Source organism: Oncorhynchus mykiss, chromosome 2, assembly GCF_013265735.2.
Source record: "Oncorhynchus mykiss isolate Arlee chromosome 2, USDA_OmykA_1.1, whole genome shotgun sequence".
Lineage (NCBI taxonomy): Eukaryota > Metazoa > Chordata > Actinopteri > Salmoniformes > Salmonidae > Oncorhynchus > Oncorhynchus mykiss.
This window is the reverse complement of record NC_048566.1, coordinates 48,531,268-48,603,356: the sequence shown is the minus strand read 5'-3', so window position 1 is coordinate 48,603,356 and position 72,089 is coordinate 48,531,268. Positions and strand designations below refer to the sequence as shown.

Below are 72,089 nucleotides of genomic sequence, written 5' to 3'. Positions count from 1 at the left end.
GTGATTGTGGAGGCCATCACTCTCCTTCTTAGTAAAATAGCCCTTTCACAGCCTGAAGGTGGGTTGGGTCATTGTCCTGTTGAAAAACAAATGATAGTCCCACTAAGCGCAAACCAGATGTGATGGGGTGTCGCTGCAGAATGCTGTGGTAGCCATGCTGGTTAAATGTGCCTTGAATTCTAAATAAATCACAGACAGTGTCACCAGCAAAGCACCCCCACAATATCAAACCTCCTCCTCCATGCTTCGCGGTGGGAACCACACATGCGGAAATCATCCATTCTGTGTCTCACAAAGACATGGCGGTTGGAACCAAAAATGTCAAATTTGGACTCATCAGACCAAAGGACGTATTTCCACTGGTCTAATGTCCATTTGTCGTGTTTACTGGCCCAAGCAAGTCTCTTCTTCTTATTGGTGTCCTTTAGTAGTGGTTTCTTTGCAGCAATTTGACCACGAAGGCTTGATTCATGCAGTTTCTTTTGAACAGTGTATGTTGAGATGTGTTCTTTACTTGAACTTTGTGAAACATTTATTTGGGCTGCAATTTCTGAGGCTGGTAACTCTAATGAACTTATCCTCTGCATCAGAGGTAACTCTGGGTCTTCCTTTCCTGTGGCAGTCCTCATGAGAGCCAGTTTCATCACAGCTCTTGATGGCTTTTACAACTGCAGTTCTTGAAATTTTCCTGATTGACTGACCTTCATGTCTTAAAATAATGATTGACTGTCGTTTCTATTTGCTTATTGTAGAGTTTTTCTTGCCATGATGCAAAGGGTGGCTACTTTGAAGAATCTCAAATATGAAATATATTTGGATTTGATAAACACTTTTTTGGTTACTACATGATTCCATATGTTATTTCGTAGTTTTGATGTCTTCACTGTTATTCTACAATTTGAAAATAGTAAAAATAAAGGAAAACCCAGGAATGAGTAGGTGTGTCCAAACTTTAGACTGTTACTGTATGTGATCCAACTTAAATTGACTGTTTCTTCAATATGTACACACATAATGCTTGAGGGACATAAATGGCACTATTTGTGGAATGACCCAAGTCACAGGGATTCTACTGTACCATGGAGCTAGATTTTTGGTTCACTAGATATTTTTCATACTTTTACTAACAGTGCAAGTTGATAACCTATTCAACTGGACAATTAGAGAGAATTCTGAATACGGGACTGTTTGAATGGACTGAAATGAACAGCTTTGTGTGAGTAAAGAGAACAACATACTATGCTACTGGAGCTCCGTCCTGGTGGCACAGTGGACTAGTGGACCACTTCCATGGATAAAGAGTAGAAGATCACATGTTTGAATCTCACTGATGTCATTCTACAATACAACAATGAATGTGTTTGCATGATTAATGCCTAAGCGAATTCATTTCAATGTGTCCTCTGAAGAAAAACAACAACCTGGAAATGGTTCCAATAATTTTTTCACCATTCATTTTAGAGCTACATCATATGAGGTCTGTGTTTTGTGTAGGCTTACCCTGGCGTGACGTTTTGATAACTGTGTAAATCTTTCTCAGACAAGGTACACTGGCTACTTTGAAGAATCTCAAATATTAAATATAAAGTATGTGGACATCTGCTCGTTTAACATCTCATTCCAAAATCATGGGCATTAATATGGAGTTTGTCCCCCCCTTTGATGCTATAACAGCCTTCACTGTCCTGTGAAAGCTTTTCACGTTCTTCCATTCAGCCACAAGAGCATTAGAGAGGTCGGGCACTGATGTTGGGTGATTAGGCCTGGCTCGCAGTCGTTGTTCCACTTCATCCCAAAGGTGTTCGATGGGGTTGATTTCAAGGCTCTGTGCAGGCCAGTAAAGTTCTTCCACACTGATCTCGACAAACCATTTCTCCATGGACCTCGCTTTGTGCACAGGGTCATTGCCATGCTGAAACAGGAAAGGGCCTTTCCCAAACTGTTGTCACAAAGTTAGAAGCACAGAATTGTCAAAAATGTCATTGTATGCTGTAGCGTTAACATTTCCCTTTACTGGAACTAAGGGGCCTAACCCGAACCATGAATAACAGCCCCAGACCATTATTCTTCCTGCACCAAACTTTACAGTTGGCACTATGCATTGGGCAGGTAGCGTTCTCTTGGCATCCACCAAATCCAGATTCGTCCGTTGGCCTGCTAGATGGTGAAGAGGGATTCATCACTCCAGGAATGCGTTTCCACTGCTCTCTGAGTCCAATGGCGGCAAGGTTTACACCACATAGATAACTACCTTAGCATTTTTGTATAATTACTTTTTAAATTCCCCCTTACCTTTGTAGCAAACTTAGCTAACCTTAGGTCTCTCTGTCAATCAGAATCAAGGATGGTTCTGTGCAATGTACTGGATTGAAAACCCCTATTCCAATAAGCACATTTTATCATTTTCCAACCTCTGTGAGAGGCTTCTCTGTGGTCATGTGATAAGGTAAACTCTGTTTGCTAGCTGCTAACAATCAATTTAGGTTAGCTCAAATATATGTGGTTAACAAGGTGTTTATGAAAATGAGCTATATTACCACCAAATGTAATTACTTGTACAATACATGTTACCTTCCTTACAAGTAAAAAGAAAATCAGCATAGACTAGCACAATGACTATTGTGATCTTTTAATTGACATGTGTTTAGTGAGCTAGCCAGCTATTTTTTCATTAGGTGACATGCCAGCTAGCGTTAGCCCACCAGGGAAGGGATATTTAGCTAGCTAGTTGACATTAACTCACCGTTCGTGTAACCAGACTTGCTAGCTAAGATTAGGCCGGCACCATGGCAAGGGTAGTTGGTTAGCTAGCATGTCACCACTTAGAAAAGTTTGACTACACGAACGGTCTAGTTATCTAAATTAGCTAATATTGGCTAGCTAGCTCACAAAGGACTTGTGGGATCAATGTTTTCCCCATACAAAACACAGAAACGGTTTTGCTCCATGAGTGCTTTGTCATTTGACTAATCAAATGACCTGTGAAGTCAGTTAGAAATGTCAGCAGGGAAGGAAATTAAGCTAACCCAAGGCATTTACTTTTCAGACTGGGCTAGTAGACAGTGTGCCCAACTACCCTGACACAGCAGTGAAATTTTGCCTTTCCTAACATCGCCTGCCACAGATGTAGGACCTGAATGTAGAAATCGTGGTCTGCTGGTCAGTGCCCAAAATCCTTATGTTACATCCCTGCAGTCTAATCCCAGTCTATTATACCATTACTATAGTCAAGTCTGTGGGTTATGGTATTTTCATATAGATGTTACCATTTCAGTAATCAACTTAGCTAGCTAGCAACAGTAACTCTTACTAGCTACAGACCCGAGTGACAACACTTGGGTCTGTAGCTACCATTTTCCGGTGGGAAAGAGATATGGCCCTGTATTCACCAGAAAAGGTAGCTCATCCACCATGGCAGAATAGGAAGATCCAGACTGTTGATTGGGAAACGAGAACAAACAATGAGACATGAGGATTGGGTGTTGAGTATGATAACAAATGCGTTTTCTGTCCAGATAAAGATGGTGATCCAGGATGGAAAAAAGGATATACCACTGACCAAATGTCTCTTTGTTTTCCAGTACAATGGGTGTGCATCCCTTAGGCCATCCAGTGCATGGACATTCTGTGCCAATGTGTCAGACCAGCCTTTGTGATTGAAATTGCGTTTAACTACGTTAGTTGGCTGCTTGGAGCAAAACTTGAATGTAATATGTCCTATTCTGGGTGCCTATTGTTTGTGTATGATCTTTATTCATTGTTCACTTGTTTTTCAACAATGTCAGGGATGACTGGGGCCTTCAGCAAGTAAGACACAGGGGGTATGAAGCATAACATAACACATCTAAATAACATGTATATCTGTTATTTGAACATAACAGATCTACATTTCCACTGTGCCTATAATATAATGCGATGTGGATTGTGTTGTACTACTCAATGAAACTGAGGAGATGTACTCAGACCAGCCTTTGTGATTGAATTTACACTAACTACATTACTTTAGTTGGCTGCTTTGAGCCAAACTTGTATGCAATGTAACCTATTCTGGGAGTCTAGTGTGTGTGTGTATGAATATTTTTGGACCATTTCCTTTCCTGAAAAGAGGTACTGACAGGAGGAGCACTTTGAGTCTGTCAGAGGTCGTCACGCTGGATGGGGATGGTGAAGGAGGCTTTGGCGGTCCACACAACGAAGAAGCACATCTCCCTTCCAGTGATGTGGAACTAACCTTGGACCTGGTGCCAGTAAGGATGGTCTTCACGGAGGCTGTAAGACCCTCCCTCCTTGATATAGAAATTCTTTGACTTCATTGCCTCCTCCCCTCCTCTACACCATGGGGACACTTGACCTCCACCACTGCTGTGTTTTGTCCCTGACCATGACCCTGAGTCTGCCTGCCATCCTGTACCTTTGCCTTAACCTGGATTATTGACTCCTGCCTGCCTTGACCTGGCTTTGCCTGCCCCTGTTGCTACAATAAACACTGTTACTTTGAAAGTTTGCATCTGGGTCTTACCTTGATTCCTAATAAAATATATAAATATCTCTTACATCAGTCACAGTCAATTCATGAATTCTTATCTACCTCATCAATCTCATTCTGAACGTTGTAATATCCTATAAATCTGCACAAACCCTAGTCTCCATGATGAGTCAGCGATACACAAATTATTTATTTACTAACTAATGAAATAATCACACAGAAATACATAAACACACACACAGGAGAGGTTATACACTGAGTATTAACATGATGCAATGAAAAGTCCCTAGTGGACTAACCCAATATGACGGCTGGTTACACAATGAAAGGGGGTGGGGAATGAAAGAGCGGGAGGAGGAGAGACAAAGAAATGCAACTATCGTACATACAGTTGAATAATACGCTCATTGTAAATGTGGATATTTAGCACCCTAACAACCGCCTAATTTGGATTTAGAAGTGCAAAGTATATATTTATGCTTGTATGTCTTTGTCTTCTCGCTCTGTTGAAATCACCCGATCAGTCTGTGGTGAATAGATTGACAGAAAGTCTCTGGTTGTGTAAGTCTCCGGATGTTCACCAGAGGTCACCATGTCCTTTGTAGTCATAGCTTCTTGGTCTTGGAGTGTCTGTTATTACGTATCTCCCAGAGGTGTACCACGCGGTGTTCAGCAGGCCTTGTCCTTCTCTCTGTTTGTTTAGAATAGATATCCTAGAGATACCTATAGTGGTGAGAGGAAATTGTTCTTTGTCTCTCGTCTTCGGTCGAGTTTCCTAGGCTAACAGTGCATAAACAGCTGCAGACTGAGTGTTCCTGTGTAGTCTTCTTCTTCTTTCAGAGGGTCTTATCAGTTTTTGGTATTGTAGTTTCAAACCATTTTGCCATATCCAGCTTGTGCTGATTTTCTGCTGGTCTTTAGTTTTAAACCATTTCTCAGCCATGTAGCCACCGCTTCACACTGTCTGGTCCAATATGTTAATTCTTCAGCGAGTCCTTTTAAGCACTCGCCTTGGAGGGCAGTTCCATCCTGTTGCCATAACGTCTGTGCTCATGTGGGCGTGGTTACTGACTTATAAAAAGCATTATCTCATTTAGAAGGCCAAAATCCCAATTCATCTTCTTACAAATAGTTTCTTATTTAATCATATAAGTTCCACAACATTTAGGTGTAAATCTGATAACTGGGACGTATACATTTGTAGAGTTACCGTTATTTGGTTATACTGTCCTTAATGATATCACAAAACAACAACTTATTTGACATGATTATTGTTTAGAGCCCCACAAACCATTTACCACATTATTTACATTAGAAATGTTATTTCAATGTCCAACCTTTTTGATGTTACAGTGCTGCAAAATCTATTTCTGTTGTAACAAAGGGATTTTTAACTTCCATTTCTGCAGAGTGGGATAGAGAGTTCCTGCAAGGTATTTACGGCCGTCATAAAACTGTCCAACCTCCCCCTTCCTCTCTGATCCTCACCCAGGAGGGAAAGTCATGACACCGTCTACCTCCCTTTCCTGATGGTGTACCAGTTGGGGTTGGTGTGCTGTCCAACTGTTGCCTGCCATATAGCCTCCTGCTGCTCCACCAACAGCACCATGCCAGCCAGGATGCCGGCATGCCCCATGTGCCCTTGTTTTTAACAATGTCCGGTACTGACAGGGAGGGTAGCGGTTGTTCTGGCTCAGGTTCAAGGAGACATGCCATTCCGCTGAACCTGCACCAGAGATGGTTCCATAGCCACTGAAGATCCTTCTCTGTGGGCTCTCTGGACAGAGGGTTGTAGTCTTCGGCCGGGTACAAATCCTGCACTGACTGCACTTGGTTTTGCATGGCTGGCTTCTTCCACTCGCATTCCACATCTGTTCGGCCGATATTGTGAACCGCCAAAATAGGCTGTGTGGCTACACTTTTAAGCTCCAGGGAGACATTTTCATGTGGTAGAGAGAATCCCCGGGTCACCTATACAGACCTGCCAAGAGGGAGGAGGTTAAGTGACACATGCCTTTCAATGCATGACTTTGAACACCTCGAAATGCATTCATTGTAAGACATTTGCTATATAAATACAGTTTGATTGATGACAATACATGTCACACCCTGGTCAAAGTATTTTGTGTTTATCTTTATTTATTTGGTCAGGCCAGGGTGTGGCATGGGTTTTTGTATGTGGTGTGTATGTATGGGGATTGTAGCTAGTGGGGTGTTCTAGCTAAGTCTATGGCTGTCTGAAGTGGTTCTCAATCAGAGGCAGGTGTTTATCGTTGTCTCTGATTGGGAACCATATTTAGGCAGCCATATTCTTTGAGTTTGTCGTGGGTGATTGTCCTTAGTGTCCTGATGTCATTGTTCTGTGTTAGGTTACACAAGTATAGGCTGTTTCGGTTTTCGTTAAGTTTATTGTTTTGATAGTGTTTAGTGTGTTACTTCATTAAACATGGATTGCAATAGACATGCCGCATTTTGGACCGACTCTCCTTCTCATCAAGAAAACCGTTACAGAATCACCCACCACAAAGGGACCAAGCAGCGTGTCAACAGGCAGGAACAGCCCAAAGTGGAGTACAGTATGGACTATACTTCTTGGGAGGAGATAGACAGGTGGGCGGTCGACCCAGGGAGAGTGCCGGAGCCCGCCTGGGATTCGATGGAGCAGTGCGCGGAAGGATATAGGAGAATGGAGTTTGCGAAGCAAGCAAGGCGGCGCGGACGGAGGCCCCATAGTCAGCCCCAAAAATTTCTTGGGGGGGGGGCTCAGGGAGAGTGTGGCAGAGTCAGGAGCCAGACCTGAGCCAACTCTCCCTGTTTATCGTGAGGAGCCAAGGAGGAGACCAGAACCAGAGCCGGTGTTGGAGGTGAGCGAAAGAGAGACTGTGAAGGAGTTAATGGGGAAATTGGAGGAGAGAGAAATGAGGGAGTCGCTGTGTTGGTGTTTTAAACATGGAATTCGCCCGACGGAGCGTGTCGGGGATTTGATGGCACCTGGGTCAGCGCTCCATACTCGTCCTGAGGTGCGTGTTAGTCGGCTGGTGAAGATGGTGCCAGTCTCACGTACCAGGCCTCCTGTGCACCTCCCAAGCCTTGCACGTCCTGTGCCAGCACCGCTCTCAAGATCTCCAGCACGCCTTCACGGTCTAACCCATCCTGTGCCACCTCCACACCCCAGCCCTCCGGTAGCAGCTCCCCGCACCAGGCTTCCTGTGCGTGTCCTCGGCCCAGTACCACCAGTGCCAGCACCACGCATCAGGCCTACAGTGCGCCTCGCCTGTCCAGCGCTGTCGGAGCCCTCCTCCTCTCCAGCGCTGTCGGAGTCTCCCGCCTGTTTAGCGCTGTTAGAGCCTTCCTTCTCTACAGCGCTGCCGGAGTCTCCCGCCTGTTCAGAACTGCCAGTTAGCATAGAGCTGCCAGTTAGCATAGAGCTGCCAGTTAGCATAGAGCTGCCAGTTAGCATAGAGCTGCCAGTTAGCAAGGAGCTGCCAGTCTGCAAGGAGCTGCCAGTCTGCAAGGAGCTGCCAGTCTGCAAGGAGCCGCCAGAGCTGCCAGTCTGCAGGATGCCGCCAGAGCTGCCAGTCTGCAAGATGCCGCCAGAGCTGCCAGTCTGCAAGGAGCCGCCAGAGCTGCCAGTCTGCAAGGAGCCGCCAGAGCTGCCAGTCTGCAAGGAGCCGCCAGAGCTGCCAGTCTGCAAGGAGCCGCCAGGGCCGCCAGTCAGCATGGAGCCGCCAGGGCCGCCAGTCAGCATGGAGCCGCCAGGGCCGCCAGTCAGCATGGAGCAGCCAGGGCCGCCAGTCAGCATGGAGCAGCCAGGGCCGCCAGTCAGCATGGAGCAGCCAGGGCCGCCAGTCAGCATGGAGCAGCCAGGGCCGCCAGTCAGCATGGAGCAGCCAGGGCCGCCAGTCAGCATGGAGCAGCCAGTCAGCCAGAGCAGCCAGTCAGCATGGAGCAGCCAGAGCAGCCAGTCAGCATGGAGCAGCCAGAGCTGCCAGTCAGCATGGAGCAGCCAGTCAGCATGGAGCAGCCAGAGCTGCCAGTCAGCATGGAGCAGCCAGAGCTGTCAGTCAGCATGGAGCAGCCAGTCAGCATGGAGCAGCCAGAGCTGCCAGTCGACCAGACTCTTCCAGATCTGCCAGTCGACCAGACTCTTCCAGATCTGCCAGTCGACCAGACTCTTCCAGATCTGCCAGTCGACCAGACTCTTCCAGATCTGCCAGTCGACCAGACTCTTCCAGATCTGCCAGTCGACCAGACTCTTCCAGATCTGCCAGTCGACCAGACTCTTCCAGATCTGCCAGTCGACCAGACTCTTCCAGATCTGCCAGTCGACCAGACTCTTCCAGATCTGCCAGTCGACCAGACTCTTCCAGATCTGCCAGTCGACCAGGATCTGCCAGTCAGCCAGGATCTGCCAGTCAGCCAGGATCTGCCGAAACCACCAGCCAGCCAGGATCTGGTAGATTCATCAACCTGCCTGAGCTTCCTCTCACTCCTGAGCTTCCTCTCACTCCTGAGCTTCCTCTCACTCCTGAGCTTCCCCTCAGTTCCGAGCTGCCTCAGTCCCGAGCTGCCCCTCAGTCCCGATCTGCTCCTCAGTCCAGTGGGGTTCTGGGTGAGGACTACTAGGCCATGGTCGGCGGCGAGGGTGGACTATCCAGGGACGCGAGGAGAAGGGACTAAGACATTGATTGAGTGGGGTCCACATCCCGCGCCGGAGCCGCCACCATGGACAGACGCCCACCCGGACCCTCCCTATTGTTTTGAGGTGCGTTCGGGAGTCCGCACCTTAGGGGGGGGGTTCTGTCACACCCTGGTCAAAGTATTTTGTGTTTATCTTTATTTATTTGGTCAGGCCAGGGTGTGGCATGGGTTTTTGTATGTGGTGTGTATGTATGGGGATTGTAGCTAGTGGGGTGTTCTAGCTAAGTCTATGGCTGTCTGAAGTGGTTCTCAATCAGAGGCAGGTGTTTATCGTTGTCTCTGATTGGGAACCATATTTAGGCAGCCATATTCTTTGAGTTTGTCGTGGGTGATTGTCCTTAGTGTCCTTAGTGTCCTGATGTCATTGTTCTGTGTTAGGTTACACAAGTATAGGCTGTTTCGGTTTTCGTTAAGTTTATTGTTTTGATAGTGTTTGTGTTTAGTGTGTTACTTCATTAAACATGGATTGCAATAGACACGCCGCATTTTGGACCGACTCTCCTTCTCATCAAGAAAACCGTTACAATACAGCTGTAGAATACTTAATAAACTGTAATTTTCACATGAGGACAAGTTCAGTTTTTCCATACGTTTTTAATTCTATTATCAATCATATAGTGGGAAGGATCCAATGAGACTGTGTGAATGCATGTACAACTCCGAATAAATAAATACTATGCCTTTGAAGATTTGTCTTGTCATGAAACTGCAATACAGGCTGGATGTCTAAACAAAGTATATTCTGGATGTCTATAGATTCTTTGATTCATTCTCATCAATGACAACATTCTAGAACTGAGTTGTCACTCATCGAAGTCTGGTATCTGGGGTAATCTGGTTAATGGTTATATAATTGATTAAGTGGGTCTTTACTTGTAGAATGTTGACAGCTGTACAGAACACATTGTATCCTCAAACTTAACTTAATAGCTACACTCAATGACACAGGATAAACTTTATCCCTCATTTTGACCCAGACCTAACCAGTAAATTGCCCCTCACTATAGCCGCACTTCGCCACATGGCCAGACTTAGTGGTCTTCTCCCCTTTAATGCTCTTACAGTGGCAAGAAAAAGTATGGGAACCCTTTGGAATTACCTGGATTTCTGTGTAAATTGGTCATAAAATTTGATCTGATCTTCATCTAAGTCACAAAAATAGACAAACACAGTCTGCTTAAACTAATAACATACAAACAATTATACGTTTTCATGTCTTTATTGAACACACCGTGTAAACATTCACAATGTAGGGTGGAAAAAGCATGTGAACCCTTGGATTTAATTACTGGTTGACCCCTCCTTTGGCAGCAATAAACTCAACTAAATGTTTTCCGTAGTTGCGGATCAGACCTGCAAAACGGTCAGGAGGAATTTTGGACCATTCATCTTTACAAAACTGTTTCTGTTCAGCAATATTCTTAGGATGTCTGGTATGAACTGCTCTCGAGGTCAGGCCACAGCATTTTAAATCGGGTTGAGGTCAGGACTGACTGGGCCACTCCAGAAAGCGTATATTCTTCTGTTGAGTCATTCTGTTGTTGATTTACTTCTGTGTTTTGGGTCGTTTCCTGTTGCATCACCCAACTTCTGTTGAGCTTCAATTGGAGGACAGATAGCCTTACATTCTCCTGCAAAATATCTTGAAAAACTTGAATACATTTTTCCGGGGATGATAGAAAGCTGTCCAGGCCCTGAGGCAGCAAAGCAGCCCCAAACCATGATGCTCCCTCCACCATAGTTTACAGTTGGGATGAGGTTTTGATGTTGGTGTGTCGTGCCTTTTTTCTACACACATAGTGTTGTGTGTTCCTTCCAAACAACTCAGAATATTTTTCCAGAAGCGCTGTGGAACATCCAGGTGCTCTTTTGTGGACTTACTGGACAGCAGTTGCTTCTTCCGTGGTGTCCTCTCATGAACAGCATTTTTGTTTAATGTTTTACGTACTGTAGACTTGTCAACAGAGATGTTAGCTTGTTCCAGAGATTTCTGGAAGTCTTTAGCTGACACTCCAGGATTCTTCTTAACCTCATTGAGCATTCTGACTGTGCTCTTGCAGTGATCCTTGTAGGATGGACACTCCTAGGGAGAGTAGCAACAGTGCTGAACTTTCTCCATTTATAGACAATTTGTCTTACCGTGGACTGATGAACATCAAGGCTTTTAGAGATACTTTTGTAACCCTTTCCAGCTTTATGCATGTCAACAATTCTTAATCTTAGGTCTTCTGAGATGTCTTTTGTTTGAGGCATGGTTCACATCAGGCAATGCTTCTTGTGAATAGTAAAGCCACATTTTGTGAATGTTTTTTATAGGGCAATATAGACAAGAACAATACAATAATTTGTGTGTTATTAGTTTAAGCACACTGTGTTTGTCTATTGTTGTGACTAAGATGAAGATCAGATAACATTTTCTGATTAATTTATGCAGAAATCCAGGTAATTCCAAAGGGTTCACATACTTTTTCTTGCCACTGTATGCTCATCCTTGAAAAATGCCTTAAGGTCTGAAATAGACACCAAAGTCAACATACTGTACAAACAATTATCTAGGCTAAGTAAAACAAATACAAAAATGTATCTAGTGCTCTGCTATCTGACTAGCTAAAATCTAGTCAGTGGCTTGCTAAGACAGAGAAAGTGGACATAAATTGTTGGATTGGGCACAGAAGGTGTCTGGGCACAAAGTCCTCTGATGGCGCTGGTGAACGGTAGCTGACATTGTCGGGCTAGAGATGATGTGTAGGCACTTCCTGCAGGAATTTGTAATATTGCTGAGGTCTTCTCTGTTGCTTAATAGCATTTTGAATGTTTGAGAGTAAATTGAGGGGATTATATTGAGAAAAGTCACCTTGTACGGGAGAGAACTACATGGTAATCAAAACGTCACACCAGGGTAAGCCTACACGAAACACAGACCTTCTATGAAGTAGTTCTACAATTCCAGACGCAAACTTGACAAAATGATTGGAACCATTATCGGGTTTTACAGCTAGGTTTTATGGTTATTATGACGCGTCCACTGTGCCAGACTATACGTTTGGAAAGCAAATGGCTACTGCTGAGAAGAGAAGACTAATTTGTCAGTTGAAGCTACTGTACCATTTTTTTCTCAACAAGTTGGACGAACAACACTATTTTTCAAAGTATTTTGAGACTATCAACATTATGGTGAGAAGAAGCCTTGGCTACTCCTATGCATGCTATCTTAATGATTGGGTGAGTCAGTTCCACTGGAGAGTTGATTCAGTAGCCTACTATAGCCTGGAATATTTATTTATATATATATATATATATATATATATATATATATATATATATATATATATTTATATATATATACATTATGTATATCGTACAATATGTGTGTCTCCCTTCTTTTTATTGTCCCTAGGCCAGGTCAAGACCAAGGCAGGAGACATGATCAGAATCTATTTTAATACTACACAAATTACCAAAATGACACTGTCAAACAGATAAATATAAACAACCTGGGCCCGGTTTGCTAAAAGCATCTTAGGCTAAGTACATTGCTAGAACCATAGGATCCCAAATGACGTAGAATTGCATGAAATGCATTTATAAAAGGCCAAGATTTCTGCCTGATGTGTGTCAATCCTAAAACCACTTCTGCATGCCACTAGGCAAATGCGATGATAGAATGCATTATTATAAAGGGATTGTGTGTAGGCTACATCACTCTGTTCAATGATTTTTATGTGTTCACGAGGTTGACAGTAGAGTTCAAAAAGTACTCACACTCAAAACCAGGAAAAGGAATAACCCAAGGAGGCCGAGGTACAAAGTAATATCAGTAATTTAATCCATGCTTGAAAGAATACATCAAGTGAACATGCAAGGTGCTATATAAAAATAACAAAGGAATGGAGCATATGTTTCTGCCTTCTGCCTTCATCAGTGCTGTACAAACAAATTAAAACACCTGCTGTGCGTAACAGGTACAAGCAGATAGTTGATCAGAGAATAGGGAGTCAATGCATATTAACAAGGATTATATATAAGAGTATCAAAAATGGACAATTCATATGTCACATATAATTAGGAAGAGACAACAGTCTGGGCTACATAACAATACCAGAAGCAATAGATATGAAATCCTCAAGTAGGCTATTTTGAGAGCATCAGGTACTGGTGGAATGTCTGCCAGTAAAATTACACTGGTCACTCAAAACATTTATAAAGTATTTATAAAGTATAAATAGCTTGAGATGAGGCCACAAAAAATACTTAAATAATGAGTAGTAAATGGTTTATAAGGACCTATTTTAAATATCTTATGAATGGAGTAAGAATAATTAATAAATTATGAATAAACTATTTACTAGTCCACTATAAATGATTTATTTTGTGGAGTAATCATAAATGTCTACCAACAATTAAATTACATGATCAATCTTATCCTCTTACGGCAGGCAAAATACAGACAGAAAGTTCCACCATCACCAAACGTTCCAATTGAACCCTTTCTTTCTTATTCAATTGCAATGAAGGTCTGGCAGTATAGCGTTGAGGAGGAGACCTCAGCTAATAACTCCCATAAACCTTCTGACTCATCGCCACCGCGCCTCACACCAGGTATCGAGTCCACCTTTTGTTTGAAAAGTCGCAGTCTGGCGAGGTGATATCCCTCTTTCATTCACCCTGTCGTGTTTGTTCAATCACCTCTCCTTTTTCTGGAAGTCCCCGATGGTCCGACAACAGACACAGGGACGATAATTATGACAATTATGTATTGATTCGACAGCAGCATCGTGGTATTGTGCGCGTCAGTGTAATTGTCGGACTTCAGACGAGGTAATTGCAGCAGGCGGCGACCAGCTGGGCGATTATTTGTCCATCCTCCACATTTCTTTTCTCCCTCTCTATTGAATGCTGCGTCGTCTTTGTGGCGCTCATTAGAAGCGTTCATTGGATGAGAAGAGAAGGAAACAAATAAATACTCTTTTCATTCCAATCAGGTTGCATAAGTATCACAATAAGCATATCAGTGGGCTATAATACATTACTGTCATTATTGCTCTGTAGTTGTTGATGTATGATTAGTGATATAGTGGGGCAGAGAAAATGAGACAACATAAACACCCATCCCTCCTTTAAGTCCAGTGAAATAGTTTCTCCAAATGGTAATACAAATGAGTTACTTAAAATGTTTGCTGAGGGGGAACTAATCCTGTAAGGGAGAACTAATTGTACTTTAATTGTACACACACACACAAACACACACACACACACACACACACACACACAGCACTTTTTCATTGGGCGATTGAGTGTATGAAAACAGAGAGACAGAAGGAGAGAGTGAAGACAGATTGAAAGTCATGAAAAGAAACAATCCTGGATTTTGCAATTGTCATTTAATCTCGCCACCATAAAGACCTTTATATATTTTGTCCCATGAAAATGACATGAAAACTGACCTGGTAATATTCTGTCATTATGCAAGCCTACCCAGTAAGAAATTGGAACTAATCATAGACGTCTACTTTTGGACCAAATCAAGGTCAGTCAAGATGGACTAAGTCTGGACCAATATTAGACGATAACTATTGGGCCAGTCAAGCCTGTCCTTGATTTGGCCCCGAAAAAGTTGTCTATGATTGGTCCAGATTTAATCCATCTGGACTGGTCCAAAAATCAAGGCCAGGGCTGACCAACTAATAATCAACGTCCATGGACTTCCTGTGTCAGTTGGTGCTCACTGGGTACTGTTCTAGCCAAATGATCACAACAACAATCACAACATGTCCTTTCTGTGTTTTTTCTCTCCTGTACTTTTTAGTCGAGGGGCTATAACCACAGATTGTCGTGATTGCTTCTGAATGTGTCAAAATACAGCTGCCAAGAGAAATGGGTAATCACACAAAGAGTGCTCCTCCATTGCCTCGATCTTGTCTCCACATGGGTAATTTGTCAGCCGATTGGCAGTGTTTTTGGTGGAGGGCAGGCAAGCAATGCTCAGTCAGCTACGTTAACTGCCATTGTTATGACCGTAGCATCCCCATGACCTGGCACACAAGTGTACTAGCAAGCTCTACATGGTTGGGGTCAATTCAGTTGTACATTCAGTCTTTTCATGAAGTTAATTTAGATTCAATCCATTAATTGAAAAATCCACATTGAATACAACTGACAATTTTCAAGTCACTTTCCTAAATTGACTAATTTTGAAAACTGAATTGAACCTCCCAACCCTTCCGTTCAGAAAAATATATACAGTGTGTCCTCTCTGTCCCCATTGACCATTGTGGTAGGTGGCCATGACTCCATCCAGAGGTTTTGTAGACCTGTAATTACTGATAAGTTGACTTGACAACTTGGGTTTGTTTTCTTTAACATACAATCTATTTTCTATCATATTTTCTTTATATCTGAAAGGGGTAGGGGGTAAAAAACGTGGTACATTAAAACCTACCTCGAGACCTAGTCATCGTTGCGGTGTTTTCTAAATTTCACCTACAGCTATGAAAATCGAGCCATGTGTCACAATCGCTGTCGTCGTGGAAATGACCGGACCAAGGTGCAGCATGGTGAGCGTACATGACTTTTATTTGATAAATGTCGCCAACAAAACAAAGAACAAGGAAACGACCGTGAAGCTTACTTAGGTTATAATGCCCCTAACAAAGACAACTACCCACACATACAAAAAGGAAAAAAGGCTGCTTAAGTATGATTCCCAATCAGAGACAACGATAGACAGCTGTCCCTGATTGAGAACCATACCCGGACAAAACATAGAAACAAAGAACATAGAGTTTCCCACCTGAGTCACACCCTGACCAAACAAACATAGAGAATAAAGGATCTCTATGGTCAGGGCGTGACACCATGCAACATGTACCGGCTTTAGGCATTCTGAAGCACAACGCTCACTTGGGTTTACCAATCACAAAGATTAACAGAAATGCTTTGGCATTTATTCAAATTCATTTTAAAATATAGATTACCTCACCTTGCCATTATAAAATGTTTTTCCTTGTAAAATTATTTGCAACAGTAGCACCGTCAAGACGGTCAATCTGACCATTTTTAATTTTGCAATTTCAATAACTTAATTTCAATATAAACTTTGAACCCACCTCTCCCTGACTTTTCCTAAATATGAGTATTTTACACTCTATTTTACACTAGAGATTAATATCATAACGGACATCAGGGATTGTAACATAATCTATTTCATGGAAACATGTCTCTCCTGGGATATACTGTCTGAGTCCGTACAGCCAGTTGGGTTCTCAGTTCATCGCACAGACAGGAATATATATCTCTCCTTGGAAGAAGAAGGGCAGGGGTGTATGTTTTATGATTAACTTCATTGGGGTAGGGGGCAGTATTTTCACGTCCGGATGAAAAGCGTACCCAAAGTAAAATGCCTGTTTCTCAGGCCCAGAAGCTAGGATATGCATATTGGTAGATTTAAACTCTAAAGTTTCTAAAACTACTAAAATTATGTCTGTGAGTATAACAGAACTTATTTGGCAGGCGAAACTAACCATCCAGGAAAGAACATTTGAGGTCACTGTGTTTTCAATTATTTTTCTATGGGAAACTATATTTATGACGAACATGGTTGCAGTTCCTATGGCTTCCACTAGATGTCAACAGTCTTTAGAAATTGATTGATGTTTTTCTTTGGAGAAATGAAGAAGTAGGGCTGTTCATTGTGAGTGTCAAGCCAAGTGGACTCTTCTGTTTGGCGCGCATAACCAGGAGCTTGCTTCATGTTGTTTTTATCCGCTATTGAACACAGTATATTCCGTCTTAAATTTGATCGATTATTTACGTTTTATGATATCTAAGGTTGGATTAGGAACATTGTTTGAAATTTTTGGACCAAGTTTACAGGTAACTATTAGATACTTTTTAGTAATGTTGGGCGAGTTGGAACCGGTGTATTTCTGAATCAAATGCGCCAAATAAGTGGACATTTCGGGGATATAAAGGAGGAATTTATCGAAAAAGGACCATTTGTGATGTTTCTGGGAACTTTTGGAGTACCAACAGAAGAAGAGCTTCAAAGGTAAGGCATTTTTTTATAGCGCTATTTCTGACTTTCGTGTCGCACCTACCTGGTTGAAATATGTTTTTCATGTGTTGGTATGCGGGGAGCTGTCCTCAGATAATTGCATGGTTTGCTTATGCCATAAAGCCTTTTTGAAATCTGACAAGACAGCTGGATTAACAAGTTAAGCTTTATTTTGATGTATAGCACTTGTGATTTTATGAAAGTTAAATATATATAGTAATTTCATTTGAATTTGGTGCTCTGTAATTTCACCGGATGTTGTCGAGGTGGGAAGCCACTGATCCGAAATAAGTTAACTGCTCATGGTGGGATTGTGATAACATACAGGAACTCAAGTCAAGTACCCTTGCTAAGGACTATTCCACGCTGGTCTGACCAATCAGAATCCACGCTTCAAGATTATTTTAATCACACGGACTGGGATATGTTCTGAGTAGCCTCCGAGGATAACATTGGCGAGTACACTGATACGGTGACTGAGTTCATCAGGAAGTGTATATGAGATGTTGTACCCACTGTGACTATTCAAACCTTCCCAAACCAGAAACTGTGGATAGATGGCAGCTTTCGTGCAAAACTGAAAGCACAAACCATCGCATTTAACCATGGCAAGGTGACTGACAATATGGCCGAATACAAACAGTATTGTTATTCCCGACGTAAGGCAAACAGGCAAACGTCAGTATAGAGACAAAATGTAGACAGAATTCAATGGCTCAGACACGAGACCAATGTGGCAGGGTCTACAGACAATTACGGACTACAAAGGGACAACCAGCCACGTCGCGGACACCGATGTCTTGCTTCTGGACAAGCTAAACACCTTCTTTGTCCGCTTTAAGGATAACACAGTGCCACTGATGTGGCCCGCTAACAAGAACTGTGGGCTTTCCTTCTCCATGGCCGATGTGAGTAAGACATTTAAGGGTGTTAGCCCTCGCAATGGCTGCTGGTCCAGAAGGCATCCCTTGCCGCGTCGTCAGAGTATGCGCTACCCAGATGGCTGGAGTGTTTACGGACATCTCTCCCTATCCCAATCTGCTCTCCCCGCATGCTCCAAGATGTTCACCATTGTTCCTTTACCCAAGTAAGCATTTCACGGTAAGGTTGTATTCGGTGCATGTAACAAATACAATTTGATTTATTTGGGCCTCAGTCTGAGGTGTAGTTCACTCGAATGAACTTATCCTCTGTAGCAGAGGTAACTCTGGGTCTTCCTCATGAGAGCCAGTTTCATCATAGCGCTTGTTTTTTTTCGACTGCACTTGAAGAAACTTTCAAAGTTCTTGAAATGTTCTGCATTGAAGGATCTTCATGTCTTAACCTTTTCATACGTGAGTTCCGAATATCTTTAACGGTCGCTCCAGTGTGAGTTGTTTTTGTAATGTCTGTTTCCAACTCACACTCTCAAACACCTAGATCCCCTGAATGCAGCGCACTCTCCAGCCCACTTTCCAGCTCACACTCTCAAACGCATAGATCCCCTGAACCTAGCTCACTCTCCAGATCCCAATCACCTGAATTCTGATCACCTGTTCACACACCTGTATGTCATTATCACACACTATTTAGTTGAGTTATTTGCACCCCATCATTGTGAGTTATTGTTTGTTTTGTGTACTTCTATTTGGAATGCTGTGTTTCCCGTGATTTACTTCTCCCGTGTATGATAGTGAGGAAGGCCAAAACTAACAATGCCTTTTGCCTATTCCCTGCCTGTACTTTAACCTATCAGATTTCTGGTTATCAACCTATTGCCTGATCTCCCAGACAATGTTACTAGCCTTTTCCCTGCCTGTACTGTTGCCTTTTTGGACCCCCTGTGTATGACCTTCTGCCTGCCGCTGGACCCAGCTACTGTGGTTCTTTACAAATAAACACCTGCTGCGCCCTGCCCTTGAAACCAGCTCTCTGTCTCCCATCGTGTTCATTACAGTTTTATGCAGGTGATGTCAGAAGGCATTCACTGTTCCATAATGTGATTGTTACGCAACAGGTCAGTTAACACGCGCTGCCTGTTAATTATCTATAGGCAATGTTTCAACTTGTCAATTTCAAATAATTTTGTAACAAGTTGTATTTTCTAACAACAGTTTGAATTGAGGTGTGTTCCGCCTGCTCATTAATTCGCATTGAAGTAGTCCATTTCAGCATTGCAGACTATTAGGATGCACGAATTGGCACATTTTCTGGCTGACGCTCGGATTGTCTTCCTTGTTGTTTTCCTAACAAATAATAACTTTGGACATGTGTGCGTTCCTATCAAATTAAGTGCCTTATTTTCTGTATATTGTGTTGTTGTTTCTACTGTTGCATACAGTATTATGTATTGTAGCGACCCGCACAGACAGCTGTGTGTTATGTGCTAGGCTATTAGTGGGTTGTGTTGTACTTACCAGTGTTCACGGGGTCCGACATGCCAATCAACCTGCTATCTGCCAATCACGGGAATGCCTGGAATGTTCTGATGCCGGGCTTCCTGGCGGAGTGGCGTGGAGGGGGGTTGGGCAGGGGGATGGAGCATTGGAAGTTAAGACCAGGTTTAGCAATTGTTCTCTCTCTTACGTCTGGCCTTCACAAGAGAAGCTCACAGTTGGTTTGTGGGGTATCTTTCATTTATTTGGCGTTTGCTACGGCCAAACAGTAGCCCGTGTAAAGTTGGGTTAATAAACCGTCAATTCGTAAACTCAAGCCTCAGTCTGGACAATTGTTCCTTTATGATCTAGTCAGGTCATTACAGTATGTATGTGTGTATGTATGTATGGAGCATTATGTATTTACAGTTTTATTCACATGTTTTCAAGTACTGGTAACAAATAATGCATTTCGATTATTGCATAGAATGTAATGGACAACTATGATGAGGGTAAAATACTTTTTTGAAGGTTGTACTGCTTATAATGAGATAATGCTAAGCTATTTGCCAGCTATGTGTGGCGCAATGCATTCTGGGTGTCACATAAACATCTGTCAGACCAAAGATGTTATAATGAGGTGAAGGAATGGTTCACTCATCTTTCAGGTAAACTTCAGGTAAAGTGAATGAAGGGAAGTGAATCATCATAGACGGCACACCCCCTTCAACATGCATACTGCAAACAGACCAAACTCATCTTGTCTCCTCTTATTATCTTTGGTTGACTCGAAAAACAAACATGGCGGTGTGCACAAACTACCCATCCTCGGATTACTTTCAATTTCTAGAAAGGGTTTTACACAATTATTTCAATCAATGTTGAGCTGACCCGTGATGTGATGAATAATAAATAGTAATTGCTATTAGCTAATTCATATTGTGGTTTCTAGCAGTCGAGAGTTATCTAAATATGACCGCTTGTGTAATGCCAGTCTTTCCTCAGTTAGCGCTAGGACTAATGTAGCCTACGTTTTCCGGTTTGGATGATTGTGTGCTGTTGCTACTTCTGTGAAAGTCTGAACATTGCATCTAAAAATAAATTTGTCACATTCAGGACATAACTTTGTAAGGACTGTGTTTGTGCAAAATGATTCTGTGAAAAAACAGTATGGCCAGCTCAAATGCTGACTGTTGCATCAATCAAAACGTTCTAAATAAGCATTCTAATCAAACCGGTTGATCGTACGCTCCAGGGACCACTATAGACTGATCACACCCGTTTGTTGGTACATGTGAAAAGGTTAAAGTAATGATGGACTGTTGTTTCTCTTTGCTTATTTGAGCTTCTTCTTGCCATAATATAGACTTGGTCTTTTACCAAATAGGGCTGTCTTCTGTGTACCACCCCTACCTTGTCACAACACAACTGATTGGCTCAAACACATTAAGAAGGAAAGAAATTCCGCCAATTAACTTTTAACAAGGCACACCTGTCAATTAGTTGAAATGCATTGCGAAGCTGTCATCAAAGCAAATGGTGGCTACTTCGAAGAATCTCAAATATAAAGTATGTTTAACACTTTTTTGGTTACTGCATGATTCCATACGTGTTATTTTATAGTTTTGATGTCTTCACAATTATTCTACAATGTAGAAAATAGTAAAAAATTAAGAAAAACCCTTGCATGAGTACGTGTCCAAACTGACTCATCATGAGACCCAGATGCAGACACGTGAGGCAGATGGTTCAAGACTCAGAGATGAATTGAATATACAGGAAACTAGAAACAGAAGACAAAGGACAGTGAGACACAGGTTTTATCTTGGACACATGAAATGTAGGAAGGATACGGAGGGTGCGGGGCAACAGAAGGTGAACAGCAGCGGGGCCAAGGATATTAGAGATAGGGAAAGGGCTGATGAAACGGGGGGAAAGTTTGCAAGATTCCACCAGGAGGGGCAGATCCCGAGTAGACAGCCATACCCTCTGGGGGAGCCGCGGTTCGGTGGCGGTCCACCTGTAGACGATACCTGGAGGTGATCTTAAGAGTGGACCGTGCACTCTTCCAGGTACACCGACAGTGGCATACATACATATTGGCCAAGGGTATGTTGCCTTCCTCTTGCTCAGGGAAGAGCGAGGTCTGATAACCCACAGAGCACTCAAAGGGCAAGAGACCAGTGGTCGAGAAGGGAAGGGTTATCCGGGCATACTCCACCCACACGAATTGCTGGCTCCTGGTGGTGTTATTGGCCTGATTGGCACGCTCCGATTGGACGTTAGATTGAGGATGAAACCCGAAGGACAGGGTGGCCGACGGCCCAGAATCAGGACGAGAACTGAGGACCATGATCGGAGACTATATCGACCAGAAGTCCATGGATTCAGAAGATGTGCTTGGGCCCCTGGATAAGAGAAATGGGCCCATTCTAGGACCGGCGAATGGGAACAATCCGTGACGAAAAACCGGTCAGTCGGGCAACCTCAGGGTCCTTGCCTTGTGGACCAGGCCCTCGATACCCCAGACGAGTGTCGCTCGTTCACGTGAGAGGTAGCTAGTGTTCCTTTGCTTTTCTACATTCAAAGGAATTCTCCGGTTGGAACATTATTGAAGATTTATGTTAAAAACATCCTAAAGATTGATTCTATACATCGTGTGACATGTTTCTACGGACTGTAACGGAACGTTTGGACTTTTCGTCTGGACCTAGTGCTCGCGCCTCATGAAGATGGATTATTGGGCTGAACGCGTTAACAACAAGGAGGCATTTGGACATAAATGATGAACTTTATCGAACAAATCAAACATTTATTGTGGAACTGGGATTCCTGGGAGTGCATTCTGATGAAGATCATCAAAGGTAAGTGAATATTTAAAATGCTATTTCTGACTAATTTTGACTAATTTTGACTACACAACATGGCGGATATTTCTCTGAGCACCGTACTCAGATTATAGCATGGTTTGCTTTTTCCGTTAAAAAAATTGAAATCTGACACAGCGGTTGCATTAAGGAGAAGTCTTTAATTCTGTGAATAACACTTGTCTCTTTTATCAATGTTTATTATGAGTATTTCTGTAAATTGATGTGGCTCTGTAAATTGATGTGGAAGCAAAACACTACTGAACGTAACACGCCAATGTAAACTGAGATTTTTGGATAGAAATATGCACTTTATCGAACAAAACATACACCCCTAGACATAGGAAGTTTTAAACTCAGTTTTTCACAATTCCTGACATTTAATCCAAGTAAAAATTCCCTGTTTTAGGTCAGTTAGGATCACCACTTTATTTTAAGAATGTGAAATGGCAGAATAATAGTAGAGAGAATGATTTATTTCAGCATGTATTTCTTTCATCACATTCCCAGTGGGTCAGAAGTTTACATGCACTCAATTAGAATTTAGTAGCATTGCCTTTAAATTGTTTAACTTGGGTCAAACGTTTCAGGTGGCCTTCCACAAGCTTCCCACAATAAGTTGGGTGAATTTTGGCCCATTCCTCCTGACAGAGCTGGTGTAACTGAGACAGGATTCTAGGCCTCCTTGCTCGCACATGCTTTTTCAGTTCTGACCACAACTTTCTATAGGATTGAGGTCAGGGCTTTGTGATGGCCAATCCAATACCTTGACATTGTTGTCCTTAAGCCATTTTGCCACAACTTTGGAGTATGCTTTGGGTGTTTGTCCATTTGGAAGACCCATTTGCAACCAAGCTTTAACTTCCTTACTGATGTCTTGAGATGTTGCTTCAATATATCCACGTCATTTTCCTCCCTCATGATGCCATCTACTTTGTGAAGTGCACCAGTCCCTCCTGCAGCAAAGCACCCCACAACATGATGCTATCAGCCCTGTGCTTCACAGTTGGGATGGTGTTCTTTGGCTTGCAAGCATCCCCCTTTTTCCTCCAAACATAACGATGGTCATTATGGCCAAACAGTCCTATTTTTGTTTCATCAGACCAGAGGACATTTCTCCAAAAAATACACTCTTTGTCCCCCATGTGCAGTTGCAAACCGTAGTCTGGCTTTTTTATGGTGGTTTATGAGTAGAGGCTTCTTCCTTGCTGAACGGCCTTTCAGGTTATGTCATTATAGGACTCGTTTTACTAAGGATATACTGTAGATACTTTTGTTCCTGCTTCCTCCAGCATCTTCACAAGATGTTGTTCTGGGATTGATTTGGACTTTTCGCACCAAAGTACGTTCATCTCTAGGAGACAGACCGCGTCTCCTTCCTGAGCTGTATGACGGCTGCGTAGTCCCATGGTGTTTATACTTTCGTACTATTGTTTGTACAGATGAACCTTCAGGCGTTTGGAAATTGCTCCCAAGGATGAACCCGACTTGTGGAGGTCTCCAACTTTTTGTCTTGGCTGATTTCTTTTGATTGTTCCATGATGTCAAGCAAAGAGGCATTGAGTTTGAAGGTTGGCCTTGAAATACATCCACAGGTACACCTCCAATTGACTCAAATTATGTCAATTAGCCTATCAGAAGCTTATAAAGCCATGAAATCATTTTTTAAATGTTTTCCTAAGCTGTTTAAAGGCACAGTCAACTAACTTAGTGTATGTTAACATCTGACCCACTGGAATTGTGATACCACCAGGAATTAAGGTGAATTAAGTGAAATAATCACAATTGTTGAAAAAATGTATTCTGTCATGCACAAAGTTGATGTCCTAAGTGACTTGCCAAAACTATAGTTTGGTAACAAGAAATGTGTGGAGTGGTTGAAAAACTAGTTTTAATGACCTAAGTGTATGTAAACTTCTGACTTCCACTGTAGGTGTTGCTCTAGTCCAGATGTGTTAACTTCTTGCGTCGAGCCATCCCGGATCCGGGATCGTGACTACAGCCTCAAGCTCATTACCATAACGCAACGTTAACTATTCATGAAAATCGCAAATGAAATTAAATCAATATGCTAGTTCTCAAGCTTAGCCTTTTGTTAACAATACTGTCATCTCAGATTTTCAAAATATGCTTCTCAACCATAGCAAAACAAGCATTTGTGTAACAGTATTGATAGCTAGCGTAGCATTTAGCATAGCATTTAGCGTTAGCATTCAGCAGGCAACATTTTCACAAAAACCAGAAAAGCATTCAAATAAAATAATTTACCTATGAAGAACTTCGGATGTTTTCAATGAGGAGACTCTCAGTTAGATAGCAAATGTTCAGTTTTTCCTGAAAGATTATTTGTTTAGGATAAATCGCTCTGTTTTCTGCATCACGTTTAGCTACGAAAAAAACCTGTATCCAGGATTGTGTAAATCTATCCGCAAGCTCATTAGCATAACGCAACGTTAACTATTCATGAAAATCGCAAATGAAATGAAATAAATCTATTTGCTCTCAAGCTTAGCCTTTTGTTAATAACAACACTGTCATCTCAGATTTTCTAAATATGCTTTTGAACCATAGCTAAACAAGCATTTGTGTAACAGTATTGATAGCCTAGCATAGGATTATCCCTGGCATTCAGCATGCAACATTTTCACAAAAAACAGAAAAGCATTCAAATAAAATAATTTACCTTTGAAGAACTTCAGATGTTTTCAATGAGGAGACTCTCAGTTAGATAGCAAATGTTCAGTTTTTTCAAAAATATTATTCGTGTTGACAAATCGCTCCGTTTTCTTCATCACGTTTGGGTAAGAAATAAAAAAATAAAAATAATAATAATAAAAAAATTAAGTCATTAAAACGCGAACTTTTTTCCAAATTAACTCCATAATATCGACAGAAACATGGCAAACAATGTTTAGAATCATTCCTCAAGGTGTTTTTCACATATCTATCGATGATAAATCCTTCATTCCTCCTCCACATTCAGATTTGAAAAGCAGAGAAATAGAGGCAGATTTTGATATATTTAATACTTTTTAAACTTCTCAACTCTCAAATTTTTGCCCATCTTCATTCACTTTCATGGGACTTTTTGCAACATTCTAAATCTCCCCATCATGACTTCCAACATTCGATTCACTGTAAATTCAACAATGCAACTTCTGAAACAAATCGACTTTTGACACTACTTTGACGCCCCAGGCTGTGTAAGGGCTACAGTACCAGTCAAAAGTTTGGACACACCTACTCATTCAAGGGTTTTTCTTTATTTTTACTATTTTCTACAATCTAGAATAATAGTGAAGACATCATAATTAAGAAAAAAACACTTATGGAATCATGTAGTAACCAAAAGTGTTAAACAAATCAAAATATATTTTATATTTGAGATTCTTCGAAGTAGCCACTCTTTGCCTTGATGACAGCTTTGCACACTCGACATACCTGGAATGCATTTCAATTAACAGGTGTGCCTTGTTAAAAGTTAATTTGTGAAATGTCTTTCTTGCATTTGAGCCAATCAGTTGTGTTGTGACAAGATAGGGGTGCTATACAGAAGTTAGCCCTATTTGGTAAAAGTCCATATTATGGCAAGAACAGCTCAGATAAGCGAAGAGAAACGACAGTCCATCATTACTTTAAGACATGAAGGTCAGTCAATCCGGAACATTTCAAGAAATTTGAAGTGCAGTCTCAAAAAAAACATCAAGCGCTATGATCAAACAGGATCTCATGAGGACCGCCACAGGAAAGGAAGACCCAGAGTTACTTCTGCTGCAGAGGATGAGTTCATTAGAGTTAGCAGCCTCAGAAATTGCAGCCCAGATAAATGCTTCAAAGAGTTCAAGCAACAGATATATCTCAACATCAACTGTTGAGAGGAGCCTGTGTGAATCAGGCCTTCATGGTTGAATTGCTGCAAAGAAACAACTACTAAAGGACACCAATAATAAGAAGGGACTTGCTTAGGCCAAGAAACCTGAGCAATGGACATTAGAAATCTGTCCTTAAGTCTGGTGAGTCCAAATTTGAGATTTTTAGTTCCAACCGCCGTGTCTTTGTGAGACAGGTGAATGGATAATCTCCACATGTGTAGTTCCCACCCTGAAGCATGGTGGAGGAGGGGTGATGGTGTTGGGGTGCTTTGCTGGTGACACTGTCAGTGATTTATTTAGAATTCAAGGCACACTTAACCAGCATGGCTACCGAAGCATATCATTTGTTTTCCAACAGGACAATGACCCAACATACCTCCAGGCTGTGTAAGGGTTATTTGACCAAGAAGGAGATTGATGGAGTGCTGTATCAGATGAGCTGGCCTCCACAATCACCCGTTCTCAACCCAATTAAGATGGTTTGGGATGAGTTGGACCATAGAGTTAAGGAAAGGCAGCCAACAAGTGCTCAGCATATGTGGGAACTCATTCAAGACTTTTGGAAAAGCATTCCAGGTTAAGCTGGTTGAGAAAGTGCCAAGAATGTACAAAGTTGTCATCAAGGCAAAGGGTGACTACTTTGAAGAATCTAAAATATATTTTTGGTTACTACACAATTTCATATATGTGATTTCATAGTTTGAATGTCTTTACTGTTATTCTTCAATGTAGAATATTAAGAAAAACCCTTGAATGAGTAGGTGTCCAAACTTTTGACTGGTACTGTAGTTGTCAGCCAGTTATTGTTATGCAAAAGTCTGCCGTTCTCATGGTAATTGGCCGTTAATTAACATAAACATGTTTAGCATCTCCAGGCCTCCACTGATGTGTGCCCTTGGAACATCTACATTTAAAAATGTATATATATATATATATATATATATATATATATATATACACCATCCAAATAAATCCATTATGTATTTTATTTATTATGATATGACGAAGAGCAGAATAGATTTGGCCTACTGTATGTTAGCCTATCTGGCTATGCGCAACGCCATAGGTTTGTTCATTTAGTGAACAAGATATGCTTAAGATATCCAATGCCATTCTATTCCAATGTATGATTTTATAAAAAGAAAAATATAATTGAACTTAGCTGAATAAAATCCCAATGATATTTTTCCCATTAAGGAACGAGTATGCATATGAAGTGGCTATTTTGACATGAAACAGGTCCAATACAATAGAGCTATTTAGCAACTTTAGTTGTGAATGATAACATTTCGAATGACTTAGACATCAAAACATATATGGGCTGCATGATGCGACTACAGGCAATTGATGATTTCAGAAAGTGGCTAAAAAAGCTTGCGCTCTTGTCCTTGCTCAAGCTGCACATGCTATTCTCTCATTGAGTGATCATATGTTCACCCATCAGACTATTCTCTATTTAATCTTGTCTTTACTACTATGTCAAATTAGTTTTAATTTAGATTGGCCCATTATCAAATAGGCAGGAACAAGGGCAGGAGCAAAAATACATATCATCTGTATTCCCTGGAATAGTGAATGGTTCCTTTTTTTCAATTATGCCAGGTGGGCTACGAATATTTCACTCCAAGCATCAACCACTGTTTGAGGTGCATGCAGCCTCTCCCTGCACAACAGGCGATATCCGCCCAAACTCTGTATGACATGGGCTCTCCAAACCTGTTCCTGCAGCTACCCAGTGCTTCATTTGGAAAATCAAGTGAAGTATGTTCAGGAACATTAATCGTAATAGGTTTTAAGCAACTAAAAATATTTAATTAAACTATTGACAGCCCCTCTCTCTGCATGCTCCAGAAAGGAATGAAGGAGAGAGAGGAGTATATGGAAACGCATGTTGGTGAGATATTCTGTAGCTAAAGGTAATGTGTCAGCCTATTCATTATACAAATATAAAAATCCAAATTTGTAAGTTATTCTAAATCAAATACATTATAATTGTAGGCTAATTCTGTAAGCCGTCCTGCACAACCAATGAACCAACAGCATCGCTTAAGTATATACGCTCTCTCCCAGACTCAAGGATAGAAAGTTTGGAGTGTAGCATTAGGTAACCAGTCCATCCTGTATGCAGTCCATACAGTCCACACTCAAAGGCGGTTACAATAATTTGTTTAATTTTGGAGAACAGGATAGACCAGTTAGACCAAAGCCATCTTACATTTAAAAAAAAAAATTAAATTCTTTGTCAAGATAATCCATCCACCTGACAAGTGTGACATATTAAGAAGCTGATTAAACAGCAGGATCACGCTCTCCGTAGCCGATCTGAGCAAGACCTTTAAACACGTCAACATTCATAAGGCCGCTGGGCCAGACATGCACGGACCAACTGGCAAGTGTCTTCACTGACATTTTCAACCTCTCCCTGGCCGAGTCTGTAATACCTACAAGTTTCAAGCTGACCAACATAGTCCCTGTGCCCAAGAAAGCGAAGGTAAACTGCCGAAATGATTTCCGCCCGTAGCACTCGCGTTGGTAGCCACAAAGTGCTTTAAAAAGCTGGTCAAGGCTCACATCAACTTCACCATCCCAGAAACCCTTGACTCACTCCAATTCACATACCACCCCAACAGATCCACAGATGACGCAATCTCAATCGTGCTCCGCACTGCCCTTTCACACCTGGAAAAAAGGAACACCTATGTGAGAATGCTGTTCCTTGACTACAGCTCAGCATTCAACACCATAGTGCCCACAAATCTCATCACTAAGCTAATGACCCTGGGACTAAACACCTGCGTTTGTAACTAGATCCTGGCCCTCATGACGGGCCGCCCCCAGGTGGTCAGAGTAGGCAACAACATATCTGCCACGCTGATCCTCAACACGGGGTGCGAAGCTTAGTCCCCTCCTGTACTCCCTGTTCTCCCACAACTGCGTGGCCAAGCAAGACTCCAACACCATCAATACATTTCTTGAGGACACAACAGTTGTAGACCACTGCTCCTGAGTTGTGCAGTGGTCTAAGACACTGCATCTCAATGCAACAGGTGTCACTGCAGTACTTGGTTCAAATCCAAGCTGCATCACATCCAGCCATGATTGGGAGTCCCATAGGCCAGTGCACAATTGGCCCAGCGTCGTCTGGGTTTGGCCGTGGTAGGCCGTCATTGTAACTAAGAATTTGTTTTTAACTGTTCAAATTAAATAAAGGTTAAATTAATTGTTGTGATCTACCCTTAGAAGCTTTTGTTATGTTTCTTTATTTGTAGTAATTGCAAAAAGAAGGAGACATGTTCAAGTGATAACATATACCATAAAAAACAACTATTATCTATACCATAAAAAACAAACCATCATGTAACACTTTCTCTACTACTACTAGCTTATACTATTACAACCATCACAACAACTACTATTGTATTTATTTATTATTTAACATTTAATTAACCAAGCAAGTCAATTGAGAAAACATTCATATTGACAATGACGGCATATCAAGAGCCAAAAAGCACAAACATTGCTAGGCACAGACAACAACACGAAGGACAAAATGGAAGATACATTTTTTTCCCATACGCTCAAAAAGATTGTTTTGCACAAATTTGTTTACATCCCTGTTAATGAGAATTTATCCTCTGCCAAGATAATCCATCCACCTGATAGGTGTGGCATATCAAGAAGCTGATTAAACAGCATGATCTACACACAGGTGCACCTTGTGCTGGGGACAATAAAATGCCACTCTAAAGTGTGTAGTTTTGTCACACAACACAAAGACACAGATGTCTCAAGTTTTGAGGGAGTGTACAATTGACGTTGGCCAAGTCAATACAGATAGCAGCACAATATTGCTTAGAGTCAAGCGCAGTGCTGACATCATTTAGAACCTTTAAGGTTGCAGTGACACATCCATAACCTGAGCGGAAACCAGATTGCATACCCGAGAGAATACTATAGACATCAAGAAAGCCAGTCATTTCATCATTGAATTAAGTGAAATAAGAATCCTGACTTATCGAAGTGGTGACTAAAGCGCTTGGAATACACATTAAGGGGCAGGGGCAGCTGTGAGGAGGATGGTTTATCCTTTCACTATTTTCCAGAACTTCTTGGGGTTAGACCCACAGAGAGAGAACTGCTCCTTAAAGTAACTGACTGTGATAGCCTGACAGCCCGAATACAATTATTTGTCATTTACCTGAACAAAAGCCAGTCAATCTGAATATTTGTGTGCCGAGGCTTTCGCCAAATGGTGTTCCTGAGGTGGAGTAACTCTGCCAGATCACAGTCAAACCAGGGGCTGAACCTGTTTTTTATTCTCATTTTCTTTATGGCGGCGTGCTTGTTAAAAATACCACTGAAAATATAAAAAAAGAAGGTCCAACCATCTTCTACTGGGGGGGATCAGGCTGATTCTATACCATTTTCCAGCGGCCAGTTCATGAAGGAAGGCTTGCTCATTAAAGTTTTTCAGCAAGCGTCTATGACAAATCAGGACAGGTTGTTTATCTGAGCAGCCATTACGAACAGTGACCACTAAGGTCATTACAGAAAACATCAAAGTGATACCTATTTGTGAGGATAACATCAAGGAGAGTAGCCTTTTCTGGGTGTTTGAGGTCATACCTTGTGGGATTGGTAATGATCTGAGAGAGATTTAGGGAGTCCCATTGTTTTAGGACTTGGCCAGGTGTTTAACCTCTACGGCATTGGTGTCCCTAAACTGAGACGGTTAATTCTAACGTGCGCTAATGTGACAAGAATGACGTTGTAAGTAACAGTAAACATTCCAGGACATAGAGATGTCTTATATGGGCAGAAAGCTTACATTATTGTTAATCTAACTGCACTGTCCAATTTACAGTAGCTATTACAGTAAAAACTTTCCATGCTATTGTTTGAGGAGAGTGCACAACAACAAAACACTTTTATCACAGCAACTGGTTTGATACATTCACCTCTGAAGGTAAATAATGTACTTACATTCAGTAATCTTGCTCTGATTTGTCATCCTGAGGGTCCCAGAGATAAAATGGAGCATAGTTTTTTTTTTTAAAGCCATTTTTATATTCAAATGTAGGAACTGGGTTCTACAATTTGAACCCCTGCTGTCTCTGGCTCCACACTCACCCCATCTCCGGCATCTAGATGTGTGAAAATTGGTGTATAAGCTAATGATCTAGCATGTATGACATTCCTGGGAGTGTGTAAACTTACATTTTGTACTACCATACAATTTTTGTATGTTCTCTATAGTTATGTACTTGAAAATGTATCAATTTACCAATTTGGCACATTTGTGCAGACTTGATACAGAATAATGTGCAGTATTGCAATGCTTCACTGGATCAGTCTGAAACTTTGCACACACTGCTGTCATCTACTGGCCAAAATCTAAATTGTGCCTAAACTGCAATATTATATTAGATCAAATCAAATCATATTTGTTACAACCTTACAGTGAAAGGATACTCTCGATGGTGCAGCTGTTTTGAGGATCTGAGGACCCATGCCAAATCTTTTCAGCCTCCTGGAGGGAATAGGCTTTGTTGTGCCCTCTTCACGACTGCCTTGGTGTGCTTGGACCATGTTAGTTTGTTGGTGATGTTGACGACAAAGGAACCTGAAGTTCTCAACCTGCTCCATTACAACCCCGTAGATGAGAATGGGGGCGTGCTCGGTCCTCCTTTTCCTGTAGTCCACAATCATCTCATTTGTCTTGATCACGTTGAGGGAGAAGTTGTTGTCCTTGCACCACACAGTCAGGTCTCTGACCTCCTCCCTACAAGCTGTCTCATTGTTGTTGGTGATCAGGCCTTCCACTGTTGTGTCATCAGCAAATGTAATGATGGTGTTAGAGTCGTGCCTGGCCGTGCAGTCATGAGTGAACAGGTTGTACAGGAGGGGACTGAGCACGCACCCCTGAGTGGACCCCGTGTTGAGGATCAGCGTGGAGAATGTGTTGTTACCTACATTTACCACCTGGGGGGCGGCCCGTCATAAGTCCAGAATCCAGTTGCAGAGGGAGGTGTTTAGTCCCAGGGTCCTTAGCTTAGTGATGAGCTTTGAGGGCACTATGATGTTGAACGCTGAGCTGTAGTCAATGAATAGCATTTTTACATAGGTGCTCCTTTTGTCCATATGTGAAAGGGCAGTGTGGAGTGCAAGTGAGATTGCATCATCTGTGAATCTGTTGGAGCGGTGTTCAAATTGGAGTGGGTCAAGGGTTTCTGGGATAATGTTGTCAATGTGAGCCATGACCAGCCTTTCAAATAATTTCATGGCTACAGACATGAGAGCTACGGGTCGGTAGTCATTTAGGCAGGTTACCTTAGTGTTCTTGGGCACAGGGACTATGGCGGTCTGAATGAAACATGTATTACAGACTCAGACAGGGAGAGGTTGAAAATGTCCGTGAAGACACTTGCCAGTTGGTCAGCACTTGCTCGGAGTACATGTCCTGGTAATCCGTCCTTGTGAATGTTGACCTGTTTAAAGGTCTTACTCACACCGGCTGTGGAGAGCGTGATCACACAGTTGTCCAGAACAGCTGATGCTCTCATGTATGTTTCAGTGTTACTTGCCTCAAAGCGTAGGCTCGTGTCACTGGGCAGCTCTCGGTGGTGCTTCCCTTTGTAGTCTGGAATAGTTTGCAGGCCCTGCCACATCCGACGAGCGTTGGAGCAGTGTAGTACGGTTCGATCTTAGTCCTGTATTGACTCTTTGCCTGTCTGATGGAGGGCATAACGGGATTTCTTCTAAGCTTCTGGGTTAGCGTCCCACTCCTTGAAAGTGGCAGCTCTACCCTTTAGCTCAGTGTGTACGTTGGCTTTAATCCATGGCTTCTGGTTGGGGTATGTACGTACAGTCACTTTGGGGACAACGTCCTCAATGCACTTATTGAGAAAGCCTGTGACTGATGTGGTGTACTCCTCAATGCCATCGGAAAAATCCCAGAACAATCCCAGAAATTATGTCATGGCTTTAAAAGCTTCTGATAGGCTAATTGACACCATTTGAGTCAATTGGAGGTGTACCTCTGGATGTATTTCAAGGCCTATCTTCAAACTCAGTGCCTCTTCGCTTGACATCATGAGAAAATCAAAAGAAATCAGCCAAGACCTCCACAAGTCGGGTTCATCCTTGGGAGCAATTTCCCAATGCCTGAAGGTACCATGTTCATCTGTACAAACAATAGTACGCAAGTATAAACACCATGGGACCACGCAGCCGTCATACCACTCAGGAAGGAGACGCGTTCTGTCTCTTAGAGATGAATGTACATTGGTGCGAAAAGTGCAAATCAATCCCAGAACAACAGCAAAGGACCCTGTGAAGATGCTAGAGGAAACAGGTACAAACTATCTATATCCACAGTAAAACAAGTCCTATATCGACATAACCTGAATGGCCGCTCAGCAAGGAAGAAGCCACTGCTCCAAAACTGCCATTAAAAAGCCAGACTACTGTTTGCAACTGCACATGGGGACAAAGATTGTACATTTTGAAGAAATGTCCTCTAGTCTGATGGAACAAAAATAGAACTGTTTGGCCACAATGACCATCGTTATGTTTGAAGGAAAAAGGGGGAGGCTTGCAAGCCGAATAACACCATCCCAACCGTGAAGCACGGGGCTGGCAGCATCATGTTGTGGGGTGCTTTGCTGCAGGAGGGACTGGTGTACTTCACAAAGTAGATGGCATCATGAGGGAGGGAAATTATGTGGATATATTGAAGCAACATCTCAAGACATCAGTAAGTTAAAGCTTGGTTGCAAATGGGTCTTCCAAATGGACATTGACCCCAAGCATACTTCCAAAGTATGCTAAATGGCTTAAGGACAAAAAAGTCAAGTGTTTGGAGTGCCCATAACAAAGCCCTGACCTCAATTCCTAGAGAAAATTTGTGGGCAGAACTGAAAAAGCATGTGCAAGCAAGGAGGCCTACAAACCTGACTCTTGGTTACACCATGTCTGTCAGGAGGATTGGGCCAAAATTTACCCAACTTATTGTGGGAAGCTTGTGGAAGGCTACCTGAAACATTTGACCCAAGTTAAACTATTTAAAGGCAATGCTACTAAATACTAATTGAGTGTATTTAAACTTCTGACCCTCTGGGAATGTGATTAAAGAAATTCAAGCTGAAACAAATAATTCTCTCAACTGTTATTCTGACATTTCACATTCTTAAAATATAGTGTTGATCCTAACTGACAGAATTTTTACTAGGACTAAATGTCAGGAATTGTGAAAAACTGAGTGTAAATGTATTTGGCTAAGATGTATGTAAACCTTTGACTTCAACTGTATGTGAGAATGCTGTTCATTGATTACAGTTCAGCATTCAACACTATTGAACCCTCCAAGCTCGACACCAAGCTGAAGAGAATGCCTTATTGCAAAATTGCATATTGAGAAACACCCTGAGTGTCATATCTTATCTGGAACATCAAAGCGTCTTCCCAGGCCCTGGAGAAGAATTGGTCTGAGCCATAAGAAATCACTTCAAGAATGTTTTTCATCAATCATGATAATTGTTTGGAGTAGTGTGTCTCACTTTGGTTGCATGCCTCATAGGTGCTTTCTCACCAATAAGAAACTCACAAAATGAAAAGTAACAAACACGAAACGTCCAGAGAGCGCAGTCACATTTCAGAGTTTTACACTCAGTGATGTGTAATATGTTAAAAAGTAAACCACATTGTCATGCATGATGATTATACAACTATACAGCACAACCTCTTGACGAAAACATTTTCACAGAACACTTGTGATAGACTAATATTCTACTGATACGCTTACCTTAAAAACCATACACCAGGTCCCCATTGTTTTTTAGACAGTCAGCAACTACCTGACCCTAATTTCCCTGCTGGTTTCGAAACAAATCACCTCTTATTTCTAAAACAAAGATTTGCTTTCTGTTTTTTTTTATATTACACAACTCTGTGCTGAGGTCAGAGGAGCAGTGTATTGATGCAGTGGTTAGTGTTCCCTCCAGCAGTGACACAAAGCCCTGTCACTCTACAGAATGGTGATTAGATTTAGCTTTTCTCTAATGGCCCCCTGTCCTCCATCCACCACCTGCCCTGGGGCCACACTAAAACCACACGAGGCTGCAATAGCCAGGACCTCAATCTACTCCATTGATGTACCGTATCTCCTTATCATTATATTTTCATACCGTAGCATGAGGGGACCTTATTTAAGCAACATCGTATGGTTAGAACATGTGGTTTACTCATCTTCGTTGTGCATAACATGGGCCTAATCTCGGTAAACACGGAACTTAAATCTCAGGTCATTTGGTCAGATACTCAATTAAGTTTGTGTTCTGGAGACGTGTTGAAAGTAGATCCACAAACTCAACACACTTCCAGCACTTCGGATGGGGTCATTGGCAAAGTGTTGTTTTTTTACCAGGCGACTGTTGTGACATGTTCATTTAATAAAAATGATGTAGGAGGAGGGGTCCGTTAAGGTTGGGTGGTCCTTCCAGGGGCACACTAGAAAACTTAATTATTAAATTATGAAAAATATTTATAACATTCCACCCATGAGGTCACTAGTCATTTGCCTGCAGGAAAGACTACTGCTTTCTGATAAATGGTGTCGCCATAGTCATAGTCAAGAACTTGCAGGAAAGTTGACTGTACAATCTACTTCCTGCTGTTTAGGGAGAGGCATGATCTATTTCTATAAAAGAAGACTACTTAAATCTCAGCTTCTTAACTAGCTCATGCGTATGTTTTTAAACTTGGACGAGGAAACTTTCCGCATCAAATCCCTACCCCCAGTTTAAGCACCACCTTCGCCCAATCCATCGATTGGGCAAAGGTGGATTGGGCGAAGGTGGTGCAGGATTTGGCGAAGGATTGGGTGAAGGTGTTGCTTAAACTGGGGGTGGGGATTTGAAGTGGAAAGTTTTCTTGTCCATGTTTTTTTTTAATCAGGTTTTCCTATGTCAAACGTTTTTATTTAATTGCAGTGTTCTGCGATGTCTATAAAGAGTAATATTGGGATTCAAGTTAAAAATGTAATACATGTAAACTCGTTGTCGGGTATCAGGCCTACCACTGTTGTGTCCTCAGCAAACTTAATGATGGTGTTGGAGTTGTGCTTGGCCACACAGTCGTGCGTGAACAGGGAGTACAGGAGAGGACCAAGCGCGCACCCCTGAGAGGCCCCTGTGTTGAGGATCAGCATGGCACATGTGTTTTTGCCTACATTTACCACCTGGGGGAGGCCCGTCAGGAAGTCCAGGATCTAGTTGCAGAGGGAGGTGTTTAGTCCCAGGGTCCTTAGCTTAGTGATGAGCTTTGTTGTTGAGTGCTGAGCTGTAGTCAATGAACAGCATTCTCACATGGGTGTTCCTTTTGTCCAGATGTGAAAGGGCAGTGTGGAGTGCGATTGCGATTGAGATTGCGTCATCTGTGGATCTGTTGGAGCGGAATGCAAATTGGAGTAGGTCAAGGGTTTCCGGGATAATGGTGTCAACGTGAGCCATGACCAGCCTTTCAAAGCACTTCATGGCTACCGACGTGAGTGCTACAGGGCGGTAGTAATTTAGCCAGGTTACCTTCGCTTTCTTGGGCACAGGGACTATGGTGTTCTGCATGAAACATGTATTACAGACTCGGTCAGGGAGGTTAAAAATATCAGTGAAGACCCTGCGGCCTTGTGAATATTGACCTGTTTAAAGGTCTTGCTCACATCATCTACTGAGAGTGTGATCCAGTGGAGGCTCCTCAGTTGAGGAAGGGTAGGACCATCCTCCACAGTGAATTTCATAAAAATGAAAAAGTTATTATTTTTAGATAAAACGCTACTCAATATATTCACGTCATCAAATAATAGATTAAAACACACTGTTTTGCAATGAAGGTCTACAGTAGCCTCAACAGGAACGTGGTGTAGCCGGAGGACAGCTAGCTTCCATCCTCCTATTGGTACATTGACTTCAATACAAAACCTAGGAGGCTCTTGGTTCTCACCCCTTTCCATAGACTTACACAGTAATTACTTCTGCAGGACGTCTTCCAACATATCAGAGCTTTTGTAGCATGAACTGACATGTTATCCACCCAATCAAAGTATCAGAGAAGGAACCTAGAAGTGAAAGCATAAGCTACAGCTAGCTACTACTGCAGTCCATAAAATATGGTGAGAAATTGTCTCAGAGAGAGAAAGACAAAAGTTGAACAGTTTTCAACAATTTACTTTCTTCAAAAATTAAGGAGAAGCAAGAGAGAGCGAGTGTCACTTTTTTTTAACCTCTCTGAGATATGTGGGCGTCCCACCTCGCCAACAGCCAGTGAAATTGCAGGGCGCCAAATTCAAACAACAGAAATCTCATAATTAAAATTCCTCAAACATACAAGTATTATATACCATTTTAAAGATAAACTTCTTGTTCATCCAGCCACAGTGTCTGATTCCAAAAAGGCTTTACGGCAAAAGCACACCATGCGATTGTGTTAGGTCAGCGCCTAGCCACAGAAAACCATACAGCCATTATCCAACAAAGGAGAGGTGTCACAAAAGTCAGAAATAGCGTTAAAATTAATCATTAACCTTTGATGATCTTCACCGGATGGCGCTCCCAGGTCTCCATGTTAGACAATAAATGTTTGTTTTCCAAATACCTCCTTTTTGTTCACGCATTTAGTCCAGTAATCCAAATGCACAAAGCGCGCTCACAAAGTCCAGAACGAAAAGTTTAAAAAGTTCCATTATAGTTCGTAGAAACATGTCAAACGATGTATATAATCAATCTTTAGGATGTTTTTATCATAAATCTTCAATAATATTCCAACCGGACAATTATTTTGTCATAAGAAAGGAAAGTGAAAGGAGCTCGCGCTCACGGCCCACGCGCGATAAACAACTCAAGACTTTCAACCTGACCACTGGTTGAAACAGCTCTTATTCGCTCCCCTTTCACAGTAGAACAACTTTCTAAAGACTGTTGACATCTAGTGGAAGCGGTAGGAAGTGCAATCTGATCCCATAGACACAGTATATTGGATAGGCAATCACTTAAAAAAATTACAAACCTCAGATTTCCCACCTCCTGGTTGGATTGTTCTCAGGTTTTTGCCTGCCATATGAGTTCTGTTATACTCACAGACATTGTGTTAACAGTTTTGGAAACTTTAGAGTGTTTTCCTTCCAAATATACTAATTATATGCATATTCCAGCCTCTGGGCCTGAGTAGCAGGCCATTAACTCTGGGCACCTTATTCATCCAAGCTACTCAATACTGCCCCCGTTCCCAAAGAAGTTTTAAACTTTCAGTTTCAATGACTTCGTTAGCAAATGCAGCTGGCTAGTTGAATTACTCAAACACCCGGTTCAAACAGAGGGATGCTATGTTAGCTAGCTGGCTATGACTATCCAACACAACACTGGAACTCTTCCAAGTCCTGGTAAGCTTTTGGTTTTATTAATTGCAACCGGGGCCTGCCAGTGTAACTGCTTACTGACTATACACTGTAACGTTACTGCATTATTGTGTGTTTTTTTGCCTGGTCACATACAGCTGATGTGTTGTTCATTGAAGTCCACAAACAAAGGGAAAAGGTGAGAGGAGGAGAGTGCACAAAGGCTATAATGAATTCAATGTGGCTGCTATGAAAGTGAACTGTGTTTATAAGGGATCCGGGGTGTATTCATTCCACCAGTTCTGTTGAAAAAAAATTCTTAAACGGAAGCAAAGAAAGAAGGGTAAAAATACCTGGATTTGTCCAATAGAAATTCTCATTTGCAAACTGTTGGACTAATGATTACACCCTAGATAAGCTAGATGCAGGCAAGAGTGTGCAAGGCGGTATTGAATGTGTCACTGTCTGTCATCTCAAATTTTTCTCTCGGCCTGTGTGCACCTACATTGTAAACTTTCATTCATAGGTTAGGTTTTAGCAACCTCATGATGGGTATAGGGAAAATGTGAGTATCATGTAGTAGCCTAAACCTATCGATGTTACATTGAACTGAGTGAATGGAATATGAATGACAGTCATCCAACAGGCCGTAATAAGGCCATGCTCATGAAAAAAATGTTTGTCCTCTCTCATCATTAACAGCACTGACAACCACTGGTGTGATCACACAGTCGTCCTGAACAGCTGGTGCTCTCACGTCTGCCTCAGTGTTGCTTGCCTTGAAGCGATCATAAAAAGGCATTTCGCCCATCTGGTTGGCTGGCGCCACTGAGTAGCTCGCAGCTGGGTTTCCCTATGTAGTCCATAATAGTTTGCAAGCCCTGCAACATCCGACGAGTGTCAGGTGTAGTAAGAGGAATCAATCTTAGTCCTGTATTGATGCTTTCCCTGTTTGATGGTTTGTCTGAGGGCATAGCGGAATTTCTTATAAGTGTCCGGATTAGTGTCTCGCTACTTGAAAGTGGCAGCTCTAGGCTTTAGCTCGGTGTGGATGTTAACTGTAATCCATGGCTTCTGGTTGGGATATGTGGGGACGATGTTGTCAATGCACATATTGATGACGCCGGTGACTGAGGTGGTATACTCCTCGATGCAATTGGATGAATCACGTAACGTATTCCAGTCTGTGCTAGCAAAACAGTCCTCTAGCGTAGCATCCACCTCATCTGACCACTTCCTTATTGAGTGAGTCACTGGTACTTCCTGCTTTTGTTTTTTTTCTTGTAAGCAGGAATAAGGAGGATATAATTATGTTCAGATTTACCAAATGGAGGGTGAGTGAGAGCTTTGTATACATCTCTGTGTGTGGAGTAAAGGTGGCCTATAGTTTTTTTTCCTTTGGTTGCACGTGTGATACACTGGTAGAAATTAGGTTAAAATAGATTTAAGTTTGCCTGCATTAAAGTCCCCGGACACTAGGAGCACAGATTCTGGATGAGCATTTTATTTTTTGCTTATGGCCTTATACAGCTCGTTGAGTGCAGTCTTAGTGCCAGGATCAGTTTTTATTTTTTTAATAAACCTTTATTTATCTTGGCATTCTCTAAACCAGCACCTGGAATGCTTTTCCAACAGAATTGAAGGAGTTCCCAAATATGCTGAGCACTTCTTGGCTGCTTTTCCTTCACTCTGCGGCCCAACTCATCCCAATCCATCTCAATTGGGTTGAGGTTGGGTGATTGTGGAGGCCAGGTCATCTGATGGACCACTCCATCACTCTCCTTCTTGGTCAAATAGCAGTGTGGAGGTGTGCTGGGTCATTGTCCTGTTGAAAAACAAATGATTGTCCCACTAAGTGCAAACCAGATGGGATGGCGTATCACTGCATAATGCTGTGGTATCCATGCTGGTTAAGTGTACCTTGAATACTAAATAAATCACAGACAGTGTCACCAGCAAAGCACCCCCAGACCATCACACATCCTCCTCCATGCTTCATGGTGGGAACCACACATGCAGAGATCATCCATTCACCTACTCTGTGTCTCACAAAGACACAGCGGTTGGAACCAAAAATCTTAAATTTAACTAATCAGACCAAAGGACAGATTTCCACCGGTCTAATGTCCATTGCTCGTGTTTCTTGGTCTATGTAAGTCTCTTCCTCTTATTGGTGTCCTTTAGTAGTAGTTTCTTTGCAGCAATTCAACCACGAAGGCCTGATTCACGCAGTCTCCTCTGAAAGTTTGATGGGGAGATGTCTGTTACTTGAACTCTATGAAGCATTTATTTGGCCTGCAATCTGGTGTGACGTTAACTCTAATGAACTTGTCCTCTGCAGCAGAGGTAACTCTGGGTCTTCCATTCCTGTGGCGATCCTCATGAGAGCCAGTTTCAACATAGTCCTTGATAATTTTTGCAACTGCAGTTGAAGAAACTTTCAAAGTTCTTGAAATGTTCCAGATTGACTGACCTTCATGTCTTATCAAATAATGATGGACTGTAATTTCTCTTTGCTTATTTGAGCGGTTCTTGCCATAATATGGACAAGGACTTTTAGCAAATAGGGCTACCTTGTCACAACACAACTGATTGGCTCAAATGCATTAGAAATTCCACAAATTAACTTTTAACAAGGCACACCTGTGTGCAATGCTGTCATCAAGGCAAAGGGTGGCTACTTTGAAGAATCTCAAATATGTCATATAAAATATAACAAACACTCTTTTGGTTACTACATGATTCCATATGTGTTAATTCATAGTTTTGATGTCTTCACTGTTATTCTACAATGTAGAAAATAGTAAAACATAAAGAAAACCCCTGGAATGAATAGGTGTGTCCAAACTTTTGACTGGTACTGTATACTGAACAAAAATATAATTCAATCTTGGTTTCATTAGCCTAGAGAATCTCATGGTCTGAGATTCCTTTAGGTGCATTTTGGCAAACTCCAAGCGGGCTGTCATGTGCCTTTACTGAGGAGTGGCTGCCATCTGGCCACTCTACCATAAAGGCCTGATTGGTGGAGGGCTGCAGAGGTGGTTGTCCTTCTGGAAGGTTCACCCATCTCTACAGAGGAGCTGATTCAGGTGTGGCCAATTAGTGGACGCGGCCAAAACACTAATAATATTATTAGAACCTTCTTTGAACATTACTAAGGATTTTAGGGGGGGTTTATGGAAAGTTTTCTTAATGTTCTGAAAACAGGACTTTAAATTGAACCACGAGGAAACCTGCAGAAAAGATTATGCTAAAGTCTTAGAATTCCCACAGAAGAAGGTTGTTTCTTTACGGTCTCTGAATAATTTGAGAATATTACTTTAAATAGAACCATGAAGAAACATGTAGCAGACTTTATGGGAAGGTTATATGCAAAATAACCATTGAACAAACATGCTCTTACCAAGCTCTAAGAAACATATGGTTCTCAGAACATTATGTGCTAGCTGGGTGCTATGGATTATATTTCTATGGCAGCAGAGCAAGAAACTGTTCTATATTTGGTGCATGTGCTGCCCATGTTCATCAGTGTTCAGACAGGAGTAGTCATTTAATTTTGTACACATTATTTCAATTTATCAGGAGGTGCTGCAGAAACTTCAGCACCCCTACTTCCCGCAGCTATGATTGGAGATCAATATTAATGTTCTTGCTACATTAGGATACCAAAACGAACCCACACACTTTTAAAATGCCACTTTCTCTGTTACATAATAATCAAGGCAAATATGGGAACATGTGTCGGATGCTGTGTTGTTTGATAAAGAGAACGGGATGCTTGACGTCAGGAAGGACAAACAAATCCTCCCCCCTCCTCAATAAATAAGACAGACACGTTCTTCCGCGTGGGGGAAAAAGACACCAGGCGCACCAAGCAAAGTCAACGCAGTGCAGGGAGCATCAATAAAATACGCTCAGATACACAGACACTCACATTACACACGCATACAAAGACACTATTTTACACACTCCAGAATCTGATCATGCCGATTTCAAGCAGCTCTTCTTCCTCAACGAAGAGTATGCGCAGGGCAGCGTCCGAGCTCGAGAGGTCTGATTCTGTTACGGTAAGGAGTAACGTTCTTATTACCATTCCATTTAGACCTATCATACTCAACTTTTGAGTAGAAATGGTCAAAACTATTGTTATAAGTGTCACTTGCTAATCTTTTTAAGACTTTTTTATGTTGCCTCAATGCGCGCAGAGAGCCTGGCTCCTTGGAGAGGGCACTATTATGCATGAGCGGTTGGGTAAATGGTAACTTTTTATAGGAAAATAACTTATTGTGGTTTAGCAGCTTGGCTTTTAAATCACTAAGACTAAGCTATGCTTCAGGTTTACTTAGACTGCATTGGTGTTCTTATGCGTGTTTGGAGATGTAAAATGGTTCCACCGAGGTAAGCAAGGCTCTATGGGCTGTGTCTTGTGCGCTGTCGGTGGTCGAGATACATGTGTTCGAGTTTAAATATGTTCACAGACATAACAGTAAAGCTGTTTTAAATCCAAAATGTTGCTCTTTTTTTGGCGCAGTCTCCAAGATTCATTGGGAGACGACAAAGTTTGATCGAGGATGCGCGGAAGGAACGAGAAGCAGCGGCAGCCGCGGCAGAGGCGGCTGAAGCGACTGAACAGATCGTGTTTGAGGAAGAGGATGGAAAAGCTCTGCTCAATCTCTTCTTCACGCTGAGAAGTTCCAAGACACCAGCACTGTCACGCTCTCTCAAGGTGTTCGAGGTAAGTACAAACGAGCTAGGCCTTTTTCTGTATTAAAGAGCCTAAATAGGATTTGGGATAATTCAAAAAATGATTTAAAGTGAAACGTTTAACTTTGAAAATAAACAACATCGAATTTAACCTAATAGTCTACCAATTAACACAAACCAACACTTGTTTTTGTTCAAATGGAGAGTGGGATACATATTTTGCACAACTTATATTTTGTATGAATATACGGGAAAATAGGAGATATTCAAGAAGGCAATTAATTCGGAGTTGTAAAGGTGTGAGAAAATGTTGTAGCCTAAGCCTATTAGTGCTTGCTCTCAGCTCTTCTTGTTAATTTTTCCAGGCGACAAGGCAGCATCACTGTGTCTATTATGTCATTATGGTCCAGGAGAGGCAACTAGGTAAATTCGAATGTTATGGCAAATTATGCAGAGCAGATTGTTGGAGCCTTGAACAAAGGTGTCAAGGATTATTCCTAAATATATTTCCTAAATGGGAATGATTCTATGGCGATATTGTTTTCGTGGTGTATCTTATACTATCAACAACAACTTGTTTTAAAGTATAGTAATTTCTTATCAAGGGAAAATAAAATATCCCTGAATTGTCCACATCTTAAAATGTGTGGGCTAATCTAATCAAGCCAAAACGAGTTAATTTCAACGTCATTTCAACACCACCAAAAAATCTGTGATGATATTGAATCAACGTGGGAAACTGATTTGATTTGCCAAAAGTCTTCAATGTCAAGGAATTTCGTCATTTTTTCACTTAACTGTTAAGGTAAATCCAATGAAAGGGTAACATTTTTCGTTGATTTCACGTTGAATTCACGTTAATTGACAACTGAACCAAATGTAAAACAAAACTACATGTTGAACTGATGTCAATGCCCAGTGGGTCATGATTGCGTTAAAGTATAATCTTGTTTTAATTCAATTGTAGTCTCATAAAGTTATTTAAAATTACATAAATTATGTTGACATTTAAGATGAAATCTTTGTAGGAAATGTAATCCTATATTACCAGCCTTGAGATTTTTTATGTTCCTGATAGGTCGCTATTTCATTGGGTGTGGATGTAGAGAACCTAGAGGAAGCTGCCTGGTACAACAGCATGAGATCAAATGTTGCAAGCAAGTTTGTTTAAACACTTAAGAGCATGTAATCTCCCTTTCTGCCTTGATCAGACCATCAGTGTCGTTGCGTTTTGGTGCAAAATTATAATAAAAAATGTTTTAAAGTATTGATGCATCTACACTGTGGGTCTGATAGGTCTGATAGAGGCGTTAGTTGCCCTGCGTTTGTGAAGAAATCCTGCACTGACGTGTAGCTAGCTATGTGATAGCTCATTTCTGCAGTCGAATGACCAGAAGCCCCTTATGGGTGGAACTTTATTAATCTTTTTCATAATTAAAAAACTTTAACTACGAAAATCCAGAATTTCTATGTCAAACGGTTTGGTTATATTTCAGTCTTCTATGATGTATATAAAGTGTAATATCTCCTCACTTCCTTTCCTTCACTGCAAGAACAAGCCAGATGAGAACCAGTCTAATGATGAGATTCCACCATAAAATAATGTTCCCAAGTCTTTTCTAGGTAGTGCCGATGAAGGGGTGGAGACGAGGAAAAAATTTTAGCAAATGAGAGTGCTTGACAGAGTGCTTGACAGACATTTCCTATTTTCTAGTGCAGATGCAGTGGTGGTGTAAACCTTAGTTAAAATACTTTAAAGTACGAGTTAGGTAGTTTTTTGGGGGGTATCTGTAGTTTACTATTTATATTTTTTACAACTTTTACTTCACTACATTCCTAAAGAAAATAAAATACTTTTTACTTCATACATTTTCGCCTGACACCCATTTTGAATGCTTAGGACAGGAAAATGGTCCAATTCACGCACTTATCAAGACAACATCCCTGGTCATCCCTACTTCCTCTGATCTGGCGGACTCACTAAACACTTTTTTTTTAAATATAAATGTCTGAGTGTGGGAGTGTACCTCTGGCTATCAGTAAAAAAATTAATTAAAATGATGCCGTCTGGTTTGCTTAACATAAGGAATTTTAAATGATTTATACTTTTTCTGTTGATACTTAAGTATATTTTAGCAATTACATTTATTTGTAATACTTAAGTATATTTAAAACCAAGTAGTTTTAGACTTTTACTTAAGTAGTATTTTACTGGGTGAATTTTACTTGAGTAATTTTCTATTAAGAAATCTTTGCTTTTACTCAAGTATGACAGTTGGGTACTTTTTCCACCACTGTGCAGATGAAGGGGAGTAGACGAGGAAACGATAGATGTTTGAGCAATTGAGAAGAGCCTAAGAGATATATATGTTGTGCCTGATAGACGTTTGAAGCTAAGATCCACCACCTGGAAACACGGCCATGCAGGAAGCCCCGGGACAGCCTGGAGGGGCTGGAGTACTTTGTTCGCTGCGAGGTGCACCTGTCTGATGTCAGCACCCTCATCAGCTCCATCAAGAGGATAGCAGAGGATGTCAAAACCACCAAAGAAGTCAAATGTAAGAACCTTCAATAATTTCTGCATAATGCACTTTATTAAAACTGTACTAGTCTCACGAGCACAGGTGAGAACACATAATGCTGTGGAACTCGATAGCTGCTTCTGTTTAAGCCTCAAGTGTAAGACCATCTAATATTGTATAGCCAATGTATGACCCAAATGTAACCTAGCTGAACCATCTTCACACTCACAAAATCTCAAAAAGTGTAGTTGAATGTTCCTGTTGAATCTCAAGACTTGATTGTCTGGTCACCTCCTTAGATATAGCCACCTTTGCACTGTAGCTGCTATTGAGTTGACCAAGGCTATTCATCTACGATAGATGGCAGGCTTTGTCCAAACATTTGTGTGCATTACGTCTTTTGCAGTGACAAGAACTAAAGATACACATGGAAATGGGAGCATGTTTGTAAAAAAACAAAACAACATCTTTATGGTCTTTTTACAGTTCACTGGTTCCCAAAGAAAATCTCTGAGCTGGACAGATGTCACCACCTTATCACAAAATTTGATCCAGATTTAGACCAAGAACACCCAGTGAGTGAATGAATGGAAACAATCACTCTAGCTGCTTATGTAGAGAGAGTGAGAGTGAGAATATCATTGTTATTACACTGTTATTACATGATTATTAAACAACGTTTTGGGCGCAACTCACAAGTTTTGACTGTCGTTGAGCCTACATCAGATAATAATCTTATTACATTGCTATAACGATGCCATATTTCTAATAACAGTATAATGACACTAGATCAAATGTGAAACTATAGATATTGGGTCACTACTCATGTTTTGTGTGGCGGTTTTGTACAGGGATTCACAGATCCCGTCTATCGGCAGAGGAGGAAGATGATTGGAGACATTGCCTTCAGATATAAACAGTAAGCCAGAAATAATTATACCGTGACTCATTACAACATTTATTCATTTTAAACATAAGCCCTAAGAAATCAGATTTCTAATTTCACGAATTAATATATATAGATATTTCAATATACTGCTATGTAGCAGACCTGGGCAGAAAATACTCTAGTTGTATTTTGTAGTTTATTTGAAAATACAGTACAAACTGGAGGTAGTTGAATATAGTTTATATCATTTGAACAAAAAGGCAACTATTTTCTTTGATAATACATGTCTCAGAAAAACAATTTTAAGGTACTTGAATATGCAGTGCATTCGGAAAGTTTTCAGACCCCTTGACTTATTCCATATTTTGTTAGTTTACATCCTTATTCTAAAATTGATTAGTTGTTTTGTTTCCTTCAATCTACACACAATACCCCACATTGACAAAGGAAAAACAGGTTTTTAAACATTTTTGCTAATTTATTAAAGATAGAAATATCACATATACAGTGCCTTGCGAAAGTATTCGGCCCCCTTGAACTTTGCGACCTTTTGCCACATTTCAGGCTTCAAACATAAAGATATAAACTGTATTTTTTTGTGAAGAATCAACAACAAGTGGGACACAATCATGAAGTGGAACGACATTTATTGGATATTTCAAACTTTTTTAACAAATCAAAAACTGAAAAATTGGGCGTGCAAAATTATTCAGCCCCCTTTACTTTCAATGCAACAAACTCTCTCCAGAAGTTCAGTGAGGATCTCTGAATGATCCAATGTTGACCTAAATGACTAATGATGATAAATACAATCCACCTGTGTGTAATCAAGTCTCCGTATAAATGCACCTGCACTGTGATAGTCTCAGAGGTCCGTTAAAAGCGCAGAGAGCATCATGAAGAACAAGGAACACACCAGGCAGGTCCGAGATACTGTCGTGAAGAAGTTTAAAGCCGGATTTGGATACAAAAAGATTTCCCAAGCTTTAAACATCCCAAGGAGCACTGTGCAAGCGATAATATTGAAATGGAAGGAGTATCAGACCACTGCAAATCTACCAAGACTTGGCCGTCCCTCTAAACTTTCAGCTCATACAAGGAGAAGACTGATCAGAGATGCAGCCAAGAGGCCCATGATCACTCTGGATGAACTGCAGAGATCTACAGCTGAGGTGGGAGACTCTGTCCATAGGACAACAATCAGTCGTATATTGCACAAATCTGGTCTTTATGGAAGAGTGGTAAGAAGAAAGCCATTTCTTAAAGATATCCATAAAAAGTATTGTTTAAAGTTTGCCACAAGCCACCAAGCCACAAACATGTGGAAGAAGGTGCTCTGGTCAGATGAAACCAAAATTGAACTTTTTGGCAACAATGCAAAACGTTATGTTTGGCGTAAAAGCAACACAGCTCATCACCCTGAACACACCATCCCCACTGTCAAACATGGTGGTGGCAGCATCATGGTTTGGGCCTGCTTTTCTTCAGCAGGGACAGGGAAGATGGTTAAAATTGATGGGAAGATGGATGGAGCCAAATACAGGACCATTCTGGAAGAAAACCTGATGGAGTCTGCAAAAGACCTGAGACTGGGACGGAGATTTGTCTTCCAACAAGACAATGATCCAAAACATAAAGCAAAATCTACAATGGAATGGTTCAAAAATAAACATATCCAGGTGTTAGAATGGCCAAGTCAAAGTCCAGACCTGAATCCAATCGAGAATCTGTGGAAAGAACTGAAAACTGCTGTTCACAAATGCTCTCCATCCAACCTCACTGAGCTCGAGCTGTTTTGCAAGGAGGAATGGGAAAAAATTTCAGTCTCTCGATGTGCAAAACTGATAGAGACATACCCCAAGCGACTTACAGCTGTAATCGCAGCAAAAGGTGGCGCTACAAAGTATTAACTTAAGGGGGCTGAATAATTTTGCACGCCCAACTTTTCAGTTTTTGATTTGTTAAAAAAGTTTGAAATATCCAATAAATGTCATTCCACTTCATGATTGTGTCCCACTTGTTGTTGATTCTTCACAAAAAAATACAGTTTTATATCTTTATGTTTGAAGCCTGAAATGTGGCAAAAGGTCGCAAAGTTCAAGGGGGCCGAATACTTTCGCAAGGCACTGTTCATAAGTATTCAGACCCTTTAGTCAGTACTTTGTTGAAGCACCTTTGGCAGCAATTATAGCCTCAAGTATGATGCTACATGCTTGACACACCTGTATTTGGGGAGTGTCTCCCATTCCTCTCTGCAGATCCTCTCAAGCTCTGTCAGGTTGGATTGGAAGCGTTGCTGCATAGCTATTTTCAGGTCTCTCCAGAGATGTTTGATCGGGTTCAAGTCTGGGCTCTGGCTGGGCCACTCAACGACATTCAGAGACTTGTCTCGAAGCCCCTCATGCATTGTCTTGGCTGTGTGCTTAGTGTCGTTGTCCTGTTGGAAGGTGAACCTTTGCCCCAGTCTGAGGTCCTCAGCTCTCTGGAGCAAGTTTTCATGAAGGATCTCTCTGTACTTTGCTCCGTTCATCTTTCCCTTGATCCTGACTAGTTTCCCAGTCCCTGCTGCTGAAAAACACCCCCACAGTATGATGCTTCCACCAACTTGCTTCACCGTAGGGATGGTGCCAGGTTTCCTCCAGACGTGACACTTGGCATTCAGGCCAAAGAGTTCAATATTGGTTTCATCAGATCAGAGAAGCCTAACCCTGACCCAAACCCTTTCTCATGGTCTGAGAGTCTTTAGATGCCTGTTGGAAAACTCAAAGCGGGCTGTCATGTGCCTTTTACTGAGGAGTGGCTTCCATCTGACCACTCTACCATAAAGGCCTGATTGGTGGAGAGCTGCAGAGATGGTTATCCTTCTGGAAGGTTCTCTCATCTCCACAGAGGAACTCTGGAGCTCTGCCAGAGTGACCATCGGGTTCTTGGTCACCTCCCTGACAAAGACCCATCTCCCCCAATTGCTCAGTTTGGCCGGGTGGTCAGCTCTAGGAGTCTTGGTGGTTCCAAACTTATTCCGTTTGAGAATGATGGAGGCCACTATGTTTTTGGGGACCTTCAATGCTGCAGTCATTTTTTGGGACCCTTCCCAGATCTGTGCCTTGACACAATCCTGTCTCAGAGCTCTAAGGACAATTCCTTCGATCTCATGGCTTGGAACCTTAAATATACAGGTGTGTGCCTTTCCAAATCATGTCCAATCAATTGAATTTACCACAGGTGACCTCCAATCATGTTGTAGAGACATATCAACGATGGTCAATGAAAACAGGATGCAGCTGAGCTCAAACAAATATAAATAAGTTATTTCAGTTTTTTATTTTTAATAAATGAGAAAACATTTTTTTAAACCTGTTTTTGCTTTGTCATTATGGGGTATTGTGTGAATAGTAACAGTGGAACCAAACAATTTGTTTGAGGGGTTCTGTTCAGAACGAAACGATTGGAAAATAATTTAGGTTCCAACCCCTCCATAAGATTGTGGAAATTGCTTTATAATTGCATAATAATGGAGTTATAACATGTGGAATAAGGAGAAGTTACTATTCCTGTAGAGTACTGTATTGCTCATTGCTATGCAATTACCAAAGTGTTAGGTAACATGTTAATAAACTGTTGCTCAAGGTTATTACAGTTTAATTACACAGGCGCCAGACCAGTTTGTTAAGTGTTACTGAGAACGCTAACAGTAACAAAATATGCCTATTAAGTGTCAAAAGGAAACTAAAAATCCCAATACTAGGGCGTCAGGTAGCCTAGTGGTTAGAGGGTTGGACTAGTAACTGAAAGGTTGCAAGATCAAATCCCGAGCTGACAAGGTAAAAATCTGTCGTTCTGCCCCTGAACAGGGCAGTTAACCCACTGTTCCTAGGATGTAATTGAAAATAAGAATTTGTCCTTAATTGATCTGCCTAGAAAAATAAAGGTAAAACAATTTTTTGAAAATACTGCCTTCTTGAATCAATTACAGCCAAGGTAGGTTGAAAATCATGTTAATTTGTATTCTGAGTAAACAATCCCTTTTAAGACGGTATAGTGTGTGTTTGAAACAAGAACATTTACCCTCAGATGGAGCTTTTTACCTTTTCAGTGGCATAGTAGTTGAGCGTCACAACTTCCTTATACTTATCTGTACAAAATATAATGGGTTAGGGCCTACCCTTACCGAGTGGCGCAGCGGTCTAATACACTGCAATGCAGTTCTTGAGGCATCACTACAGACCCGGGTTTGATCTAAGGCTGTGTCACAACTGGCCGTGACAGGGAATCTCATAGGGCTGATCCCAATTGTCCCAGCGTCGTCTAGGTTAGGAGAGTTTGGCCGGGGGTGTTTAATTTGTGTCATCGCACTCTAGCGACTCCTTGTGTATGCTGAGCACTTGTTGGCTGCTATTCCTTCACTCTTGTGGTCCAACTCATCCCAAACCATCTCAATTGGGTTGAGGTCGGGTGATTGTGGAGGCCAGGTCATCTTATGCAGCACTCTCCTTCTTGGTCAATAGCCCTTACATAGCATGGAGGTGTGTTGGGTCATTTTCCTGTTGAAAATCAAATGATAGTCCCACTAAGCGCAAATCAGATGGGATGGCGTATCAATGCAGAATTCTGTGGTAGCCATGCACGTTAAGTATGCCTTGAATGTATAAAAGATCACTGACAGTGTCACCAGCAAAGCACCCCCACACCATCAAAACACCTCCTCCATGCTTTATGGTGGGAACCACACATGCAGAGATCATCCGTTCACCTTTTCTGCTTCTCACAAAGACACAGCGGTTGGTGGAACCAAAAATCTAAAATTTGAACTCATCAGACCAAAGAACAGATTTTCACCGGTCTAATGTCCATTGCTCAGGTTTCTTGGCCCAAGCAAACCTCTTCTTATTATTGGTTCACTTTAGTAGTGGTTTCTTTGCAACAATTTGCCCATGAAGGCCTGATTCACACAGTCTCCTCTGAACAGTTGATGTTCCTGTTACTTGAAGTCTGTGAAGCATTTATTTGGGCTGCATTTTCTGATGCTGGTAACTCTACTGAACTTATCCTCTGCAGCAGAGATAATTCTGGGTTTTCCTTTCCTGTGGCGGTCCTCATGAGAGCCAGTTTCATCATAACGCTTGATGGTTTTTGCAACTGCACTTGAAGAAATGTTGGCACATAGGCATTGACTGTCCATGTCTTAAAGTAATGATGGACTGTCATTTTCTCTTTGCTTATTTGAGCTGTTCTTGCCATAATATGGACTTGGTCTTTTAACAAATAGGGCTATCTTCTTTATACCATCCCTACCTTGTCACAACACAACTGATTGGCTACAACACATTACAAAGGAAAGAAATTCCACAAATGAACCTGTTGATTGAAATGCATTCCAGGTGACTACCTCATGAAGCTGGTTGAGAGAATGCCAAGAGTGCAAAAAAAGCTCTGAAGAAGGCCGTGAGGCCGATACGTAAAAGCTTATTAAAGAGTAGTGATACTATCAAGAGCAGTGCGCGGGTTTCTTATTTTTTCTCATTTTATTCAACTGTTACCATGCATTAGCAAAAAAGATAGCTCAGATGTGCGAGTGCCTTTTGAATTAAAATGTTCAAATATAAAATATTTGTTGATTTGTTTAATACTGTTTTGGTTACTACATGATTCCATATGTGTTATTTCATAGTTTTGATGTCTTCACTAAAAACCCTTGAATGAGTAGGTGTGTCCAAACTTTTGACTGGTACTGTATATATAAATGGTTAGACTTTATGGAAATGGACATTGAGGAGAATGGACATTTACAAAATGTTCAGATAGAAATGTATTGTGTATATCAATTATGGCTGTCCTATAGATTGGAATGGTTTATTAGATTTGGTGTGCTCTATTCATTGTATTTCTATCTTAACATGCAGTTCCAGATACAGTACTGACATAATTTTTTAAAAGTAGTTACTTTATGAGATTTTTATTAAAAAACAATTTTAAAGTAGTATTTTGCAGGGGGGATCTCTATTCAAATAGTTGTGGTCACCTCAAAAGTAACTATTTATTTCCCTGAAAAAATAGTTTTACACAAAGAAAAGTTAAAACTATAGTATTTCTAGGTCTGCCATTTAGAAATACAAATACAAAGAGTCTTGAAACTTTCACAGTAAATGGAGACGATTGACTACTTAAAATGTCATGTAAAAATCATCAAAAAAGTGGATTCAAGGTTTATCCAGGAATAGGAAGCTACAATGATGTATATCTACTAATTTCATTGTTCTCTTTGTCAGAGGGGAGCCCATCCCCAGAGTAGAATACACAGAGGAGGAGATCGGTACATGGTGAGTGGCACTAGCATGATATTCTCTGGTAAAATCAGTGATAAGTTTTCAAACCTTAGTCAGTGATAGGCGTGTGGATATTAAACATTTAGGTACATACAAGTGTCTTATATCGGTTGAAAGCTTAAATGCTTGTTAATCTAACTGCACTGTCCGATTTACAGTAGCCATTACAGCGAAAGCATGCCATGCGGTTGTTTGAGGACCGGTTTCATAAATTCACAAATAGCGATTAAATATTCACTTACTTTTTGAAAATCTGCCTCTGATTTGTCATCCAAAGGGTCTCAGCTATAACATGTAGTGTCGTTTTGTTAGATAAAATCCTTCTTTATATCCCAAAAAGTCAATTTAGTTGGCACCATCGATTTGAATAATCCAGTCGTTCAACATGCAGAGAAAGGAATCTGAAAATCTACCGCTAAACTTTGTTTAATCAAGTCAAAATATGTTTCTATTCACTCCTCAGATACTCTAAAATGTAATCAAGCTATAATATTTCTTACGGAAAGAGTGATGTTCATCGTGCGCCCAAACACGAATTTACAAGACTGTGTCCCCGTACTAAAACTGATATTTCTTATTTGTTTTGGAAGTTACAAGCCTGAAACCTTGAACATAGACTGCTGACACCCTATGTATATGTAAGCCATAGGAATTGCATCCTGAGAGCTAGAATTCAGTATGCCCCTATACTTTCCATTGTAAGAGCATGGGCTCTCAAAAAAACATTCTGGTTGGTTTTTCTTTGGATTTTCTCCTACCATATCTATGGTGTTATAGTCTCCTACATTATTTTAAAATGTCTATCAACTTTAAAGTGTTTTCTTTCCAATGGTACCAATTATATGCATATCCTGGCTTCAGGGCCTGAGCAACAGGCAGTTTACTTTGGGCACGTTAGTCAGGCGGAAATTGAGAAAAAGGGGGTCTAGCCCTAATTAAGATAGTGTTAGACCATTGAATTAAAGCTTAGGCAGTAGCTTTTCGAACTACAATGACTCTTCACATCTCAATACTTATCGTGCAAGGGTTATTTATTGTATTCTTTCTGTTATGCTTCAGCCCTCTGTTTACATGTCCATTTGCACAAAGATGTGTTTATTTCATACTATTTATGATTTTGTGAGTGGTAAAGGTTATTTAATGGTTATTTTCCTGATTTGCCACGGATGGAGGGTGCTATCAAGCCATCTAGAGTAAAAGCTTTTGATCGTTTATGTGCAAATGTCACAGATTAAAGTCAATTGCCCAGATATCATGTCAGTCTAAAATGTCAGTTCATTGTTTGACTCACTCCACCAAACGGAAACATTGTGTTTGAACAATATAAAAACCTTTTCAAAAAAACCTTCAGGTCCCTCGACCGAACTTCTCCGAAGTGACTGTCAACCATCTGGTACACGACTTGTTCTGCATCCCAAATGACAACCTATTCTCATATCGTGCACTACTTTTGACCAGAGTCCTATGGGCCCAGTTCAAAATAAGCAAAAGGGTGCCATTTGGAACGTAGACTTGCTCATGGATAACCCGATTATAAGAGAGTAAACAGTTTTGTTTTGGAGAGATTTATAGTTGACCTAGAGGACAATTTGCTGCCATAACTCAATCAAAGAGAGGCCACACATTCAGCTCACCATTCTGGAAATGGGTTATACAGAAGTTTTCTCTTTTTTAATGTATATATTTGGACTTCTATGACATTTCTGTCTTGAAAATGCAGAGAAATCAATCCTTTTCCCATGACGACTCACAGTTGTGTTTTAACATTTCTACATTTTCATCTGCAATTTTATCTGCAATTTTATCTACACAATCTACACAATTATATTTGTTTCCATCATGTGTGTTCACCTTCTGGTGTGTGTGTATCCATGTGTGTGTGCGTACGTGCATGCATGTCTTTGTGTTCTCCCACGTGTGTGTGTGTTGGATAGGAGAGAGGTGTACTCCACCCTCAGGGACCTGTACACCACCCATGCCTGCAGTGAGCACCTGGAGGCCTTCAATCTGCTGGAGAGACATTGTGGATACAGCCCTGAAAACATCCCCCAGTTGGAGGACGTGTCACGCTTCCTCAGAGGTACTCATACATGCCACCTATTGCAGCCATTGAGCTTCTCACAAGACGCATGCGTCTCTCTGCAATTTCATTGGCAACTCCAGCAATAATTTGAATGAATGTGCTGTGAAAAATGTTTTCCTCAGTCAGCTGAATGCGCCACTTAGTTCATAGAACCATGGTTACGTTAGTAACCTTTGCTATTAGCGGCTGGGACAAACAGAACAGTAACAGTGGTTTCTAGTGCTTTTAGCGCATCTTGAAAACAAAATATTCCTACAAATTTGGCTCTAGTTTTTGACCCCATTCCTGAAAGCTAAGATTCTCAGGAATGTGTTTGTCTCTTCTGTTTTTATCTATCACACAAGCTGTGCAGGACTAGAAGAGACAGAGAATAATCTGTACAGAATGACTGGGGGAAAATAATTGATTCTTCACAAAAGATCATACACAAAGATCATCATCAACTTTTTCTTTTTGAGAAAATGGCAATAAGGCCAGATTCAAAAGATTCATACAATGATATTTAAAAATGTGTTTCTAATACTGCAACTTGAATGAAAGCTTGATGGTCCATGTTAACAGTATCTTAAATATCATGTAAGAATTCATTTGATATCATGTATGAATCAATTTCACTTCATGACCCCCCCAATAAAGTAGCTCCCTCAGAAATATTAGTGTCTACTACTGACCTATAGCATGTTCAATACAGCCCACTCCTGATTGAACATTAGATACATGTAAGTGCAAAGAAGTGGATATTCAACCTGCGTAGGGGTCAAAAATGGTAAAGGTTAGGGTTAAGGTTGGGTTTAGAGACAAAAGTTACGTACCGCAGTCATACATTTTCTGTCGGCTGAATACACACTACCTAAGTTCCACCTCTTGGTAGATGCGTAGTCATTAGTACCAATTGTCATTGTCACTGTCTCCCGGCTTTTTCTATTTTTTCTTTCTCTGTCTCGCTCTCACTCACTCACTCTCACACACAGAGCGAACAGGGTTCCAGCTGCGTCCCGTGGCAGGTCTTCTCTCCGCCAGAGACTTTTTAGCCAGTCTGGCCTTCCGCGTGTTCCAGTGTACCCAGTATATACGCCACGCCTCTTCTCCCATGCACTCCCCTGAACCGTGAGTACTACTGTTTCACCATGGCCATATTCAGTATGCAAACATTGTAGAAAGTTGCAGATAGAGATGTCATGAATAGAGCTGATGTGATTCCTAATTCTACATGTTATATTTCTATCTTAACATTGCACAACATCCTAGTTCTCCATACCCCGGTTAAAAGATAGCTGATCTACATTTTTCTACATTGTTTTGGATACAGTGCAACTTTTGGTAGGTAGTCTGCTGTCAGGCTTCGACTGTGGTACAGCAAAGCCAAATCAACCTGTGCTAATGGTTCTCACAGGGGAATTGAAATGATAGGCTATAATGACTTTGCTCAAGATCATGTATGCCGCAAATGACATGCAACTAACTATAATGTAACAAATTCCACATCAGCCAATTAAAAACGTTGACGTACTGTAGTTGGACTTGATCGAGCAGTTTTTCATGAAAGCGTTCCTAACAGAAGTTCTGCTAATCAAAGTTACGAAATCACGTGTGTTTAAATGACTGGTTAAATAGCTCACAATGTAGTGAGCCAAGCTCCTGATCATATTCGCAGTTTGCAACAAGGGTTTGAATCCCAGATGAAATTATTCATTTTTTTTATGTACAATTACATTTGTGTTATTGTGTTGCAAAGGGAAGTGCAACACCTTGATAATTAATAATAATAATACATTTAATGAGGCATCTTTCTTCAGCCCTGTAGACACACGGTTAATAATCCTGTTTATTACATATATTGCACAGACGTGTATATTTAACTGTACAACATTGTACATACATTACTAAAATTGATCTACAAACATCACAAATGCATTATTTGACTCAAGGACCAGCAGGAGATAGTTTTTTCTAATTTGAGTCGCGTAGGGGACTTGAACCCACACAACACGTTTTGGAGCATACCCCCTTGCAATTCTCTTTGACCTCTCATCAACGAGCTGTTTTTGCCCAAAGGACTGCCTCTGACTGGTTGTTTTCTGTTTGTCGCACCATTGTCAGGAATCCCTAGACACTGTCGTGCGTGAAAAGCCCAAGTGGGCTGAGATACTGAAACGGGAGTGCCTGGCACCGATGATCATACCCCACTCAATGTTGCTTAGGTCACTCATTTTGCCCTTTCTAACGTTCAATCGAACAGTCTCTGAATACCTTGATGCTTGTCTTCCTGCTTTATATAGCAAGCCACGGCCACGTGACTCGCTGTAAGAGCAAACCACTTTCGTGAATGGGGTGCTTTACTTAATAAACTGTGTATCTAAAAAAAAAATGGGCAGGCGTTTCTTTAAATAAGATTTGCTGTACAATTACAGGTCAAATGCAAACAGTCAGCAATAATCTAATGAATTCAGGGTTTTTGAAATTAGTCCTAGGCTAAATATAAGCCTTCCACAACCATAAGACCCAATAATAATGTCATTATTTCATCAAAATAGTTGAGCCTGCTTTTCTGCAGTACTGCCCTACTAAGCAAAAAGGCAGTAACTGCTCATAGCGAAAAAATGATTTTATTTACCTTGGTTTCATAGTAACCTTATGCAGTTACTGCTAACATGACCCCCATTTTCTCCAAAACACAATACAATAGAGGCAGCATACTTGTCCAAATGATTAAGCATGTATTTAATGTAGCAAAAAGTTAGAGCATAACCTGTAAACCCATGTTATCCTTATGGAGAAACTCGGATGTGTCAAACTACATGAACATGTGAGCGCAGAGAGAATAACTCTGTGGCTTATCCACCCCAACCTCCCCTCGACGACCTCATCGAAATCGGTGTGTCTCTGTGTGACGAAGAGGCCACAATATGTCACAAGCATGTTGAAATCACTAATTGTCAGGCTTCATTCTGGGCCTACTTTTTGCACAGTCGCTGCGGTATGTTAGGGAGCATGTGGCAGCTCCCTAACGATTGATAAGGATTTTCATAGGGAAAATGGACGGTCCCTGAGATACAGTATCTCAGAAACCAAGTGCCCTGGAAACTTTATTTTTTTACTTCCCTGAGACCAGGCCTTGGGGCGTCGACCTGAGGCCATCTGCCTATTTTAATAGCACCCGTGGACGTCTAGTAAGGGACCGTCCATTTGCCCTATGAAAATCCTTATCATACCTCGTTAGGGAGCTGCCACATGCGTCCCTTATGTAGGGTTACAGATAGGTAGGGCAGAAAACTGATCTGACTTTCAAGTTTGTCTATGACAATACCATTTTGTTAAAAAAACACCAAAAACCATTTATAGTGCAGCAAATTCACTAATAATGACTAACTTCTTGTAGGCATTATATAGAAAATTAACCCAGGTCTCCTCAACAATCTCTCAAGCACAAGCCCACGTGCTAGTGAGCAGCCAGCTAATTTTTATATTTCAAGTGTATCCTACTTGGATCTGGTTGCTAGCTAACAAGGCACAACAGTTGAATTGTTATGAACACACCCTTCTGTCCGTCTCCTACTGTTTGAACAGCATGATAGCCTGTCCACTTTGTTCATGTTGAAATCGAGTGGCCTACCTTATTTCTCAGAATGAGAATGTGTTGCCAATTCCTTATATAATTGTGTTTTATAATAATATGGACCCCGAAACACATTATGAATAATTCGGTTAGACCTTCTATTGGACCATACCTCAAATGTGAACAGCGAGTTGAAACCGCTATCACTAGCCACTTTAAACAATGCTACCTTATATAATGTTACTTACCCTACATTATTCATCTCATATGCATACGTATATACTGTACTCTATATCATCGACTGTATCCTTATGTAATACATGTATCACTAGCCACTTTAAACTATGCCACTTTGTTTACATACTCATCTCATTTGTACATACTGTACTCGATACCATCTACTGTATCTTGCCTATGCTGCTCTGTACCATCACTCATTCATATATCCTTATGTACATATTCTTTATCCCCTTACACTGTGTACAAGACAGTAGTTTTGGAATTGTTAGTTAGATTACTTGTTATTACTGCATTGTCGGAACTAGAAGCACAAGCATTTCGCTACACTCGCATTAACATCTGCTAACCATGTGTATGTGACAAATTAAATTTGATTTGATTTGATTTGTCAGTGGGAACCGCTTGCCAATTTCCTGCAATTCTACAAAGTTTGACATGACTTATTATGCATCTCTTGCAGGGTATTTTGAAAGATTTCAAAATAGTATTTAAACTCAGGTCTGCAGTCCAAACAGCTCTCTGTCCTGGATCATTTATTTATCTTAATTTCTCTCTTTCCATACCTCTCTCTTCCTTATCTGCACCTTCTTAGATCGAGACAGCATCATGCACTTTCTGTATGATAATTGTAGGAAATATGTTCTGGGCATCTTATTCTCACTTTCTGTCTCCATCTCCTGTGTGACTGTGAGCATTTAATCATCTCATTATTTTTGTGATGTTGCAATAGGGACTGTGTGCACGAACTCCTGGGCCACGTCCCCATTCTGGCTGACCGGGTGTTCGCCCAGTTTTCTCAGGTGACAAATTCTGTGGCTTTATTGATTCTGATGTATTGATTGTGAAGATGGACATTTTTAACCCAATAACATTTATTAAAGGAGCAGTTCTAAAATGAGAGTTGGGCCTCTGGCCTGCACCTTGACTTGAGCTGTCTACCCATCACCCTCTTGTCTGCTTTGTATACCATGAACCAAAGATGATACTCTGTCATGCTTTACTAACAGAGATCACATGTGTCTTGTAGAACATCGGTCTTGCTTCACTGGGGGCTTCAGAAGAAGATATTGAGAAACTGTCAACGGTAAGTTTTGTTGTTGCAACATGGCTTTGATTATTCCTGATCCCTTATTTGCTTCCTACCACACATGCAAAACATATGAAGTGTAAAGCTGTGGAAACATGACAAATTTAGAAAGCATGTCTCCTGTGTGTGTGTGTGTGTGTGTGTGTGTGTGTGTGTGTGTGTGTGTGTGTGTGTGTGTGTGTGTGTGTGTCTCAGCTCTACTGGTTCACGGTGGAGTTTGGTCTGTGTAAACAGGGTGGCATTGTGAAAGCCTACGGGGCAGGACTCCTCTCCTCATATGGAGAGCTAGTGGTGAGTACATGGTTTTAGACATGGAGTATTCTCTTCCTCTCTCCAATCTAAAATCATACCATATCTTAAAACCTCTACGGGATCGGTGACCCCCCCATGGGACGGTTGAGTTAATGTGCGCTAATGTGATTAGAATTACGTTGTAAGGAACAAGAACATTTCCCAGGACATAGACATATCTGATATGGGCAGAAAGCTTAAATTCTTGTTAATCTAACTGCACTGTCCAATTTACAGTAGCTATTACAGTGAAAGAATACCATGCTATTGTTTGAGGAGAGTGCACAGTTATGAACTTGAAAATGTATCAATACATCAATTAGGCACATTTGGGCAGACTTGATACAACATTGCACATACATTGCTGCCATCTAGTGGCCTAAATCTAAATTGCAGCTGGGCTGGAATAATATGTGATGGCCTTTCTCATGCATTTCAAAGATGATGAAAAAAACTGCACATTTTTTTCTCTGTGATATCTTTTACCAGATCTAATGTGTTATATTCTCATACATTAATTTCACATTTCCACAAACTTCAAAGTGTTTCCTTTCAAATGGTATCAAGAATATGCATATCCTTGCTTCAGGTCCTGAGCTACAGGCAGTTAGATTTGGGTATGTCATTTTAGGCAACATAAAAAAGGTCAGATCCTTAAGAGGTTCATCTTAGATATAAGCCACCATAATATAGACAACATAATGGAACAGAATAAACCTCCCCTAACCTAATTTTCAATTAAATGTTGAATTACAGGAATATCCAGACGTCCAGACATTAACCACCCCCCCCCCTCTCTCTCCCTCTCTCCCTCTCTATCTCTCACTCTCCCCCTGTCTTGCCCAGCATGCTCTGTCAGATGAGCCAGAGAGGAGGGAGTTTGACCCAGAGGCTGCTGCCATTCAGCCCTACCAAGACCAGAACTACCAGTCTGTATACTTTGTCTCTGAGAGCTTCACAGATGCCAAAGAGAAACTCAGGTAACAGACCAGACACACATAGGCCGTGTCAGAATACCCATACTTATAGGCTAAATAGTAGGCTTTTTTGGTATGCAAAAATATACATTTAGAAAACGTAGTATGCCAGGATGTCATACTCATTTTGGCTTTACATGAAGTAGAATTCACTGCACACTATTGAGGAAGAGAATCATCCATTCAAAGCTGAATGGAAAATTAACAAGCGCGATTGCACATTAGATGATGCCTTCTCAATATGGATGAGTGGAATGTTAATATTTGTTGTTTGCTGAATACATTTTTATTAAACAGTACATACAAAATAGTATGTAGTACTATAACTACACCAGTAGAGGCTGGTGAGAGGAGCTATAGGAGGACAGGCTCATTGTAATGGCTGGAAATAAATGAATGGAATGGAGTCGAACATGTGGTTTCCATATGTTTGATTTGTTTGATACCTTCTATTAATTCCATTCCAGCCATTACAATGAGCTGCCCTACTATATCTCCTCCCACCAGCCTCCACTGACGTACACAGCATGTAGTTTTAGTAAGTAGTAGGCAAGACAGATTTCAGACACGGCCATTGACACACGAATGCATACACACACAAGCGCACACGTACAAGCCGTATAGTCCGGGCTCACACTAGATGTATTATTTTACCTTACATCAGTTTTTGTTTTAAACCTGATCTACCTGCTAGCTTCTAGAAAGCCAGCATCCCGGAGTCGCCTCTTCACTGTTGACGTTGAGACTGGTGTTTTGCGGGTACTGTTTAATAAAGCTGCCAGTTGAGGACTTGTGAGGTGTCTGTTTCTCAAACTAGACACTCTAATGTACTTGTTCTCTTGCTCAGTTGTGCACCAGGGCCTCCCACTCCTCTTTCTATTCTGGTTAGGGCCAGTTTGTGCTGTTCTGTGAAGGGAGTAGTACACAGTGTTGTACTAAATCTTCAGTTTCTTGGCAATTTCTCGCATGGAATAGCCTTCACTTCTCAGAACAAGAATATACTGATGAGTTTCAGAAGAAACGCCTTTGTTTCCGGCCATTTTGTGCCTGTAATTGAACCTACAAATGCTGATGCTCCAGATACTCAATCAGCTGTGCTAACATAATTGCAAAAGGGTTTTCTAATGATCAATTAGCCTTTTAAAATGCTAAACTTGGATTAGCTAACACAACGTGTCATTGGAACACAGGTATGATGGTTGCGGATAATGGGCCTCTGCACGCCTATGTAGATATTCCATTAAAAATCAGCCTTTTCCAGCTACAATAGTCATTTACAACATTAACAATGTCTACACAGTATTTAGATCAATTTTATGTTATTTTAATGGACAACATTTTTTGCTTTTCTTTCAAACACAAAGACTTTTGTAAGTGACCCCAAACTTTTGAACGGTAGTGTATATATTTTGCTTGTCTTATTTGCCATGTATGTGTGTTATTCAGTGTGTTTCTATGGTCTAATAGCAGTAAGGCGAAATGTAATATTATAAAAAAATATATATTTTGTATACCTACAGGTGTCCTAAAATTCCAAATCAGCTAAATGGTCCATGTTATTACTAACTTAAAACAATTATATATGTTTGGTTAGTCGATATCGCTCTCTAGAGGCTTAGACTGTAGATGGTTAATATGTAGTTGCAGTGCAATGCAAATCAGTTTTCTGTGATTCAATGCATATTGAATTCATGTTTCTTGTAGTTGGCCTCTACTGAAGAAAAGGTGAACCCTTTATATCCATATTGCCAGATACAATAAGAATGATGAGAATGTTGTCATTGAACTTTAGGCAGGCAGGCAGGCAGACAGGCAGACAGACAGACAGACAGACAGACAGACAGACAGACAGACAGACAGACAGACAGACAGACAGACAGACAGACAGACAGACATTGACCAATCAATAGATATTAGACTTTTTATACATTGTATATTTATTTGCCTTGTGTTTTTCCTGACAGATCGTATGTGGCTGGAATTAAGAGGCCGTTTTCTGTGCGGTTTGACCCCTACACCTACAGCATAGAGGTCCTGGACAATCCCCTGAAGATCCGAGGAGGCCTGGAGTCTGTCAAGGATGAGCTGAAGATGCTCACAGATGCCCTCAACGTGCTCGCATGATGCACAACAACACTGCTACTGCTACTGGTCCCACTCTGTGCCATTTTGATGTGTGACATAACCATTGTTCTCTTGTGCTTTATGTGGCTGGCTAAGTGGCGACCTTGAAACCTCTCACTGGACTTGTTTGGTTTATTTGATCTGGTGATGTCTCTAAGACATCAGGTGCAGGTGGGTGGGCATTATCCATTGGTACCCATGCTTCCTAAAGTCAGGATTCAATCTGATCGCGCTTTGTAGACAATGAGGCGTTTAAAGGCAGTTTTCCTCCATTGGTGGAGACTGCATTCATCTCAAATGTTGTACACACTCCCCTCCATATTTATTTGGGCAGTGAAGCTAAAAGTTTTCATTTGTCTCTATACTTGAGCATTTTGATTTTGAGATCAAATGTTTTATGAGGCAACAGCACAGAATGTCACCGTTTATTTGAGGGTATGTTCATACATATTTGTTTTACCGTTTAGAAATGAAAATACTATATGTATCTCGTCGGCCCATTTGAAGGTGTCATAAGTATGTGGACAAATTCACGTATAGTGTATTAAAAGTAGTCAAACATTTAAGTATTTGGTCCCATTTTCCTAGCCTGTGACTCCACAAACTTGTTGGATGCATTTGCAGTTTGTTTTGGTTGTGTTTCGGATTACGTTGTGCCCAATAGGAACTGAATGGTGAATAATATATTGTGTCATTTTGGAGTCAGTTTTATTGTAAATAAGAATAAAATATTTTTCTGAACACTTCTACTGGAATGTAGATGCTATCATGATTGCGGATAATCATGAATGAATCCTGAATAATGATGAGGGAGAACGTTACAGAGGCATAAATATCATACTCCGCCACCAAAAAACTCCCGTTATTGGTAATGGTGAGAAGTTAGCATGTTTTGGGGGTATGGTCTTTCTCACTTATCATTATTCAGTAGTCATTCACGATTATCCATAATGGTAGCATCCACATTATTGTTGTGTTCATAAACATACTCTATTCTTATTTACAATAAAAGTGATTCCAAAATTAACAATTCGGCTGCGTTTGATGAATCTGATCAGGTCTGAAAAAGATCTGATGAGAGAAGATCTGATTTTGATTTGGTCAAAAGACCAATTAGTGGAAAAAAGATCAGCGCTGGGCTACCTGTTTTAAACACAACCTACATTATTCACCATGCAGTTCCTTTTGGGCACAGCATAATCCAAAACACAACCAAAAGAAACTGCAAATGTATCCAACAACTTTGAAGAGTCACAAGTTTGATGTACAGTGTAGGCATTGCGTGCTAGGACTATGGGAACAATTACTAAGCTTCTGATCACTATAATAGGCCACAAGTAAATTTGTCCAAATACTTGACACCTTCAAATGTTGGGACTTGATACATAAAGTGCATGAAAAAAACACACCAAAAAAATAAAATGTTCTGTACTGTTGCATCAAAACAATTGATCTCAAATCCAAAATGCTGGATTATAGAGACAAATTAAAAATGTAAACTTCACTGTCCAAATAAATACAGAGGGGAGAGTATGTCACTTCGATCTGAAATTATTTTTAAATGGCGCATTGTCGACAAAATGCAAATTTTGTGCACAAGGAATAGGGCTAAAATGCAGGGTTAATGTAGGGCTAAGGCAAGGTTGTGGTTTGCTACTCACATGTATTATGCTTTCAAACAAAAGTCTCAATGCAAAGTTTCACCTCACTTTAATAGTTTGGTATGAATTCAACAAAATATGTAAAACGCTAGGAAAATGACCAAATCCAAGCAGTAAAATTATGAATGTAATAAAAGTAGGGAAACTGGACATGGTATAATGATAAAAATGAAAGATGTTTATGTAAATTACTGTAATATTGAACCAGGGAAAATATTGAAATCATTAAAAAGAAATCACCCTGTTTGGAATAAAAAAAGATATATTATTGTGTGTATAAAAATGTTCTGTGAATTGTAAGCATTGTGCTTGTTGCGATCTAATAGCAGAATAAAAAGAAAGAACTGTATCTGATGTTATATAAATATATTTATGCTTGCCCACTGAGGAAGTTATGAATGCACATTCTCTGTAAAAATATCAATATAAAAAAAAGAAATAATCAGACATTAGCATTACCTCTGGGTGTCCATTCCTGACTCAATAATCTCAAAGAAAAAGGGATTCCTCAAAACAAAAACACACCTATACAGTACATTTTCTAGTGTATTGACTATCGCTTTGACTATTCTTCTCAAATTTAATCCTGCTATTATGACGACATTTTATTAAATAAATAAACATCATACATACCAACAAAACACAGGAAAAGAACAAGATGCACACAGTGTTATTGGTTGTTTGAATGCGAGCATTTGATCAAATGTATGCAATATCATAACTTGTTTTCTCTGAAACATTTGGTGAGTCGCAGCTCATTTATGTGTGCTTCCGATGCAGATTAAGGGAGATGGGGGCTGGATGTCAGAATTTTTACACACTTGTATTCCTCATTACCAGTAGGATATCTTATGAGACTCTTTTCAACAAGAAATAGTCAGGCTATTGATTTTGATTGAACAATATTCTTATAAAAAGCATGAGCTGGCGCACACCCAGAGACACTGATTTAGTGTAGAGCTGCTGACAAATGGAGAATAAACTATAAAAACAGAGTATATAACAATATTCTTAAACAAAATTCAACCGTTTAAACTTTGTAATATCATTTTTTATACAATTACCCCCAACTGAGCATAAAGGCAAAATGTGATATTAATTTCCATATGATTTGTCCGATAGCAACTCAGAAATAGGTTTGAAACACAACTCCCCTGTCTTCTTTCAACAAATACATTGTTCATGGATAGCCTACCCCTATAATTCAAATAATGCACTACTTGGCCAAAAGTATGTGGACTCCTGCTCGTCAAACGTTTCATTCCAAAATCATGGGCATTGATGTGGAGTTGGTCCCCCCTTTGCTGCTACAACAGCCTCCACGCTTCTGGGAAGGCTTTCCACTAGATGTTGGAACATTGCTGCGTGGGCTTGCTTCCATTCAGCCACAAGAGCATTAGTGAGGTCGGGGCACTGCTGTTGGGCTATTAGGCCTGGCTCGCAGTCGGCGTTCCAATTCATCCCAAAGGTGTTCAATGGGGTTGAGGTCAGGGCTCTGTGCAGGCCAGTCAAGCTGCTGGAACAGGAAAGGGTCTTCCCCAAACTGTTGCCACAAAGTTGGAAGCACAGAATCATCTAGGATGTCATTGTGCGCTGTAGCGTCCCTTCACTGGAACTAAGAGGCCTAGCTCAAACCATGAACAACAGCCCCAGACCATTTTTCCTCCTCCACCACACTTTACAGTTGGCACTATGCTTTGGGGCAGGTAGTATACTCCCGGAATCCTCCAAACCCAGATTTGTCCATCGGACTGGCAGATGGTGAACCATGATTCATCACTCAATAGAATGCATTTCAACTGCTCCAGAGTCCAATGGCTGCTAACTTTACACCACTCCAGCCGACGCTTGGCATTGTGTATGCTGATCTTAGGCTTGTGTGCGGCTACTCGGCCATGGAAGCCCATTTCATGAAGTTTTTGTTTTTCCGGACTTGCTTCCAGAAGCAGTTTGGAACTCGGTAGTGAGTGTTGTAACCGTAGACAGACGATTTTTACTCGCTACATGCTTCAGTGCTCGGCAGTCCAATTCTGTGACCTTGTGTGGCCTATCACTTTGTGGCTGAACCGTTGTTGCACCTAGACGTTTCCACTTCACAATAACAGCACTTACAGTTGACCGGGGCCACTCTAGCAGGGCAGAAATTTGACTAATTGACATGTTGGAGAGGTGGCATCCAATGACAGTGCCACGTTGAAAGTCACTGAGCTCTTCAGTAAGGCCATGTTTGTCTATGGAGATTGCATGGCTGTGTGCTCGATTTTATACACCTTTCAGCAACCGGTGTGGCTGAAATAGCCGAATCCACTAATTTGAACGGGTGTCCACATACCTATGTATATATAGTGTACCAATACATGTATTTTTTATTATAACCTCTTATAAAAACATACAGATCCCACTCTCCTCCATGTTTTGAGATGTTGATATGAATTGACCAAGTCACATAGGTCACACGTTTTAATCTTAAAATTACTAGGCTACACAGCATCCTAGAGTAATAGGCTAAGAACTCTGACAACCAACCCATGATGAGACACCCAGTCTCCCCTATCATGGCAGTTATGAGTTTCCTCCAGTATATTGACCAAAGCAAAAGTAATATGAAGATTGGGACACACAAGTGATGCTCCATGATGATAATAAATGGATTTAACATGACCATTTGTGTCCAAAAAACAAATGACTTGCATGAACATGTGGTTTTGTTTGGTCATTTTTGTTTGTTAGACATTTGGCAATGTGAAACCAAAATGGACCAAATGAAATTAATACAATGTAACAAATGTGTTGGTCTATTAGCTGATCCATTTCAAATGTGCACACAGTACCTATTTTACTCCTGAGAGCAGATTTAAAATGCAGCTTGCCGATAACGATAAATGCTCTTGTTCTGAAATAGGAAACTTCATGCATATGTTTTGACACCGTTTCACTGTTGAAACTCTTTGGGAAAATGTTGTTGACGTTTTGGGACCAATTCTGTCCGTGCTTTAAGTGATGTGCAGCTTATAAACACAACACAAATGCGTCACAAATCATCTATAAGAGTACAGTGTCTCAAGCTCTATAAAGGGTTCATAAATGTGACATAACTGTGTGATATAACCACCAATGTCAAATGTGACATCAACCACTACGTCAAATATGACATACGCCGGTGCTTTATAAGCTCTACTCAATAAAGGCTTATAAATCATATTACATTGAGGGTTCACAAAGCATTTACAACCTTGTCATGCATCTTGGTAGAGCATTGCAACATGAGGATAGTGGGTTTGATTGCCAGGACCACCCATACATAAAAATATATTCACGCATGACTGTAAGTTGATTTGGATAAGGCTTTTGAGCACACAACACATATAAGCCTGGGATATCAACCATTCAAAGTTGGCCTTAGTGGGAGTGACCATAGAATCCTATGGGAGGGACCTTACTGAGTAAAGTATTTGTCATCAGGCTATGTACTCTGTCAACAAAAGCATTTCCCCTGGTCATCACTAGTTAACACAGCCACAAAGTCATAATTATGGCAAAACCTTGTACAGTTCCACAATTTCTCTTCTTAAAAATTTGATTTGAAATGTAACCGAACTAATGAAGGCCAAGTTTAATGCATTGGTCCACCAGACCTTCTGTACATTTGGGCAGAAGTGTCTGGGAACGAGATTAGGTGTAATGTGACTAACATGACTTCAAAGAGCGTGAGCCATCCTTCAGCACAACATGCCACCCTTTATGAGGCACAAATCTGTCGTTCTGCCCCTGAACAGGCAGTTAACCAACTGTTCCTAGGCCGTCATTGAAAATAAGAATTTGTTCTTAAATAAAGGTAAAATAAAAAATTTGTTCTTAAATAAAGGTAAAATAAAAAAATAAACAATAAAAATGAAGCACATGTATAATATTATGTTTGACATTGGTGATTGTCATACAGTTATGCCACATTTATGAACCCTTTATAAAGCATGACATATGCTTATAGATGCTTTGAAACACATTTATGTAGTGCTTATGAAGGTGTTATGAAGGCTTTATGAAGCCTTTATATGCTGAATGTCATTTAAAGTGGGACGATAATGGTCATTAAAATCCTTCCTGCTCTTATGCTCTTTGGTTACAACCCACATTTCAACATGTCCTTTCAAGAAAAGCTAATAATCTTACTTGCTGTGAAAAAAACGTTCAATTTCCTTTGTTTGAACCCGAATATTGTATTGTGTAAAGCTTGGGTATTAATATCAATAGCATTTGCATATTAGAAAGGTCAATAGCCAAAATGTTTGGACATAGTGTTGAGCACTAACCAACTGATCCTGGGCTATCACGTACACTCAGAATCTGATCTAGGATCTGTCCCCAGTCATCACTTTAGGATATCTGGTGGCTATTATAGGCTATATTTGTATGTGTGGTTTGTACGTGTATGTTTGTGTATATATTGTGGTGTATTCTTGTTCAGGAGTGTGCATGCTTTGCACCATCCTGTGCCCAAAGGTGTCATTACACTGCTCTTATGACAGTCACGTTTATTCACCAGAAAAAAACAATTTGTTTTGACCTTCTTGATTGATTTATTCCTTGTTTTTTGTTGTTGTTAATGTTTCTCCCCCTGTGTACTGCTTGTATGTTGCCTTATATTTAATAAAATAAATGTTTTTGTTTTTTTTTAAATCTCAGTTTCAGTAATATCTGTTAATCAATGAGACCAGTCTGTCTCATCTGAATGAGAATTGCTGATACTATACAGTGATAGAGTCAAGTCATTAAACCTCGAGTCAGAGTCTGAAGTCCCCTTCCACTGGGCACACACTGGTTGAATCAACGTTGTTTCCACATCATCTCAATGAAATTATGTTAAACAAACGTGGAATAGACGTTGAATTGATGTAGACTGCCCAGTGGGCTGTAGTCCATGAGCCAGACGGCTTACTTCCGCCATCTTTGAATGTGAAATTGTAAGACATCTGTACATTCAAGCTTAAGTTCGGAGCACAATTCCTGCATTTTCAGACCCGCCTACCCAAATTCGTGATTTGTTGGGAAAGTTGAGAAACATCCGCGTAACATTTTTTTTTGTCCCCTTTCGAAATGTCAGAGAAAAGCTGACATTCTCCCCCAGACATTGTGCCGTTGCTTATAGGTTTTACGTAGCTCCAAGGTCGGGGATATCTGAGACTAAGTCCCATGTGCTTCGGTCCGAGTCCAAGTCATCATTGGTCGAGTCACAAGTTGTGTCACGAGTCCTTATGGCTGGAGTCCGAGTCCCAGTGCTTCAGTCCACATTAACTGCAAATTAAGTTGTTTACCTAGTCAGATGCAGTGTAGCGGCAAGACGAAAACTTATTCTGTCAATCAAGTGTTTGCTATCACTTTTTTTTCTTTCTGGGTCACCAAATGTTTGCATATACTGCTAAAGTTATCACAAAACTGCAGATGTTTTTCTCTGCCCCATGGCAATATGTGTAGAATTGCAGGAAATTAGCTTTAATATTGAGTTGCAACCCTCCTCCCCCTTTTTCGTCGGGGCATTGACTCTACAAGTTGTCGAAAGAATTCCACAGGGATGCTGGCCCATGTTGACTCCAATGCTCCCCACAAATGTGTGGATGTCTGGATGTCCTTTGGGTGGTGGAACGTTATTGATACACACAGGAAACTTATTGAGCGTGAAAAACCCAGCAACGTTGCTGTTCGTGACACACTCAAACCGGTGCGGCTGGAACCTAATAAGAAACGCACACCTATTTAGGCGAGGTGCTGGCTAGCGGAGTAGAAAACTTGAAAATAAAGGAGAGCCGCACACTCTAGGAGCTCAGATGCAAACATTTAATATCCAACGTTTCGACAGCCAAGCTGTCTTCATCAGGGTATAATCACAAACACTGCGGGATGACTCGTGTATATAGTGTCAAAAGTCACACACACACAGGTGTCTGTAATCATGGCCAAGAGTGGCTTAATATCATTGGTTAATTCTCAAATATTAAAATTGCATACAAAAAACAGCATACAAAAAACCAAATGGATAGCATAAGATCATAGATTCATTTTAGATTACACAAGCATACAAACAATTACAATGGCAAAGTCACAAAGCTGTTCGTGACACTCTCAAACCGGTGCGGCTGGAACCTACTACCTACCATAACCCTTTCAAAGGCACTTAAATATTTTGTCTTGCACATTCAGCCTTTGAATGGCATACAATCCATGTCTCAACTGTCTCAAGGCTTGAAAATCATTTCTTTAACCTGTCTAACCTAACCTTTAACCTGTCTTCTTTAATTCTGTCTGTCTACCTTTCGTTAGGAGTGAAGCATGTTGTTTGGAGTTCGACGACTACGGGAAAGACAGCTTCCAAACGGGCTGACAAAACATAGAGCTGTAGTCAGCAGGATTCGAACCTACACAAGTAAATCTCAATAGAGTTCTAGTCAATTCTTAACCCCTTGGACACAACTAACTCTCTTGCAGCTGGCTGTGCTGAGGCGATTTCCCTTCTTCGGTGGAGCTAGGAGCAAGCTTGCCATGGAAACTCCCTTGAGATGACAAGCCGCTAAAGTAAAGTGGGATTCGAATCCACACCTCCAGGGGAGGATGTGACCTGAACACAGCACCTTAAACTACTTGGTAATCCTGACCTCCTGCAGGTCGCCTTGCCGTGGGCCAATGACAGCAGAAGGCCTGGTTACGATTCATTTTACAGCCCGGTGGTATTTACTAAGACACTATGTGGTGGCAATAGATACTTTCTTGCACTTACTTCAAATAATTCAACGCCATTGCTAACTACCTGGTACCAAAGGGTACAAAACATACGCTATGTCAATGTTCTAACTTGGAATTAATATGCAGTTATTAGGGAATTACCATTTCAACAAGTCATTTCAAAGTAACTGCCTGCT

The 72,089-nt window shown here is 41.0% G+C and overlaps 1 protein-coding gene across 1 annotated transcript; it reads left to right on the top strand.

The window, feature by feature from the left end:
- The first annotated feature begins 42,524 nt into the window (after positions 1 to 42,524).
- th (tyrosine hydroxylase) lies at positions 42,525 to 65,527 on the top strand. Its single transcript, XM_021564247.2, has 13 exons — positions 42,525 to 42,788; positions 43,253 to 43,456; positions 45,809 to 45,983; positions 46,434 to 46,522; positions 46,799 to 46,866; positions 53,103 to 53,153; positions 55,094 to 55,239; positions 56,214 to 56,349; positions 59,769 to 59,838; positions 60,066 to 60,122; positions 60,321 to 60,416; positions 61,263 to 61,396; positions 63,358 to 65,527. Exons 1-13 carry the CDS (start codon positions 42,705 to 42,707, stop codon positions 63,515 to 63,517), a joined length of 1,470 nt encoding a protein of 489 aa, XP_021419922.1. The 5' UTR covers positions 42,525 to 42,704; the 3' UTR covers positions 63,518 to 65,527.
- The last annotated feature ends 6,562 nt before the right edge of the window (positions 65,528 to 72,089 follow it).

Coding starts and splice junctions, on each gene's coding strand:
- th (XM_021564247.2), top strand. CDS start 42,705: ATGCCGATTTCAAGCAGCTCTTCTTCCTCAACGAAGAGTATGCGCAGG. Junction 53,154..55,093: donor GAGGAGGAGATCGGTACATG/GTGAGTGGCACT, acceptor TGTGTTGGATAG/GAGAGAGGTGTACTCCACCC. Junction 60,123..60,320: donor ATATTGAGAAACTGTCAACG/GTAAGTTTTGTT, acceptor TGTGTGTCTCAG/CTCTACTGGTTCACGGTGGA.